Source organism: Haemaphysalis longicornis, unplaced genomic scaffold (genome assembly GCF_048455015.1).
Source record: "Haemaphysalis longicornis isolate Haplotype H1 unplaced genomic scaffold, Haemaphysalis longicornis Haplotype H1 scaffold_10, whole genome shotgun sequence".
In the NCBI taxonomy this organism is placed as follows: Eukaryota; Metazoa; Arthropoda; class Arachnida; order Ixodida; family Ixodidae; genus Haemaphysalis; species Haemaphysalis longicornis.
The window spans coordinates 102,173,507-102,245,595 of NW_027526204.1; the positions used below are offsets into that span (position 1 = coordinate 102,173,507).

The window sequence follows — 72,089 nt, forward strand, 5'->3', positions numbered from 1 at the left end:
TATTTAAATGACTGCATACTGTATGAAATAGCCCTTAAAGTAGTTGCAGAAGCTAAACAAAATAATATCCGCTAAAAGAAGCCGATTTGTCGGCTTTCTTTTGGGCGAGCTGTCGCGGTGGTCGCGTCGTGGGACAGTATCGCCATGGAGGTCGGGTGGTTTAACTGCTTGACGAGTTAGTTTTTTCTTTTTGCGTGCGATCGACAAAGGAAAGTTCACGAGTAGCATAAACACGGAACGCTGCTCATCCTATATCCTGAGGTAACTGCAAAAGGTTGCTTCAGCGCGCGAGCATGCAAGCGAACGCAAGAATTGCGCAGCCGACTCAGCTGACACTGCTGGCCTGGCACCGCGTTTGAAACGAGTTGAAATTTTGTTTCATATTTCGCAAACTAAATGATTCTTGCGTAACGTTTTACGCCGCACGATTTACGAACGGCAGGGTACATATACTAGCGAGTGGGTGGGGCAATAGCGCCAAATAAACAAATTAGGCGCTAATAAAGGAGGCAAAACATGCACCAAATCACACGCCCGCTGCCTGCAGAGATGTGTACTTCTATAACATCACATAACACAGACGCATATACGGCGCGGGGCCCCCAATATTTGCATACGATCATCACTGACTGCGTTGGTTTTCTAGTGCAGGGGTCGTCGAATCTGAACGCCGACACCCCAGTTTTGACTTCAAATGGAGTTAGACAGCGAGACAAGAACAGAGAATTGGCGTCCTCCAGTTGAATTGCCCCCATCTTCACACTTCGCCAGATTATTGCCAAATATTATTAGAAATTCGGTGAATTTTTTTCTTTTTGCATTCAAAACCCCCCTCCTCCGCCCACCCGATTTGCCGTCCAGCCCTCCACCGTGTCGGCTGCATGGAACTCGGCCGTTGCTGACCCTCATTATAGGCTATTAAGTACGAACTGGGAATGTATGCTGCAAGAGCGTAATTAAGTAAAGTGAGAGCAAACAAGGAAAGCGAGCGGCCGCTTAGTTCGCCCGACCACTTTGTTTTACGGCAACTAATTTCGGAATCGCAAAACAGATTTCACGCTTCTGACGGTCGCGGCATTTTGTCAGTGAGACACGCAACAAAACGGCAAGCTAACGCTGCGCCATGTATTCGTAACGGCGACGCAAACGAGCACTGTTTAAAGAAAGTGCACGCATAGTGTGCAGGTACGCAAAAGAGTGGCGCACCGCATCAGGTGAGCCTGCGGTTCGCCGAACTCGCTGGCTTTTTAAGCGATCATCGCCGATTGCGTCACTCTTCTTTTTTGATCGGCTGTTTTAAAGGAAAGCTTTTTATTTCTACCCCGCAAGGGTTCTTTCGCGACCGTTGGTGTCACCAGAAAACTCCAGTGAACAAATAAAAGAATTTACCGCCTCCGCCGGGAATCGAACCTGGAACTAATAGACTAACAAAGCGAGAGCCCGTTGTCTTACCGCTTTAGCTATGAGCCCACGCGGAGACGCGGAAGACAGGTGGTGTACTCACCAAGCACATCTATGGCTTTTCCCCCTGCGTTCTCGCTGAATGCCACGTGAAAGCGTCACGCGACCGCTCACGCCCACCTAGCGGCCCTGGTCGCACCTGGCTCATGTGCTAAGAGTTAAAAAGTTAAAGGAAGCTCACACCAATGCATGGCATCTCACTTCTAGTACGCCAATGTGCTAAAGCCTGTGGCCTCCAGTGTTCTCGTAAAAAATCACCGCTCCTTGTCGTCCGCCCTCACGCTAAATCAAGGAATACATTCAAATACTTCCTAATGGCCAGGCCGTCACTCCAAGCCCCAGCATCAAGATCCTGGGCCTACATCTCCAGGCTAACACCAAGAGTGACGTCCTTGCAGCGCCTCAAAAACAGCATTAATCAAATCGTACACATGATCAGGCGAGTTGCCACCAAGTAGCGAGGCCTAAAGGAATCCGCTACTTTTCGATTAATTGAAGCTTTTGTCTTCTCGAGAGTCACTTACGTCAACCCAGTGTCTTCTTCCCGACAAGGAGGACATAGAGATGCTTTATATAATGATTAGAAAGGCAGTCGAGCAGGCCATTGGTCTTCTCATGAGTGCGTCCACAAAGAGGCTGCTTAGCACGGGGCTCCACAACACGGTGGAAGACCTGATATAAGGCCATCTTTCTAACCAGAAGGTCCGAATCAGAATTGGGGTGGATAACCGTATGTTTCACCAGATTGGCTGGGCAGCCCAGAATGTCGCTCCGCTTGACGTACTCCCAGACTCTTGGCGAGTGAAACTAACGATGCTCGCTTCGCTAAGAAATATGAACTCCTCACATGACGGGTGTCACCGAAAGCACGGGCTCAAGCGCTAAACACCACCCCCGGTGGGGATCGTGCAGTTATCCACACAGACGCCTCCAAACATCGAGGGCAGCAATACGCCATCATCGTGGCTACCTCCAGAACCAACCTCCTTGCGTGTACCTCGCTTAGGACCCAAGAAATGACGGCAGCAGAAGAGGCAGCCATCCCCTGGCTCTCACTCAACCATGGGTTCGGAGGGTAGTGACCGATTCCCAGCAAGACCCGCCGCGGTGGCTCAATGGCTAAGGCGTTGCGCTGCTGAGCACGAGGTCGCGGGTTCGATTCCCGGCCGCGGCGGCCGCTTTTCTGATGGAGGCGAAAAGCAAAAACGACCGTGTGTACGAGATTTCGGCGCACGTTAAAGATCCCCAGGTGGTCAAAATTAATCCGGAGCCCTCCACTAAGGCACGCCTCATCGCCTGCGTTGCGTCGGCGCGTTAAACTCTTCAATCAACCAATCAATCGATTCCCAGCAAGCCTACTAGAATTACCAGTCGGGTTGGGTGTACTGACCTACACTGCGCGGGCTAAAAAACCACTCCCCAAACAGTTCCATTCAGCTCATCTGGACACCCCCTCACGCTTCAATGGAGGGCAACGAATACGCCCACCCAACAAGCCTGCGTCATTACCTCCCGTGCTATGGAGCTGCACGAGGACAGTCACCCGCTCGTCACGTTCAGGGAGATAACCCAGCATTATCGCCTTCTGAGACAGACCGTACCTTCGTCTTACCATGACCTTTCCAGAGAACAACTACCTTACGGCGCATACAATCCGGGCTGATTCCCACAGCCTACGCGTCTTCACTTAATGCATTCGAATCGCTACGACGCTGAATTTTTGCTTACAAGTAGGAACACTCCGCCCCGTAATCGGGGTGTGCGACTTTAGCCTTGAGCACCCTCCTCTCTTTCCGTCAAATACCCAACCAGAGCAATTGGAGATGCTGCTGTCCAGGCCCTCTCTACCTACTCAGCTTCAGCGGGTGGACAGAACAGAGCCCACGCAGACTGCGTATGGGCCCCACAGGAGAAGGAATCACTCTCCTGGGCTGCACTGTGGGCCGTTCAGAAATCTGAACAGAAGTATTTATTCCTCCTCCTGCTCCTCCTCCGTCTCTGCCGCAAATGTCGTTGCCTCCGTCCGCGGCGCAGAGACGGAGAAGTCAGATCGTCTAACACCGTGTTGGAGCTTACTTTAATTTTATAAAAAGAGTTTCCACTCTTGTGCTACACCAATACAACTCAACCAACCACCGTTCAAGCATCATGCATTGATTTAACCTTACCAAGAATATCTCTTTGACGTAATAAATGGTGTGGTTAAGTGCATTTCACTTCTCTCTGGTTTTACTATTTGTAGAGCGATGTGAGTGAATTTAAGTGACGTCGCATGGATAATCGTTGTGCGTGCCGTTTACAGCTTTGCTTTCCAGCCACATTCACGTGGTGGATTGGCGCGATTTTTTTTAGAAGTCTTTGTCACCTAGAGTATTAGTTTAAACTAGAAATTTCACTTAAAATTTCACTTCTTACGACCATCGATCGGTGAACCTGCGAGTAGCAGTCGCCGTCATGGTCCCGGCACTTTCGTGGCCGCTGTAAACGTGTTTAGCGCTGCAAAGCTTTTTCCCCTAATGCCAAGTTAATCGCTGAAATAGATCGGATGCGTCGGGGATGAGCTGGGGACCACGTTGCATAATAATCTGGAGCGTCAAGCTCATTTTGCTTGTCAACACGGGATCCTATGGGACCCGCGCATCTTTGTACTACCCGGAAGTACTCCCCGGAAGCCGCTTGCGCAGCGCCCCCTGGGCAGCGCAGGAGGCCTATTATGGGTCATTTTCGCTCGGTCTGCAACAGAAACGCCGCTCCGGTTCGTGAACTAGGCGGCGAAAATTCGATAACTGAAGAAGTATTGAACATTCTGGCTGTGACTGAATTATTCGAAGAAGCCCATTCCAGTGTGTGGTTGCTTCTTTGCTGATGTCACGTACAATAACTGCACAACAGTTCTTTTTTATGTCGTTGAACAAGGCACCTCGCTTTTGGGTATTGATGCAATCAGGGCGCTCAGTCTGCAGATAGATGGTTCGTCACTACAGTGCCTTGAAACGACAGCGGTGCGTACTAGCGCTCGAACGGAGCACATCGCAGTCAAGACAGAGGCGGAGGAGTCCATTCACCTTCCATCAGAATTAGTTGAAGAGTTTGGTGTTATTTTAGATCCAGGACTTGGCATCGCGAAGGGTTTTGTTCACCGCGTCAAAACACGGTCGACAGTTCAGCCAGTTGCTTCAAAATTCAGGCGCCTTCCGCTCTCACTGCGGCCACGAGTCTCTGAAGAACTCCGCCACTTGGAAAAAATGAACGTGATAGAGTGAGTAGAAACGTCCGAGTGGGTGTCCCCCATTGTTGTGGTTGAAAAGAAAGATGGAGGTATCCGCCTTTGTGTAGATCTTCGACAGGTAAACAAAGCCGTCGTAGCAGATAGCTTTCCCCTCCCTCACACAGAAGAGCTATTGCATAGTCTAGTGGGGGCAACCCACTTTTCCAAGCTTGACCTTGCATCAGCTTACCATCAGGTCATGCTTCACCCCGAGAGCCACGATTTAATGGCTTTTATAACACACGACGGCCTCTTTCATTTTAAGCGCGTGTGTTTTGGGCTCGCTTCAGCACCATCTGCTTTTCAAAGTATGATGTCGAAAATTCTGCAGGGTTGCAGCGGCGTCCTGTTCTATATCGATGACATCATTGTGGTTGGGAAGGGGAGAGAGGAGCACATGGCGAATCTTACCGCAGTTCTGAGGCGCATAATAGAGGCAGGACTCAAACTGAACACAAAATGCGTCATCGATACGCCGGAGCTTGCGTTCTTGGGCCACAGGATCACCGCAAACGGTATTGTGCCGTTGAAGGAAGAGGTTGCTTCCATCCAAGACACTCCAGCGCCCACTGATCCAGCCAGCCTTCGATCATTTCTGGGATTGGTCGAATATTATTCTAGGTTTATTCCCAACTTCGCTGACATGGTTGAACCAATGCGTATCCTGCTAAGAAAGGGGCAGCGATTCGTTTGGTCTGACGAGATAGACGCTAGTTTCAGAAAGACCAAAGACGCGCTGGCATCTAGCACTATACTGAGAATGTTCGATGCATCTCTTCCAGTCTTAGTGTCGACGGACGCTTCAGAGTGCGGACTTGGAGCGGTCCTACAGCAGGTGGACGGACATAAACTGCACACTGTCGCTTTCTCGTCTCGAGTTCTTTCGCCAGCTGAGAGGAAATATTCGGTAGGAGAACGGGAAGCGCTTGCCTGCGTTTGGGCATGTGAGCGATGGCACGTATACCTGTGGGGACTCCACTTCACGTTGCTCACTGATCATCAAGCCTTGGTGGCATTGCTTTCAACACAAGGAACAGGAAGGCGCCCCTTGCGGGTAGCGCGATGGACAGAGCGCCTACTACGGTACAACTATACCGTCGAGTACCGCAAGGGGTCGCAAAACCAAGCGGTGGACGCACTCTCAAGTTTGCCCGCGTCGTCTTTCCAGGAAGGAGAAACGCTGTTTGACGAGGTTGTATCAGTTCTCGAAATGCCTTCCTGCATTATCAGAGAACAGTTTGAGCACTCCCAATTGCAAGCTAGCACACTGCAACAAAGGAACATCTATGTGCAATCGTCGCGGCCGGCACACAAATTCTTATCGGCCGAGCTTCAGCCGTTCTTCAAAGTACGTGACGAGCTTTCTGTGGTAGACAATCTGAAATTGCGTGGCAAACGGCTTGTGGTTCCCACATCACTCAAGCAGCAGGTAATCGCTGCAGCCCATGAGTCGCATCCCGGAGTTGTGCGAACAAAAGCGCGGCTGCGAGAAAAGTATTGGTGGCCGGGCATGGACCGCCAAGTCGAGCTAGCTATCCAGAGGTGTAGAATATGGCAGGAAGCAGACAAGAGCGTCAAGGTACGAGCTACACCCTTGCAACCGGTCCCCTTTCCAGAGCAGCCGTGGCTCAAACTAGGCATGGATATTGTAGGCCCATTTGAGAGGGTGCCCTACGATTGCAGGTATGCAATCACGCTTGTCGATTACTATTCCAAATGGCCCGAAGTGCATTTCTGTAGCGAGACAACAACCAGCACAGTAATACGCTTCTTAGTATCCGTGTTTGCACGCGAAGGCTACCCAGAAGAGGTTATTTGCGATAACGGTCCACAGTTTGCATCTCGGGAGTTTGAGGCATTTCTTCAAGATCGTGGCATCCAGGTTAAACATTCGTCAGTGTACTATCCACAAGCAAATGGCCAAGTGGAGCGCTTTAACAGAGTATTAAAAAGCTTCATTCAAGTGGCGGTTCTTGAGCAGCGACCCTGCGCCAGGCGGTAACAGAGTACCTGGGTGTTTACCGATGCACACCGTATGCTACAACGGCAAGGGCTCCAGCTATTCTGCTACAAGGGCGGCTGCCAAGAACTCGGTTGGATATCGTCGGGCATCCGTAGTTCACCTTCTTTGATTATCCTCACTTGGAACTCCGGCGTTTACGTGAGCGGGTGAAGCAAAAGCAACAGAGCAGCAAACGATATAGGGATGCTCGGAGGGCTGCAAGAGAAACCAGAGTTGACGTTGGTGACTTCGTCAGAGTGAAGAAACCCACTACTAGATTTAAAGGTGACGTGGAATTCAGCCACCCAAGAGAAGTGATCAGCAGGAAGGGACCATCCTCTTTCCGCCTGGCTGACGGCAAAACGTGGAATGCATCGAAGTTCTCAAAGGTGCCACGAGCCTCTGCCGCCCTTTACACGTGGGGAGGAAACGGTACAGCTAGGGGAGGAGGATCTCTGCCTACATGTGAGGGCACCACCCCAGAGATAACTGCGAGTGCTTCAGCTGCTGCTCCTTCGGCTGCGCAGGCGCCCACGGCTCCTTCGGCTGCGCAGGCGCCCACGTCTCCTTCGGCGGCGCAGGCGCACAGGTCACCTGCAGCGACGCAGTCGGCCAAGTCTCCAGGAGCAATCACACAGCAGCGCAGGGTGCAACCACCAAGAGACTACCACGTTATGGCTACAACGTGTAGCGAGCGAAGTTGTGCTAAAGCGAATAGAACGGACATATCCAGTGTCGTGGATTTGTTTTGTAAATGATGTGATTTTGAAGTACTATATAGCTGTGTTCATTGTACAGTTTGTATTTTTGAATAGTATTTTTGCATGTGTACTAACATACTAGCCTACTACATTACTAATCCATAAAGCTGTTTTTAAGGAAGGGAATGTGTTGTATATTTGTCATTTGGTTTCGATTCCGCGATCACAGCCGCAGGTTGCGCCAGTGCTGTTTAGGTATATAAGCATGCGCAAGTTGGAATAAAGGGGCTTTTGTTCCGATGTGCACTCCACTTGTCTAGTCGTTCATTCATCGGCGGCACAAGCCGCCACTACACTGCCGCCTAGGAGAACTGAGCAACGTAGTTCATTATGACACTAATGAGCTCCGACAGTTGGAGCCTCGATTCCAGCGTCATCGCGTACGTGGAACGCGGCTGAGTTGAGGCACCCTCCGCCATCTACTGCTTTCGTTATCGGTTAGGTTTCGTTCGCACGGTTTTCAACGGGCTCTGGGTTCACTCTGATTTACGCAATGTTCCGGCGCATGCAATCCACTGTCTAACGTTGATGCGTCTAACGGTGCCATAGCGACGTAATATAAATAGGGGCGTTTAATTTCATATGGATGGACAATAAATGCTTCTATGAAGGCACATTTAACTTTCGTGTTTTACGGATTCCAATGAAAGAAGCATCAACCACATTTTTTTAATTTTTTGTGGGAATGTTTTAGCTTTTCTATTTGTCTTTATTTTTGGTTTTGCAAAGTTCTGCCCGAACACTTATCCACATTTACGCGATTACAACAATAAAGGTGTTACTTCCGCCAGATCTGCATTTTTTTGGAAATGCAGGTCGTTACAGGGTCCGCGATTTTCGGTATTTTTTATTCTTATTTTGAACGTTCATTTGCGGACATTTATTGTTCATTCTTTGGTTTTGGGGGAACATGTATAAGGTTCACTTTATTATTTTGACAGATCATTTTTGTAAAAAAGGTATTTTTTTTTTAGTTTTTCAATATTCTCTCCGACCGTTTATGTCCTTTACGCTATTACAAAGAATAAAGGTGTTAGTTCCGCTAAATCATTTTTGTGTAAATTCAGGCTATGCAGGGTTCTGGCTGGGGGAGGTGGTACTCGGCACAGAATGTTCCGCATTAAAAACTAGTATTCCTGACAGTGAAGTTGAGAAACAGAAGTTTTGCTCTGTAAAAAGTCACAGTGACGAATTCCGTAGCACCATTCTTTATTGCAGCCCTAAGTAGCTCAGTTTACGATACTTGAAGCACTTTGATTTTTTGTCTTCACTTCTTGGTTTGGAGGCCACCTGTTTCCATCAGCAACCAGGAGTTTCTTTCCTTTTGTTTACACAAACCGATCTGTTGTATTTTTCTGTGGTAGTCACCGTGCTTTCTGTGGCAGTCACCGTGCTATTAATGAACATCCCATTAAAACAGCGCACTGAAACAAACATTTAGTAGGTGATGATTTGTGAAAGTGTGGTAATGTTTATTCGCTTCAAAAGTAGAGATACAGTCAAACCCGCATATAGCAAACTGCAATATGCGCCGCGATTAGGTCGATAAATGCAATGGTTCGATATACAGAAACCCAGCGATAACGAGGTTTTTGTTACGAGTTCGCAGTCTGCGGGAGCACCCCCCCCCCTTTCCCCATCCCCGCATGCGGAAACCAACACAAGTACGTCGTTACCATACACAAAACAATCCATTTATTGCAAGCAATAAGGCTCGTTTCCGCCTCAACTGCCTACTTCGCAAAAAAGAGGTGATTATTCTTTTCTGTTTTCACTTTCATTATGGTGGCGTCAACTAGCACTGTATTCGAGTCACTGTGCTTCAATATCGAAGCAGTAATGCCGGAGCATATCAACTACCGAAAACGCTTCATTAAGCGGCGGACGGCTTTCACCTGCGGCATCCTCTGCCTCTTTGGTGCTTTCAGCAGCGCCAGCTGCCATGACATCGGCGACGGTGTCTGCGCCAGAAGGGCTCAGTGACGGCCACCTGGTCGTCGACGACTCAGGAAACCACGTAGGAATTCTATGGCCCTGTTTTGTTGTGCGGAGTTGCAGTGATGAACCATTCTCAACTAGCCCGGCTTTCCACTCTCCTTCAGTTACGGAAAGTTTCCGGCGTCACGTCGCTTCATGTGAGGTTCAACCTCTGAACCGCGGTCAATCAACATATCAATTACTGCTGTGAGGCTATGCGTTTTGGCGGCAATCCTAGGTTCGCCTTGTTGAAAACCAGGAAGCAGGCGCGGGTTAGAGGACACCGCTTTATTCACGGCTTTCAAGCGGCTAGCGTTATTCGATTGATGACGAGGTCTCGAGCCTCGCTGCTTGTGCGGTCGCTCCTCGTCTTCACTTCCGTGGCGTCGTCTTCAAACCAACCAGATCACATTTTGTTACAGGCTCCGGGCCGGCGCAATAATATGGATCTGGTTGGCTTGAGCTGGTTAATATCTTGAACCTGGCAATGGATTGGCGATTGATTGGCGCGTCCGTAGTAGAGAACTGGAGGCTTCCTTGGAGTCGTGTGCGCAGGGCGCAACGCGTGCAGGTATTTGTTTCGCCGCCCTAATTTCCATGCTCTCTCCAGAAGGTGCTTTCCGTGCTTCCAACGCTCATAAAGTGTCTCGGACGATGAAGCGCCGGGCGCTGAAGTCGAGAATAAACATTCGGCGGTTTCTTTCGTATCAGCTTCTGAATCGGTTTCGACGAGGACTTTTAAGGCCCGTAAACTTTCTTCGGAAGATTCTTTCTGGTCGGTAGCTCGTGGTAGGTCCACCTCCAAGGAGGCCTTTTCCTGCTCAAACACTGGCTCTTCATTTGTTACGTGCGAGAATGTCACTGCTTTTGATTGTATGCTTGGTGAGGTTAATACCGCTTCTCCAGGCACTGTCCACGCAAAAGCCGTTTCCTGGGACATAGCCGTCGATGTGGACATAGTCGTCAGTTTTCTTGGTGTTGGTCGCTTCCAGTTTGGATCGCACAATGAAGTTATGTGGTGTCCTTTGCAATTCCGACATGTGTGGCTTTTTGCATTCTTGCAATTCTTAGCGCTGTGAAAGGGCCTGGCGCAGCGAAAGCAACATCCCTGCTTTCGCAATTTCGCTTTCTTTGAGTCTAATGGGAGTTGAACCCGGCAATCATCTGTGAGGTGGTCGTTCGATTCACAGAGAAGACATTTATGGCGGGATACCTTCACCGTTAGCGAGGCAGAAGAACCTTTTATGTTGTCGTCGACGTGTTTCCGGTGTGGTTCTGTTGTGGTAGCCGTATCTGAACCAGTCGTTACTGAAGTGATCTCCCGACTTCGCACTTCAAGGTTCAAAAGTTCGAGTAACGTTGATACTTCATCAGGCCGTTCTCTTCTCTGTCCTTGTGGCGTTGTTAGCATTAACTGATTAAACTTGAGAACGAGCTCATAGGGCAACTTCTGCAACAGCGCAGTCTTCAACATGATTCCGTAGGACTCAATGTGTACTCCGAGGATTTCGAGTGATCTAACAGGAGTGTGTACACATTCATGGAGCGTCTGAAGGTCGCTCATGTTTTCACAGGAGGTCACTTTCGGGAGGTTCAGCAAGTTGCTCATGTGATCGTTCATTATCAGGCTTTTGTCTCCAAACCTATGCTTGAGCAGTTCGATGGCTATGGGGTAGCTTTCGTTAGTCGTTGTTAATCCGCTAATGACGACTTGCGCTTTTCCCTTTATATAACTGCGTAGGTACTTGAACTTGTCAACGTCGGCTAGGAATGGGTGTTTATGTATCGCTGACTCGAACTGGTCCCAAAAAGTAGGCCATCGTATAAACTCTCCGTTGAAAGACACGATTTCAAGTTTGGGCAGCCGAAAGTGGATTCCTTCATCAGGCGAAGTTACAGCTTGTGCCGCACTGGTCGTTGTTAGAGGGCACACGGTGGCAAGATGACTTTCAGCGCGGAAGACCATGCATGCAATAGAATCTATGTAATCTTCTACAGTTGCCAGTTCATCGTCTAGTTGGTCATCGGGAACGAGGTCCTCTACCTCTTTGTCTAGTTCGGTTAAAGCAGCCTCTTTCCGTTTAAGCATATTAAGTTGCTCAGCCAGCTCACCGGTCGGTAGTGGAGTCACCTCCATCATGGACTTCATCTCGCTGATGACCCTTGTAGTCGAGGCGCGAAGCACATTACGCTTCCGTTTCAGACGATCCATGATGGGGCTCGGTACGCAGAGATGGCTCTGGCGGGAGCTGATTCGATGCGCCGTTCGTGACCGTTGTGTTCTCTTCAATGGGCCTGCTTCTTCGGTAGGGGTCTCCAACGGTGTAATCCTTTCATCCTGGTCACGGCACCAAATTGTTGAAAAGCAGGAAGCAGGCGCGGGTTAGAGGACACCGTTTTATTCACGGCTTTCAAGCGGCTAGCGTTATTCGATTGATGAAGAAGAGGTCTCGAGCCTCGCTGCTCGTGCGGTCGCTGCTCGTTTTCACTTCGGTGTCGTCGTTTTCAAACCAACCACATCCCATTTTGTAACACGCCTAGTTCGATATATCCGACGTGAACTTCGTTATAAGGAATATGTTTTGCGTGCATTTTCGTAACTGATTCATTTTCGTTCGATATATAGCATAATTCCCTCTATCCGGGTTCGTTAAAATCGGGTCTGACTGTATTCCTTTCTGCAAACATTACACAATGCACCCCTGGTTTAGCTTAAAGCTACACAATAATAGAAAATAGTGACAAAGAGGAGTCTTTCAGTTCCGTAGGATGGGAATGTTTTTGTGCAGGTGGAATCCCTGATACTCAAGAAACTTAGTGGCAATGCAATCATTTGACGATGAGTAATGGCGCTTTGCAGTGGTGATATGTTTACCTTTGCACAAATCAGTATAGGCTGTCAAACTCTTTATTATTATTTTATTTATTTTAGCCTGTTGGCGGATACATGTTAGTGATTTTAAAGAATCGTGGTGCGCTTTGGTTTAACCACAAAGTCCATTTAAATCCAACATTTCTATTCCTAGATCACCTGTTATGGGATTACACCCGTCGTCCCAGCACTATCATTTTATTATGTATATTTGTCAATGTGTGGTTTTGGTTCTGGCTACGTACCAATGATTGTTTATCATTAAAACTGTTGTTGATTATAAAGCACAGCCCCCAAATTTTAGTAACTTTTCTCCCACTGAAATGTATTTGGTTTAGAATACCAGAATGATAAATCCCGCACCGACAACTTACCCAACTTCCAACATGATAAACTCCAAGTCTACTCTTGTATGCCCACTGCCCCCTACGTAGAGGCGACCGGTCTTCTCCGACTCATTAAAGGTTTTTAGTAATCGAATTGACTATATTCAAGGCTTGCGGCGTGAATCCCACGGCGCTGTTAGTCTCTACAAGCTAGCTTCATCGCAGTACTGTGCAAGGTGGTCATTAGGGGAAAGAGAGAAAGCTTTTTATAACAGTAACGCAGAGAGGTCTGCCAGCATGTCCTCGCCTACATGCTACTCTGCGAGGTTGGGAAGAGGGAATAAGTTGCGATTGGAAGTAAGGCGGAAGGGGCAAAAGAAAGAAGGAAATAAAAGTGTAAAGAAAAAAGGAAATAGCGTGTATGTTGGGGAACGCGAGTGCGACACGTGAAGTCTATAAATGGTTGCGTAGTGCGAAGATGTTCTAGTTCTACATCATCTCAGCGACACCGAGGCCATTGAAATATTCAAAAATGCGGCTAGCACTTTCCGCTGAGACGAGGGACATGGCCATGGTCCCAGAAGGGTTAAGGGTAGGAAACTGGTTGAGGCACCCGATCTTCTGTGCCAGGTCGTTTCTTGCTTGACTGTATGTATGTAGTGCGCTCCAGTAAGCTATGGTCGGCTGATTCTGGTAAACCACAGTTGCCACAATACGGGTTCAAGGTTAAGGCAAGCCGATACCGGTAGGTATTTGTGACAGCTACGTTAAATGTAAATGTAATGAATGGAACAAAGCATCTAGCCGACGTGGAGCTCGCTCAAGTACCCTCATTGCAAAAGTAGGAACGACATGATGCAGGAGGGGATTCTGATTTTCTGGGAGAGACCAGAAGGGGCTATTCTCCATGAAAACAAGCTCATTTGCTAGTCTCGAGGCATCGTGCTTCGTGAAGAAAATGTTCCTCACGTTCCACAGTCGTAATCCTCTCTTGGCAGCCTCATCTGCTTTTTCGTTGCCTATGATGCCGCAGTGGGCAGTGTTCCACTGCAGTATCACGCGGTGCCCGGCGTCGCAGAGTAAATGATTCAGGTAGGAGATAGGAGAAGTCAGGAGATATTTGTTCGTGAATGCTGAAGAAGCGTACACGTCGAAGAGTTTGTAGCGCTCTCATCGAATCTATAAAGATAACCACTGTGCTGGCTGCTGGCGGTGAATGCAGCGAAGTGCTTTTTTAATGACATGAAGCTCAGCAGATGTGGATGACGTTGGGTGCTGAAGACGGTATGAGAGTACTTGGCCGGTTGATGAAATGAAGAGTCCAGAAGAACTGCAGTCAGGCGTAGTAAAGCCATCAGTAAAAATGTGGCTCATATGAGATTATTGGCTACTGATATGGGCAAGTGTTAAATGAAGGAGGCAAATTTGAGGCATAACATTCTTTGCGGTGAGTCCAGGTATGTTAACATTTATGCACACGGGTGATAGAGTCCAAGGCGGGAAATCAGATGGAATGATCGGTCGTCGTTGGGTAGGTACGGAAATGTATATAGTATTTATAGCTTCTGAGAAGGTCGAATTTTTGTTGCATTGTACAATACCTGCAAATAACATGGTTTTTGCATGCAAAGTCTGCCCCAAGTATATTATAAATGTTTCTTGCAATCTCAGAATATCTAAAAGCAAGCAACCAGCCTCTCCGGCAGGGCCAGCACACGTAGAGCCCTTAGGAAGGCCGAGAAAGGTACACAGACAGTTATTCCTGGCCGCATTCAGCTGCTTTTTACATGTGGGCGACAGCCGTAGCAGAACAAGCAGGCTGTAGCTCAGCAAGCCGACTAGATATGCTTTGCACAGTAGCACCATGAATCTACAGTTGCTGCCCCATCGACTTCCGGCAAGGTACCCAATTATTCCTACCAGCGCAGAGATACGAGTACGTAATCTCTTGACTTCGGGCGTGCATGATAGATTTTGATCCACGATGATTCCAAGGTATTTTTGGGTTCGTACGCATTGCACACAACGACCGCCAAGGATTAAAAAGTATTGGGTCACCCGTTTGCGGGTGAACGCCACGGCAACGCTTTTCTCGGAAGAAAGGCGGTGACCCTTGGACGCAAGGTACGCAGACACATTTCTCAAAGCTTTTTGTAGTCGCTGTTGCGTTGTACGACGTGACTTCGCCGCACACCAAATACTGACGTCATACACATAACGTGTCCCTTGACGCCAGGAGGGAGAACACAGTTTAGCTGGATAAGCGTACGGTTGAATAACAGAGGACATAGACCGCTCCTTGAGGCACTCTTTTCTGTACGCAGTGATCGGAAGTAGTGCCTTCTGGCGTACACATGAATATTTCACGCCTTCTGACGTAGCTCACAATCCGCGTGTACAGTCTTTCATCAAGACCAAAAGCATCTAGGGACTCTAGAATTGCAGTGTGCAAGACTGAATCAAATGCTCAATTTATGTCAAGAAATACTACCGTCGGTATGTTTCCGCAATGTACTTCTTCCAGTGAAGCCACGAGAGCAATTATGTTGTCGAAAGCGAATCTGCTTTCCGCGGAAGCGATTTGTTTTAGGTAGGTATAGGTTTCTGCTTTTAAACTACCAGCACATTCTCTTTAATATCCATTTCTCCATGATTTTGACAATGCAGCTTAGTAAGGCTATAGGCTGGAATGAGTCGAATCTTGTCGGTTGATTCCCAGGTTTTAGGAACCTGGAGAAGAAGGTCTCTTGACATTTGAGATGGCCGTGTCGAGCTCTTGAATAGAAAATGGACGGTCTATTGCGGCTACAGTGTTTGGTGGCGCTACGTCGGGGACACATTGACGGGATGTTCGAAGCATGTATACTGTAGATATGAGCCGACAATACTCCTGAGCTGCTTCTTTTTGTGATATGCCTTCGTGCAACGACACCGCCTTGAAAGGATACCGTTGCTGGTTGTCGTTCCGCATACCTTTTATAATGCGCCATATCCTCTATAGTGGTTCGTGGACATCTGATGTTGTGCAAAAATTACGCCGCCATTGCCGGCTTGAGTTTTCTATATAACGCCTAACGTGTCTTTGCGCTTTGCGAGCCTGCTGAAAGCCTTTTAAGTTTTTAGTACGTCGCGCCTTACGCTCAGCGCGTCTACGGATGGCACGCAGCCTTTCATATTCTGGACCAGTATTAATATCTAGGCGCTTCCTCACGACGACTGATGTCTCTGTCAGACAATAACCCATAGTTGGTATTATGTCACTGTTATGAGTTGCTGCGGTTATTAGCACATCAGTACTGTTTTTGAAGGCTTCGCAATGTGGGCGCCTGACATTGCTTTGACGTCGACGCACAGGTGCATCTTGATAGGGTATTAAAATCGGAAAGTGATCGCTGTCCCTCGTTTCCTAATCTGCACGCCAACTAAATGTTTGGATGATGCTGTTTGACACGAACGAAAGATCGATACAGGTGCAGATTGTTGTATTTTTTAGGCAGGTTATGCTGCTATCATTGAGAGATTCGATACCGTGATTCCACTTTGTCCACTCCAAACCCCGCGGCATGAGCGATAAAAACATTTCCCCAGTAGCTGTCCTGCGTGCCTGGGAGATACCACATCCTGGGCGTTAACTGTGATTTAAAGGAGATTTTTAACTTTTTCTGCACTTTGGTTTTTCAAGTTCTAAAATATTCTTCAGTTTTGGAATGGTATTTATGCGTCCTTTAAACTATGATTTCCTACAGAAGGGCACAATTTTATGTTCCAGCGCTTGAGCCCTACATGTCCCACGAGCAAAAAACGTACTCTCGGTGAAGCCACTTGAACGAAAAACCACAGCAGCGCTAATTGAAAACCTTGCTAGACAGCAACATGAAGCAAGCAAGCAAGCAAGCAAGCAAGCAAGGAAGGAAGGAAGGAAGCAAGGAAGGAAGCAAGGAAGGAAGCAAGGAAGGAAGGAAGGAAGCAAGGAAGCAAGGAAGGAAGCAAGGAAGGAAGGAAGGAATCTATTAAGAATGGATGGCCCGAAACTGCATGGAGGAAGGAAAAGGGCGGGAGTTTTGGGGCATTTTTGGACACGGGCATTTTTGCTTTCCGCCTGCATCACAAAAGCGTCCGCCGCGGCAGGGAATCGAACCAGAATTCTAGTGCTCAGCAGCGCAACGCCTTAGCCACTGAGCCACCGCGGCGGGTCTTCATAACAATGAACCCACGTCGGGCAGTGTTGGCCGCGAAGTATAGTAAGGACCGGGTAGAACCAGACGATGTTCGGGAGGTCTAGCATAGATGTGCATGGCATGAGTAACAGGGGGATAAGGTGCGATGCCAAAGTGGAGGAACGATGTGAAAATCCTGCGGAGTGTACAGAAGGCGTGTACCCCGTAAAAGATGTCTTGAAATCTGCAGGCGATGGGTCGTTACATACCGGGGAATAATTGCAGAGTGTCCGAAACTGAACGCGGTGTTCTTCCTACCTCGCCACGACGTGGGCGGTTAAGGCAAAGCCAGAACGGGTCTGGTTCAGAAGCACTTGCACTCCACAGTATTAGCCAGGAGGCAAAGGATGATTGGATGGTATGATTGGAGATCGAGGCACAGATGATTGGAGGTAGAGTTTGCGACCTTGCGGCGACGCCGGCGCCCTCGTCAGAACCGAAGTTGGCTCCACTGGCAATGTTCTCCCTCAGTTGACGGCTATACGACAAATATGCCTGGCTTGCCAACCTGCGGGTGCTTTTGTTACCGACATGGCCTCCATAGCCAGAGATCCACCGTACAGTAGAGGTGTGTGGAAGGCCTGGTACAGGGAGCTGCGTAAATGTTTAATGCAGTGTGCGGGGTATTGCTTATGAGGAATTCCCGTAAGTGAACTCAGCACAGCTCGTGAAAGTGTACATATGGTGGTACGCGCATGATTGCCGAACGGAACGTGCTAGGCGTAGGCCTTATTTAATAGCGCGCAGCTCAAGCTGCATACTGTCCGTCCGGAACGGAGTCCATGATGTAGGCTCGAACGCTGTATTTATTGCTGTCTGGTGCCATAGCTGCAAGTTTCACTGCACTCGTGCGGTGTTTTCAAGAAGCGTTCACGTACACACCTAATATCCGTGAGTCGGCAGTGTCGGTAGAAGATGCTGCTGCGGTTTGCACCTGCGTAGCAAGTTGCGCCGCGCGAGAACAACGGGCTGTTTCCGGGGCGGTGGTCGGAAGCCACACCTGGAAGTCGCTCACAGTCATGACGTAGTAGGTTGCATCTCTGCAGCATCAAGTGCCGACGGTCGCAGGCGCCTGCCATGCGCTCATGTATTGTATCGGCAAGCGTGGGCAAGTAGGAATAGCGGCAAAGCTCTTCGATGCAAGTGTGACGTGGGAGGCCAATAATAGCCCTCAGAGCCTCCTAGGGCGTCGGAACGAAATGCTTCTCGTTCTGGCTATTAAGGTTTTGTAAATATATCTATTCAATAGATCAACTCCACAAAAAAATTTAAAGAGTCAAAAGCACTCGCTGTCGTATACCTTTGGATGACGGAGCTGCAAATGACGCTCCAAGTTTCCACCTAGTTTCCCATAAACTACATGGCGGCAGTCGTTAGCCCGGCACCCAGGTTTTAATGGGACGCGGTCGCAGATGAAAAATCCTTGAGCGCTATTGGTTCTGGGGCACCCTATTGGAGTAAAGTATACAATTGTTAGGTGCGAACACTCCAAGCTTCCAGAAAACCAGCGTGCTGCGCGCGTGCGCTCCGTTCTTCAGTATGCCGCCTGGGTCTCCGGCCGTAACACTAGTATTCTTCTCAATAAATTTGAGGCCAATGAAAATTAAAACTCTGGTTTTGCGCTTTGTAACTAACTCGTATAGGGACCGGGCGGCCGTTGTATGGCACCACCGTCGTTTCAGCGAAGAGCGCCGCCCGTGGCGAACCGCTCGTCAGTGGAATGCCGGTGGCGGTCAGCGCAGCGTAGTTGTGCATGGCTTTCTGTCGTTTTTCTGCGGTGCGGCTTGCAAAGCGAATGTAACCCCACGTGCATTTTTCAGATCGGTAAATCTTGAGTGTGGATGTGACGTTTACAAGGTATGCCATGTGTATTATTTACGCCCATACTCAGTATTTACAAATAGCAGACGACGCTCAATGCGCCAAGCTGGAAGTCGAGCTGGAAGTGAAAGTTCGTTGCTTCATGCAATTTTTTCATGCCTGCATGCAGTTTTGCGAATGGAGGAGTATATTCCCGCTAAATGCTCCACAAAGCCGGTGTGTACAACCGATCTAGGGATGCTGCGGCGCAGGCCTTTGGCAGTTGATGACGAAACGGCGCCGACGACGTGCACAAGCGAAAGACAAAGTTGGAGGTTGTCTTCGAAGATTTACCTCAAAATATAAATTGTGACGGATGACGCTTTCGTATATTCATTACCTACGGCTGAAACGTGTTTAATTTCACAGAAATGCTCTTACTACAGTCATCGGGAATCGTTGATAGAATAAATACCGCATGGTAGTAGAATGTTATTGCTTGTCGTGGAGAAGCATTGCTTTACAAGAATTGCAATGGTTTCTGGCTAGTTGGTAAATGGTTTTTCAAAAACCAATTCCTGCGTGACTGAAGGACGCAAGACAGGAGGGTGCCCGTAATCTGTACTCAGCTTCACAACTGAATGCTGCGGTCGGTTTACAAGCTGCCACCTACGCTTGAAAAATCATGCACACCTCCGTCTAACGACGATGATGGTTTATCGCAAAGCTCTATCGTATGGGTTTCCTTGGTTGCCTTCTGGATTTATACTTTGACTAGGTAAGCGTCGAATTTGGCCAGCACGCAGTTTGGTCTTTTGGTCGCAGCGTCTTTGACTTTGACCATTTCCCATTCGATTTCGCACGAAGAAAGCTTTGTGTTCAACCATCATAATCATTAGATGATTTTGCTGTTTAATTCTGAACTTCCATGCCCCCTCTCCAAATCTAAACTTTTTCCAGTGTGTCGGAAATGTGTCTGTGGTGGAGGACTCGGGCTCATGCACCCATATTTGAGGCAACTAATCGCGCGTTTTCGGTGTCTTCACCAGGCATTACACGATTTTTAGGTACTCTGTAAAGAATACTTAAGCATTAAAAAACACCGGCTGACATTCACACTGCCACATTTTTTTAACTATCGGTGCCAGCCTTTATTCTACGCAGGGGGTAAAACGGGAAGCGGAGGAGGGATGGTTTGTAGCTTGGGCTGTTGAGTTGGTGAATAACTTTGGCTCTTGATAAAATGACCACCAGAAACGTGGGTTTTCCACTTCGGCTTTTAGGCTCCCATGCTGTCACAGTGTCGCTCACCAAAACCGAAGGCACAAAGCTCACGGTTACAGAAAGTGTAAACTACCGCAACATTTCTACGGCTACACGGTAATCCAACTCGTATGCAGGTGCCTTTCTATTTAAAGCACACGTATCGAGGTATCCCAGCGCTAAGGCTGGCGTGGAAACCGTAGTCATTGAAATCAGTGAAGATAATTTAAAGTGGTAGAAATGAATTCTAATATTGCTAATAGTTTGATTCCTACTCAGATCGCGCGGAGCCAGGCGTAGAGCGCTGCAAAAGCGCTCGTGTCAATGTAGCCCTTCCCCAACCTTACAAGCATCCAATAAGTTTGCGTAGCCGTGAGTGCATTTAAGAAGAAAATAATGCTAATAATAGTAGTTTTATTCGTACTCAGAACGGGTGGAGCCAAGCGCAGATCGCTGCAAAAAGCGCTTATGCCATTGCAGCCGATACCCAACTTTAGACGCGTCCGACGAGTTTACGTAGTCATTACTGCATCTAAGAACCCAACACATCTGTTTAGACTTCGTTTAATCTCACATGTCTGCTCACAACGCCACCAAAACATACAAAGCACCGAAGCAAACACGACAAAAAAAACGGGAGGTTGTGTAGTCCAATGCACCGGCTCATTCCACTGACGAGGGGAGCGCCGAGTGGTGTCGCCACCCGTCCAGCTGCCCGGTCCCTATAGTTGTGATATGATCATCGCATGTTTGTAACTTTCCGTCTCATTCAACACTCTAAACTTCTGTGTAATCTTAAAACAGATGCTATGAGAGGAGGTAGCAAAGGACAAAAATCAATACCTTTAGCCCCACACGTATACATGCAGACGAAGGATTAACAGAAAGAACATTGGGGAATATTCATGGCGCACCGACACATTCGACCCGTTTCTTTCTAAAACCTATTAAAAGTACGAATGCCTGGACCAGCACTGTTCTTTTTTCTCCTCATGAAATTATTCCCGCTACGATCTGGCACCACTTCAGTAAAGTGAAACGTGACTTGTAGCTGTTTATATTGTATATGCCGCTGCAATCTGCTCTTTTCTCTGGTAAACGCGTATGCTTCTGTTCACGCCAAACATTGTATGTCGTGTTCCTGAATATTCGTGTTTATGCATGTATAACGCCTCCCCCACTACAACGATGCCGTAGGGCTAATCTGTAGATTATAAAAAATAAATAAATAAATAAAAAATAATAAATAAATAAATAAATAAATAAATATAATAAATAAATAGATAAACAAAAAATAAATAAGGCTGTGACGTCTGCATCGCAGCTCATTGCGCCGATGACGCGGTGAACTCAGCACTACGCCTAAACGGACTCAGGCGGAGAGAGTGTGGAAGCAGGCAGCAAGCCTGCCGAAGAAGAGAATGCGAGATCCAGACCAAAGATAATTTTATGCCAACGAATACACGGCTATCTAGCACCTCCCTGCATGGAAATTAAAAGGAATCCTGGAACACTTGAACCTGCCACTCAAACGGAAAACCGGAAGCATTTTTTTCGGTTTTGCTCCTGAACGAAATAATAGATAACGTAACATCTTTGTTCCGGCCAAAATTTCCTTTCCACACCCTCGAGCCTCCCAATAGGAGGCCTCTAGTTGGTGAAGTTGGTGCTTCATGAGGTCATAACATCATAACACAAAATGCCGTGGATAGCATGCCCTCCAGCGTCGGGAGACGGCTGGAGGGCATTCTCTCCCATAGTTAAGTGAATGCCGGCACCGTTAATGGCATTGCCGCGTACAGCTAAGTAATTCGTTTTCGTCGCCTACACCTCCATGCCTGTGGGAACCAACAGGGCCGTAAAGTTGCCCAACGCATGCTGCAAGCACTGTGCGGCAGCGTTTAACCTCCATCGTTGGCCTCCGTCCAGATTGTCACGCCATCAGCATAGGCCGTGTTCGTGAACCCCTGTGATGGCAGCAACGCCCTTGAGTACCTTGGACGTTACAATACTAAATGATAATAATCATCATCATCATCATCATCAGCCTATGTTCTGTCTGCTAGGAGGGCTCGTACGAAGGTCCTCATTCTTTCACCAGGACAATTTTCACAAAACTTCTAGCAACGCTCAGTGGGAGACGGTGTCAAAGGCCTTGCGAAGATCGACAGCACGAAAATGTGTGTCAGTGACGTGCTGTGCGCCGGAGTAACTCCGGTAGGAGATGAATGCTGTACCGTATTGCAAGATTCGCTCTGAATCCAGTCTGCCCCGGGGTGGAAAAAGAAAGTTTCTTATCCGAAGTAGTGGGTAAGCTGTGTAGCGGCCATTCCTTCAAGTAATTTGCAAAATGTCGACGTCAGTAACATGGATCGTAGATTATACTTCGAGGATGGGTCTTTTCCAGGCTTGGGAATGGATGTAATGACAGCGTGCTTGAAAGATTCGGGCAGCATTCCTGAGGCCAAATGGAATTCAATATTTCTAGTATCTCGTCTATAGTTGATCACCTCAATTCCGCATCATAGAACAAATCACCCCATCTTTGCCACAGACACTGCGCGCGTTCATTTGTTCAAGTGCAGCCACAAGTTGAGCAAGAGGGAAGGGCGCATCAATAGGGTCTCCTTACTTTACCTTCGGGGAGTAATTGTGCCGGGGCGGCGTAGAGGACGGCTGCGGGAAGAACGTGCTTGCAGCCTGTCGCTCAAGAGCTGCGTGCGTGGCTCCGGTGCGCGAAACTACATTCGGGACTGCAGCCTGCAAGCTCGTGCTAACAGTGATAACAGAGAAAGTTGCCCACATATTCCGAGCTTCCGCGTGGTGAGAAAATGAAGCGCAATGCTCATCCCACCGTTTTCTCGAATATTCCGCATGTGGCGCCGAATGCCAGCGTTTTGTTGACTGATTCGCTCGGTCCTCAGATGCGCAGCCCTCGGCACAGTAGCGCTCTTTCAAAGTGTACCGAACCCGCCTCAAGCAGCGATATGGAGCTGGTGCATCAGGTAGAGTCTGTAAAATCTAGGTAGCTGCGTTAGCTGCCTCAGTAATGCGGCTAATCAGTGCCTGTATCGTGGTAGGGCTTACCGTGGGGAATAGCTTGGGTGTTGCTTCAGCCAGTAGGCATCAGAGACTTTGCAATCTATATACCTGATTTCCTTCGTACTCATCTAAATCATACGTACATTCCACTGAACCATGAGTAGAATTACAGGGCGTGATGCGGAGTTCCTTGTGGCACACATTTTTCTCAGCAATAAGCGAGAAAATAGCATGCAGAAACGAGTCCGTCAACTGTTTTCTTCATCATCTTCCCGCCGCAACGAACAGTAGGAAGTGTTTCCCTTCCTAAGGAACCTCCAAGCACTGTGACGAGTAGGGCAGAAAGCACCATGCTCACCCACTTTGGCGGCACATGAAGCCTGGCACAGTGCCCAAAAAAATAGTCGTTGGCACCTCAGTATTTCGGCAAGGCCCACGCTTGCTGCACACTTTTCCTCTTTCTGCTCGTCTCTAGGCCTTCAATTGATATTTTGTGAGCCCAGAGTTTATTTCTTGCCACTTTTTCAAGTAAATATTGTAACGCAGGCGCCGTCGCCAGTGAATGTGGTGACAGGTTACTGCGGACGCTCGATAACCACGGCTGCTACAAGTGAGTAGTTCCTACAAAAAGTGACTCAATAATCCTAGCACCTATCGGGCTTAACGCAGACAGGAAATCACGAATGAATTTTCGCTTCATAAATTATATTGGAATAGTAACTCAATCAAACTGTAAGACCTTTCCTTAATAATCCGCGTGACGTAAATGCTGATTCGCACCACAAGTACGGTTATTGTACAAAACCGCCATGTTAACAAGCGGGATTCATTAGCCCCTCACTAACGTAGCCACCTTTTCTTCCCTTCAGTGCCGCACGCGACTGGCTCCGTAGATGTCCGTACCGGCAACACACAGGTCAGGCCGGATACAGTGCCCGGCTATACATACATGCGTTAGAAATTCAACTACACCGACTTTATATCCGTCTGCTTAACAAACGTACAAACTTTAACTTTGCACCAATTATTTGCGGGATGGCCACAATAATCGTTAAAAACCAATAACAGCCATGCCAGTCTTGCCAAGAACCGCAAAACGGTGCACGGCACTCTTGCACAACTTTCCGATTCTCTGCCTAAAATGACGCTGCTTTATCCTTTGCTCGTTCAATATTCACGTTCTTTACACAAATGCGCGACATAGCATGAGCGCCAAACACCATGTTTCTAAATAAGCCTCCGCGGTAGAAAAGTAACTTCTCGAAAAAGCATTCGCGGAAGCATTAGCGTTCGTGCTAAAAGTGCGACAAGCTTCTGCGCAATAATACGATTTATTGGTGTCATTCTTACTCCGTATCCTCAAGAGTACTTTAAATAGTGCACTGGTTGAGTTTAACCAAATATGTTGAATACTTGTACTATTTTTTTCATGCACACACAGCTTTGTCTGCATAGGGGTTGAACTTACGGGTTTCATTGCAAGGGCAATGTTCCTCATAATATCCACCTGTGGCGTTATTCAGAGTGCAGTCATCTTCAATTTTTCCACGTCTATGGCATTGTGCTTCCTTGCTGCCACTTTTCTTCACACAGCATCTTGAGCTGCACTCGTAATTGTGGTAGCATATCTCTCCATCTCCTTTGATCTGCGCAAAAAAATGTGTTGAAAGGAAGAGCGCGCGGTGAGAACAGCATAACAGAAGATTAATACAGTGATTACATATAACGCGATGTTTTAAGAACTAAACGGGGAAAATATGCGTGGTTTTATCGTATTTCTATTGACTTCCTGCCCGCCAACCATTTCTATGAACAGATTCGTAGACGTACCTATAATAGGACAGAAATAGGAGTCGGCAGTCACGAAAACCTCGGAAAGCAAAGCACAGGATGTTGTAGGTCATTGAAACAGATAGAGAATTTGCAACAAAAGAAATAAAGTGGACAAAAAATGCCCGCCGGGTGGGATCCGGGCGGGAAAATAGCCCCGCCGGTAGCGGTCATCACTCCACAACTGTATTCAGGAGGTCATGGGTTCGGATACCACCCGGCGGACATTTTTTCTCCACTTCTCTCTTTCCAATTTTTTATCTGTTTCAATGACCTACCACGTCCTCCCCTTTGCTTTACGAGGTTTTCTTGACTGCCAACCATTATTTCTGTCTTATTTCAACGAGCCCCTCATTTTCTATTCTGATTCGCTAAATGCATAGCGACGGCCTCTGTTCTGGCAGTCTTGGTGCCATAGGGAGCTTAAGAGGGCTCCACTCTGGTCGACCACTCTCGAAATGTCGTAGACACTCGAGTCATGGCCCTAGGGGTTAAAAAGAAGGTCCCCTTCACCCCGAGTAGTCCGAGTGGCGCTGGCTACCACCCCCAAGCGCAAGAAACGAAAATACCTTAACATAAATACCCCATAAAGTTGAGGGGAAAATGGCCCCTCAGGTAGCATAGTGGTCCTCGCATCAGACCGGTATTCTGGAGGTCGTGGGTTCGGATCCCACCCGCGGGCATTTTTTCTCCACTTTCTTTCTTTCTTTGCAAGTTCTTTATCTGATTCAATGACCTACCACATCCTCCCCCTCGCTTTCCGAGGTTTTATTGACTGCCCACCCTTATTTCTGTCTTATTTTCTGTCTTAATTCTGTCTTAACCCTTAGTTCTGTATTAATTTGCAATTCTGATTCGCTACTACCTGTATATATATATATATATATATATATATATATATATATATATATATATATATATATATAGCAGAGAAGGAATTCTTGGCTACTGTTTAAATATTCAAAAACTTGGGTGCGACCACTTGGAAAACACTAACAAATACTTTATTTCGACAGTTTCGACCAGTGGTCTCGTCTGCTTCAGGGAAAATTACAAGTGACTGAATATGCTCTACGATACACACTTCACGAGAGAGGGGAATTTTGCCCTCTACCTCTCTTTCTTGCCAGAAAAGAAACCAAATAAATGAAAGCAAACATGTAAAATAATCTCAGCGGCACATATACACGTCTCTCCCCAGGCGAGCGGCGATACAAAGCAAGGAGAGGGGAAAAGGAAAACAGGAGAAAAAAGGAGTATAAAGAAAGAGGCAATTAGAAATAGAGAAAGAGGGGAGAAAAGGAGAGGCAGAAGAAAGGGGAGTTCTCAGAAGCAGACACTGACGAATACGAAGGTCGAACAGCGGAAACTTGAAAGGTAGAGTGAGGGACCGCGCAGCGGCTCAGAATGACGTGACGTGCCGCATTCCGCGTACTGTAGAAAGAGAGAGAAGAAAAAGAAAAAAAAAACGGAAGAAAAACCCCTAGGAGTGAATTATGTTTGAAGAACGTTGTTGCGAATGTAGATAGGCGTCACATGGCCCCCAGTAGCTCACGAATGCCAATACAGGGTCTATACACACATAGCGAGATGAGCGGAGGAAACATGAGTACGGAGGCTGCGGCGTCGGGCAAGGTCCGCGCACTCAACATGGTCCGAAGTCGTGTTGTAATCGATAGCCCGAGTCGGCGCGGCGCGCCACGGAGATACGGCACACAGGTACCGTATAATATGCTCTGGGCAGGAGGATTTCGAGAAAAATGCACGTGAACTTAAGACCTCCCTGATTGGCCAAAAATACCCAGAAGGAATAGTTGACGATGCAATTGAGCGCGCTCGCAACTTAGAAAGAGAGGACATTCTAGCTGAAAGCCGAAAAGAAAACCACCCCGAGACTAATTTGGTTCTCACCTACTCTTCCAAAATTCCGAAAGTAAATGACATCTTGAGAAGAAATTTCAATATCATCAAACAGAGCGACCGGTTGTCGGCCATTTTCCAGCAGCCCCCTCGTGTTGTGTACCGACGTGGCAAAAACTTGAGGGACCTCTTAGTCAACGCTAAAACAGAGCCACCTGAGCGAGCTCAAGGCTGCCGACCATGCGGCAAGCCGCGCTGTAAAGTCTGCACCCACATCGAGACGACTAATATTGCCCAAGCCAGCAGGTCAACCTTTAAATATGCTATCAAAGAAAATTTAAATTGCGACACCTCAAACGTAATCTATAAACTTCGTGGCCTCGTTTGTAATCAGGAGTACATTGGACAGACCGAAACGCCCTTCCGCACCAGATTTAGCAATCACAAGTCGCATGTAAAGGGACTTCCCGGTCTTCCACTGTCCAGGCACCTCCGCCTCCCGGATCACTCCTTCGAAAGAATACAAGTAGTGTTAATTCAGTCCGGCTTCCGCAATACTTACGAGCGGGAACAGAGAGAATCGTTCTTTATACATAAATTTCGGACGCTTACTGAGGGTATAAACGAGAGCGCAGGGAGATTGGGCTGCCTACGAGACCATACGTGAACTTTTTTTTTATTATTATTTTTGGGGGGGAGGGGGCGGGGGGCGTGCGGCGAGGGAGCCAAACGAGTGCTGTTAGCAATAAATCTGCGGTTCAGACCCACTTTTCTCCTCATTATCGTTTTGCCATTTTTAACAAAATAGAGAACACGCGCCTGGCGACCACACGGTTACGAGCTTCGGGAAAACGGGGGGGGGGGGGGGGGGGGCTAGGGGGGTGCGTTTCCGCACGGGAATGACTCCTCCGGCGACGTTTCGGTGCTCCGCTAGCGCTTCTGCACCAATAAATCTCCGTGGCGCGCCGCGCCGACTCGGGCTATCGATTACAACACGACTTCGGACCATGTTGAGTGCGCGGACCTTGCCCGACGCCGCAGCCTCCGTACTCATGTTTCCTCCGCTCCTCTCGCTATGTGTGTTTAGACCCTGTATTGGCATTCGTGTGCTACTGGGGGCCATGTGGCGCCTATCTACATTCGCAACAACGTTCTTGAAACATAATTCACTGCTAGAAGTTTTTCTTCCGTTTGTTTGTTTTTTTTTTTTTCTTTTTCTTCTCTCTCTTTCTACAGTACGCGGAATACGGCACGTCACGTCATTCTGAGCCGCTGAGCGGTCCCTCACTCTACCTTTCAAGTTTCCGCTGTTCGACCTTCGTATTCGTCAGTGTCTGCTTCTGAGAACCCCCCTTTCTTCTGCCTCTCCTTTTCTCCCCTCTTTCTCTATTTCTAATTGCCTCCTTCTTTATACTCCTTTTTTCTCCTGTTTTCCTTTTCCCCTCTCCTTGCTTTGTATCGCCGCTCGCCTGGGGAGAGACGTGTATATGTGCCGCTGAGATTATTGTACATGTTTGCTTTCATTTATTTGGTTTCTTTTCTGGCAAGAAAGAGAGGTAGAGGGCAAACTTCCCCTCTCTCGTGAAGTGTGTATCGTAGAGCATATTCAGTTACTTGTAATTTTCCCTGAAGCAGACCAGACCACTGGTCGAAACTGTCGAAATAAAGTATTTGTTAGTGTTTTCCAAGTGGTCACACCCAAGTTTTGGAATATATATATATATATATATATATATATATATATATATATATATATATATATATATATATATATATATATATATATATATATATATTGTAGTGGGGTTTATTTAGACAGCCGAGGAACCGAGGGGCTCAAGCGACGGAGACCGAAGGAACTCGAGGAGCCGAAGAAGCAGGGGCAGCCAGAACTGAACTCGATCACGCTGCGTATGCTGCGCACTTGATGCGTGGGGATTGTCCGTGGGGATTGCCCTGCTTCAGCTTGAATTTCGGCCTGAGCTTTAATCCCTTGACCCGGACCTTTCTTCCTCGTTACAATCGCCCCCGGGTGACAAGGAGCCATCCTGGCGACTTCATGGCGAGGGCGAGACGATGGGCTCGTGGTAGGGCTTCAAACGGTTGGCGTGGACAGTCTCGCGGCCACGGCGACGAAGGTCGTCAGATGGTGTGAGCGGCTCGACGACGTAGTTTACCGGTGATGCGCGCTCTATGATGCGATATGGGCCATGATATTTGGCGAGGAACTTCGAAGACAGGCCAGGCGTTTGGAGCGGTATCCATAGCCAAACAAGGGATCCAGGGGGGAAAGAGGGCGGAGATGACCCACCAAGGTCATGTTGGTACTTTTGGCGACTTTGTTCACTGGACGTGAAGGCACGAGCTAACTGGCGACATTCTTCAGCGTGTCACGCTATCTCGGAGACGGGCTTGCCTTCGGAGGCATCGGGGCTGTATGGGAGGATGGCGTCCATGGTGCATGAGGGCTCGCGTCCGTAAAGAAGGAAAAAGGGAGAAAACCCGGTGGTGGTTTGCGTTGCGGTATTATACGCGAAAGTCACGAATGGAAGCACCACGTCCCAGTTAGAGTGGTCGGAAGCTATGTACATGGCAAGCATGTCACCAAGCGTGCGATTGAATCGTTCCGTCAAACCATTTGTCTGCGGGTGGTAGGCAGTACACGTCCGGTGAACGATCTTGCATTCACTGAGGAGAGCTTCCAGGACTTCGGATAGAAAAACTCGTCCTCTGTCGCTCAGAAGCTCCTTGGGGGAACCATGACGTAGGATGAAGTGATGAAGAAGGAACAGGGCGACGTCGCGTGCCGTAGCGCTGGGAAGCGCGGACATTTCCGCGTAGCGCGTGAGATGGTCTACGGCGACGATAATCCACCTGTTCCCAGAAGGCGTGAATGGTAAAGGTCCGTAAAGGTCAATTCCAACCCGGTCAAAGGGGCGTGAAGGGCACGGTAGAGGTTGCAAGTCTGCTTCAGGCTTTGGATGGGGTTGCTTGCGTCGTTGGCAGGCCTCACAGCCACGGATGTACTTGCGCACAAAACTATACATTCCCTTCCAGTAATACCGCTGACGAAGCCTAGCGTAAGTTTTCAAGACGCCAGCGTGGGCGGATTGGGGGTCAGCGTGGAAAGCTGCACATATTTCGGCTCGTAGATGGCGTGGTATTACGAGCAGCCATTTCCTTCCGTCGGTCATATAGTTGCGACGGTATAGAAGACCCTCCCGCACAGCGAAATGAGCTGCTTGCCGTCGTAGTGCTCGAGGTTGGGAGGTGGCCGTCGGGGCGGTAAGGTACTTTATAATAGAAGAGACCCAAGGGTCTTGTTGCTGGTGAAGGGGCACGTCGTCGAATCTGGCAGAGGCGAGCGAGATAGGGCATCGGCGTCAGACGATTCCGCCCGGGCCGAGACGATGCGATGTGGAGGCCAGGATGGGGATGACACCGCACACTCCACCAAAATGTTACGTGGCGGCAGGACACAGATGAGACGAACGATGCGATGGAGTGAAGCGATCTATTCACATTATGTACAGCGCGGCCATGACAGAGCTCGCGCAAGATTCACGCAAGGCACTTCGTCGTCGTCGTCGTCATCGTCGTTGGTTCAAGGAGCTGTCAGGCATTGTCCACCTTAGTCCCGTTACATCATATATATATATATATATATATATATATATATATATATATATATATATATATATATATATATATATAGAGAGAGAGAGAGAGAGAGACCGCCCGGCAGCCTGTTTCTGCCCAGATTTCTCCGACACGGCGACACATTACGGCTTTCGCGAACTGAGCATGAAGGGTGGGGGGAAGTGGATGGCGGTGCGTCTTTGAGGGCCGACGAAAAACAGGCGCTCCCCGCAAGGGCCTCTTCGAAGCGCGCGCACGTATGACACCCCTTGCATGTTGTTCGCCGGCGCTGACCGCGGGCAGGTACAACTCGCCGCCCCTGTCCGCCAACCCGGTCGACCACGCAATTATGTGTCCCCCATCGCTCCTAAGCTTCTGTTTGTCGTGTCCTCTCGGCTCTTTTTAGTTTGCCTGTCCCCACCGCTGCCTTTCCATCCTCCTCTCTCACATATTTATGCTTTTCAGGTTTGTGCTTCCTTATTGCTGGCTTTTTCTCTCATGTTTCAATGCGCTTTTCTCTCTTCCTCCTCGCTTCCAATCTTAAACGTTTTTACCGCCCCCGGAACCTCAAGAGCGTGAACTGTATATAAACCGCTTCCATTCTGTAAGATATTCCTCTTGATAAAGGAGGGTCCCCGTCCGAAACGTCGATGTAAAGTTATGTTGTTGAAGTAAACTTGTTATGTTTTTTTATTGGGCCCCTTTTTACTATTTAACCTTCACTAGCCTAACCGTTTATCTTATATATATATATATATATATATATATATATATATATATATATATATATATATGGAGAGTAGTAGAACTTTGAAGATGGTAGAGAACACAAGAGAAGAAAAACTTCGAACAAGGTAAAAGTACGATCGTGGCTTCCGTTTCAGAACGAGAACTTGGTTTCCTCAGAACTTGCTTTCCTGAGGAAAGCAAGTTCTCTTTGCTGAAACGTAGGCCACAATCGTGCTTTTACCTTGTTGGAAGTTTTTCTTCTCTTGTGTATATATATATATATATATATATATATATATATATATATATATATATATATATATATATATATATATATATATATTGTGGCGGACCAGGTATAGGTTTGTTTATATATTGTTTTGTTTGTTTTTACTGCGGGGCCACGCCCGGCTGTGTTATCTACATTCCAAGTGAAGCGCCTCTTCCATTCTTTACTTTTATGCCGCGCGGGCTCTCACATTCAGATAAGCAGACTGTTTCGCCCTAACGTCACTAGCACAGAATAAACTTTTGTGATCTACAATGTTCTGGATGTGAATCGACGGTTCCAGAAACACTTGCGCCGAAAGATAAAAGCCTGCAGAGCAGACGCCGTGGCCTCCGATACGACGACACTCCCCTGCGCAAGTCACTTTTTTGACCGCATCTTCGCCGCCTCTGTATTCTTTTGATATAGTGATATAGGCTTGGGTGCAGTCCTCGTACAAAAGCACCGCGGGTGCGAGAAAGTAATCGCCTATGCCAGCCGTTGTCTGTCCAAGGAAGAAAGAAACTACTCAGCCTCTGAGAAAGAGTGCTTCGCGATTATATGGGCCATTTCAAAATTTCGCCCATACGTGAATGGAAGACCATTAAAGGTTGTGACAGACCACCATGCGCTGTGTTGGCTCGCCAATTTGAAGGACCCCGTCTGCCCGTCTTGGTAGGTGGAGCTTACGCCTGCAAGAATTCGACGTTACAGTAGTCTATAAATCCGGGAGGAAACACTCTGACGCCGACTGCCTGTCCCGTGCCCCCGTCGACCCACCACCGCAAGACTCCGATGAAGACAGCGCGTTCTTCGGAGTTGTGATTGAGATCGACCTGGCCGCCCAGCAGCGTGCCGGCTCCGATCTACGCGTCATGATCGACTACCTCCAAGGATGCAACGTCACCGTCGCCATCATCAGCGGCATAGCTGGACACAAACTGAGTTTCGGTTCAAAATTTCATAATTTCGCCCATACCTATATGGCAGACCATTTAAGGTTGTCACAGACCACCATGCGCTGTGTTGACTCGCCAATTTGAAGGACCCCTCTGGCCGTCTTGGGCGGTGGAGCTTGCGCCTGCAGAGTTCGACGTTGCAATCGTCTACAAATCCGACGCCGACTGCCTGTCCCGCGCCCCCGTCGACCTACCACCACTAGACTCAGATGAAGACAGCGCGTTCTTCGGAGTCGTTACGGAGAGCGACCTAGCCGCCCAGCAGCGTGCCGACCCCGACTTGCGCGTCATGATCGACTACCTCGAAGGACGAAATGTCGCCGTGCCTAGGGCCTTCCAGCGGAACTTGCCAGCATTCAGCCTCAGAAACTCCGTCCTCGTAAAGAAGAATTTCAGCCCCGGAACGAGAACGCATTACCTACTTGTCATCCCTGCACAGCTCCGTGACGAAATTTTGGAAGCGTGCCACGACGACCCGTCTTCCGGACACCTCGGCACAGCTCGCACCATTGCAAAAATAAAGGCGAAGTACTTCTGGCCCCGCCTTACATCCGACGTCACCCACTACGTTCGGAGTTGCCGTGACTGCTAGCGACGAAAAACGCCGCCGACAAGACCTGCAGGCTTTCTTCAACCGATCGCCGTCCCGTCGAGGCCCTTTCAACAGATTGGAATGGACCTTCTAGGCCCGTTCCCTACGTCACAATCACAGAACAAGTGGATTGTCGTGGCTAGACACTGCACGGGCCTGATTTTAAGGCCCGAGCCCGGCCCGAGCCCGCTTCGCGAAGCCCGTGCCCGACCCGGGCCCGTAACACCTAGCCCGAGCCCGGTCCGGGCCCGGGCATTCATAAGTGAGCCTGGCCCGAGCCCGGCCCGGGCCCGCCATCTCAAGCCCAGGCCCGGCCCGGCCCGGTAATTTATTTTTTGGCCTAGGGAGGGCCCTCGCGTGTGTGACCAGGCCCGGTCTTTGACGCTGAAGAAAGTTTGTTTATTATATCCGGACGATCAGACGGAGCATGTAGTCTGTACAAGCACGTCATGAACTGAACGCAAAAAATAAGGGTTTAAAAGTACACGTAGTTTAGCTTTCACCGTCTGCAGTTCACGCCACATCGGCGTAACAATAGCTCGTATTCTTAGACGAGACACACCATCACCTTTGATTACCAGACTCTTGGCAACTTCACGTGGTTGTCTCGGACACAAGTTGGTATTGCTGAATTTTTTGATCCGCATTTGAATCAACGAGTATGTACGCGTGTTGAAATACTTCACCTGCAGTGGTTGTTAAGCGGTGGTGTTTCTCTGGCATGCGTGTTTGATTCCCGGCCACGGCAGCGGCATTTTGATTGGTGCGACATCTAAAACACACGTGTACATACATAGACATAGGTGCACAGCTCCAGGATATCTGAATTAATTTCTTCCCCTCTTGGGCATTCCTTGTAATCGTATCTTTGGTATGTTATACACCAAAATATAAAATCTTGATGCAGTACAAGAAATGTCACTAAAATTACAGTATAGTGAACATCAGACCTAGCAAAACACGTTTTTAAAACAATGCGTACAACTAACAGCAAGAAGCGCGCAAAAATAAACCACGAATATTCATTTGTAAGCTCTTCTCTACACTTCACGTCGGACCTATTAACGCCGTGCCTATGAATTCAAGCCCGAGCCCGGCCCGGGCCCACGGCGGCATCGAGCCCGAGCCCGGCCCGGGCCCACAGCGTCGAGCCCGAGCCCGGCCCGGGCCCGCGGCATTGAGCCCGGGCCCGGCCCGGGCCCGCCGAAAATCGACTTCGGGCGGCCCGGCCCGGCCCGCGGGCCGGGCCGGGCCCGGGTTTTCGGGCCGGCCCGGGCCCGTGCAGTGCTCTAGTCGTGGCGACAGACTACATGACGCGCTACGCAGAGACCATCGCTCTTCCGAGGGGCACTGCACAGGAAGTCGCAAAGTTCTTCATAAGCCAAGTTGTGCTGCGACATGGAGCCCCGGAAGTCCTAATCACGGACCGCGGAACGGCCTTTACTGCGGAGCTGATGCAAGGAATATTACGCTACAGCAGCACGGATCACAGAACGACGGCGTACCACCCCCAAACGAACGGACTAACAGAACGTCTGAACAAGACAATCGCAGATATGATGTCAATGTACGTTAATGTTGAACATACGAATTGGGACGAAGTGCTCCCGTATGTCACGTTTGCGTACAACACGGCTATCCAGGAGACCGACGCAGCTGACGCCGTTCGAGCTTGTCCACTGAAGACGGCCAACTACGATGCTCGACGCCATGCTTCCGCACGTAGAAGACGACGACCTCAACACCGACGTCCAAGGATACCTTCAGCGTGCGGAGGAGGCCCGCCAGCTGGCTCGAGTTCGTACAACGCGCCTGCAGCTCGTGGATGCCGGGCGCTACAACCTCCGACGCCGACACGCCGAGTACCACCCAGGGGACCGTGTTTGGGTTTGACTCCCATCCGACGACGGGGGCTCAGTGAGAAGCTTCTGCGACGATATTTCAGACCCTACCAAATTCTACGACGTGTCGGCCAACTTACCTACGAGGTGATCCCCGATAGTGATTCCGGAACATCACAACGACGCACGGGGCCCGAAGTCGTCCACGTGGTTCCCTTGAAACCTTACTATGCAAGATGACGGACTTTTTCGTTGTTGTTTGTTTGGACTGTCTTTTATTTTAGCATCGGGTCGATGCACTCTTACAGGGGGGGGGGGGGGTAATGCCGCGAACCATGTATGTGTTTGCTTATTTATTGCCTGTTTTTACTGCCAGGCCACGCCCGGCTTTGTTATCGCGTTCCAAGCAAAGCGCGTCTTCCATTCTTTATTTTTATGGCGCACGGGCTATCACATTCAGATAAGCAAACTTTTTCGCCCTACGTCGCTAGCCCAGAATAATCGTCTGTGATCTACAATGTTCTCGATGTCAATCGACGGTTCCAGAAATACTCGCGCTGAAAGATAAAAACCTGCAGAGCAGACGCCTCGGCATTCGATTCTGCGACGCTCGCCGACGCAAGTCACTTTGTTGACCGCTGCTTCGCCGCCTCTGTATTCTTTTGAGTTGTTAGGGGAGCACAGGTTCGCTCCAATAAACTTGTTTCTCCTTCAAGACAACTGCGTCGTCCTTGGCTTCGTGACAATAAATATATATATATATATATATATATGTATATATATATAAATATATATATATATATATATATATATATATATATATATAAATATATATATATATATATATATATATATATATATATATATATATATATATATATATATATATATATATATATATATATATGTATATATATGTATGTGTGTGTGTGTGTGTGTGTGCGTGTGTGTGTGTGCGTGCATATATATTGCGGTGTGCGGTGGCGTACAGGTATAGAATTCGCCTCTTGTGCAGAAGTACCGTGGTTCGAATACCGGTGCCGCGGAATTCCCACCGGAATAAAAAGAAACCCGTGTGTTGATGGAATTGCAGTAAGAGCCTTTGGGTGAGGCCTGACCCCGGCGAACATCGCCGGTAACGCAATCCCTCACCAGAGCAGGATTAGCCACCCTGGGGCCGTAATGGCCACAACCTCCTATGAATACGCCAATTAACCCATGGCCCTAAGTCTCCAGTGGCTGCGAAGTAACTGACCACGACGGCGGTCAGACCTATAACGCAGCAGATCGCGCTAAGAATCCCTGGATCCGGACAGGCCGCCATTGGAATCGGAACCTGGCAACGTGTAACACAAGAACTTTATCTAGCGAAGCGAATCTGAAATTTTTGTTCTAGGAAATCGATGGCATCGAATGGGACGTAATAGGGCTTAGCTAGGTGAGGACAGGTGCTTAAAAATGGAGACATCCTATGTTACCGCGGTCTAGTGGACAGACGAGAACTGGGAGTGGAATTTCTAGTCAATAAAAGCATACCCGGCAACGTAGACGAATACCATAGCATTACGAAAAGGGTAGCCAGTCTTGTAAGGAGCCTTAATAGGAGGTACAAACTCAAGTTAGTACAGGGCTACGCACCTAAATCCAGCCACGACGACCAGCTAGTTGAACGCTTTTATGAAGTTGTGTAATCGGCAATAGCTAAAGCAAAAATACAGTATACCGCAGTTATGGGAGACTTCATTGCTAATGTAGGCAAGAAGAAGGCTGGATACAAAGCATTTGGGAACTGTGGTCTGAGCTTTCAGTAATAGCAGGGGGGACGTACTAGTCGAGTTCGCAGAACGGAAGAACCTACGCATCATGAATACCTTCTTCTGCAAACGGGAGAGCCGGAATTGGACGTGGAGGAGCCCGAATGGGGCGCATAAAAAATGAAATAGACTTCATATTATGGGATAACCATGGCGTCGGGAAGTATATGGAAGTGCTCGGAAGGGTAAGGTGTAGTGACCACCATATGGTAAGATCTTGTATTAGGATAGATTTGAGAAGGGACCGTAAAAAGCTAGTACTAAAGAAGCCCATCAATGAGCTAGTAGTAAGGCGGAAAGTTGAAGAATTGAGGATTGCGCTGCAGAACCGATATTCAGCTCTAACCAAGGAAGCAGTTCACGACACAGGATAATAGTGACAAACTTACCCGCATTGTAACGGAATGTGCAGTAAAGTCGGAGGTATGATCGCTAGACATGATACTGGTAAACTTTCCCAGGAGACTAAAGATTAATTAGGAAACCGCAAAGCATAACAACCTCCACACCAGCTGACAGAATAGAACTAGCGGGGCTTTCGAATTTAATCAATAGGCTTAAAATAGCTGACATACGGAAGCATAATATGGCGAGGATTGAGCATGATGTAGAGAAGAGGCGCCTGAAAGCAGTGAAGAGGCGTCTAGGCATGGGAAACAATCAGATATAGTCTCTTGAAGACAAGCAAGGCAATGGCCTCACAAATAGGGATAAAATAGTCAAAGTAGCCGAGGAGTTTCATAAAGATCTGCACAGTAGCCGCGACATTTAGGATTATACCGAACCATGAAGTAGTTCAGAGGAGATCGAAATCCCACCAGTGACGCCAAAAGAAGTAAATGAAGCTTTGAAAGAAATGCAAGGGGGCAACACACCTGGTACGGATCAGATAACAGCAGACCTCTTGAAGGATGGCAAGAAATTTGTACGAGTAAAACTGGCAAAGCTGTGTTCGCAATGCCTAATGACCACGAGTGTGCCGGAATTTTGGAGGAATGCGGACATCATCCTATTCCACAAGAAAGAACGTACTTACCAAGTTAATCGCCAACAAAATTTCTGCTGCCTTAGATTTCAGTCAAACTAATGAGCAAGCGGGGTTTCGTAAAGGCTATTCAGCACTGTACCATATTCACACGATCAATCCAGTCATAGATAAATGCGCGGAGTATACTCAACTTCTATATCTAGCCTTTATAGATTATTTAACCTATAGCACATCCTTGCGTTTCCTTTTGTCATTACTACTCGAAACGCAGTGTAAACTTCCTGAACGCTACCGTGACTACTTCCCAAGGTAGGCTTGAAACTAAACTCTATAGAAAACTGACAGACACGCGCAGCGGTATTTGCACTTCCAAAGTAGCCGTGTCAGACACTGCAATACAGCAATACCTTACAGTCAAGCTCACCTTTTACCTTTTTAGGAGATTTTGCACAAACCAAGCCGATTTTGACGCAAATTGTCGAGAACCTCATACCTCCCTCCTGAAAAAAAATACCCTGAACAAGGTATCGACGACGCTATTGTGCGAGCAAAGCAATTACTCCGCAACTAATTCTTTAAGAAAAAAGGCCCAAACGTTAATCCGTAAACAAACTTAGTTTTACCCTCTGGGCCTCCGCTACAAGAGTGTCAACCGTACTAAGAAAACATCACAAATCCTAATTTATAGGGAATGCTTAAAAGTATATTTCCCTAACCACCACGCGTTGTCTAATGGCATAATAAGAATTTAGGCTACTTTTTTTACTAACTCTTGCTTCAGCCTACGGGAAACTACTGGCTGCATGCCCTGTAATAAACCTCGATGTAAAGTATGCCCACACATGACCACCTCACAGCGTGCCACCAGCACGGCCTCAGACTATTACGTTAAAATAAAAGGCACCTTTAACTGTAACTCTGGTAATGTCGTATACCTTTAGAGTGCACTATTTGTAGGCAACAATATATTGCCCAACCTGAAACGTCTGTTTGAATGAGGTTCATTAATCACCGCTCTCGTGCAAAAAGTTGTCTTTATTTGCCCCTTTCAAGACATGTGAACGGTCCCGGTCATGCATTTGAACTTCTCAAAGCAACGATATTGCAATCCGATTTTAAAACCCACCAAGACCGCAAGGTTCGGAAATCTTATCTCATTTATTGATTGATTGCAGCGTTTAACGCACCGACACAACGCAGGCGATGAGACACGCAGTAGTGGAGGGCTGCGAATTGATTTTGACCACCTGGGGATCTTTAACTTGCGCCGAAATCTTGCACACACGGGCGTTTTTGCTTTTCTCTTGCATCAGAAAAGCGGCTGCCGCAGCCGTGAAACAAACCCGCGACCTCGTTCTCAGCAGCGCAAGGTTATCTCATTTATAAGTTTTGGTCAGCGACGCTTGGTATCAATGAAAGTTACGGAAAACTAACGTGCTTTTATCCCTACAATAAAATTGACGACCTCACTCATTTATCACGTTGTTCATAATCCTACCCTTGAGCGTCCCATCCAAATTCGCACGACCTCTATTTCACCGAAAAACAGTTTCACTCTTTCGTTGTCTGGTAGCTTATTCGGGCGTTGTCACCAAGCACAGCAGCTTTATTAACCTCATCCGGCTCGACAATGCGATTTCCTCTTGGGAAGCAGGCACGTTCCCCCCACCACTTTGCAACATTTACCCTTTCATTATTTATGCACCCATCTATTTTCTCCCATCCGCAAAGAAAACTCGGAAAGTGAACTGCAAAGGGCGCCCACTAATTGCGATCTTTGTTGCCTGTTTGTATAAGTCCACACCTGAGTTTCGTTGCCGTGATTACCCCTTTGCGTTCATTTTTCTTTCCTTTTGAAAGCGTATTGTCCTGTGTTGTACGCGCTCATCCCTGGCGCATGCGGGTGCAGGCCACACGATTTCTCTCTTGCATCCTGTTAGGTTGCTAGCTCAAAATGCACTTTTGTGCACCGTATCTCTTCTTTCCATCCGCTTAGGGCACACCCAAAATACAGTCTTCCTTTATGCCTGTAAGAATCCGTGCGAAGCCGTCTCCCCACCCACTGAATACCTTATTCTGTACATTTCGCTTATTTTTGAAATCGCAATTGCCCACGCTTCCACGGTGCCTAAACGTGCCGCCCACACCACGTGCGTTGCCATGTCGTCCCGTAATATTGAGAGAGAATTGTAAATTGACTCCCTTAATTTTTTTCTCCTTTTTTTGTTGTTGTACTACCACAGACCCAACTCTATGCATACTCTGCCTTTCCGAAACATCTTTTTCTCCTTCTCACAGTTTTCCGCAAAGGTAGATAATAAATGTGTTCCAAATGTTTTTCGCAAAATCCTGTAACTGTACTATAATGAAGGCAAGTCCCGTTGCCGCTACGTGAGCAAACGTTTTTGCTATTGTTTTTGCTGTGTATCCGCCTCTTTACTTATACTATTTCGGCGCGGTTTGTGAGTTCTTTTTTCTTAAGTATATATATATATATATATATATATATATATATATATATATATATATATACATATATATATAATGGGCGCTCGTTTTTGACAGCGTAGTTAAGTACAGTAGCACGTTTACTAGAGTTCTCCGAGGCCTCACCTGATCTTTGCGAGGTAGCGGCTCACTCAACTAAAACCATTATGTTGTTACGGGAAGCTGAAGTGGATTCTAGGACATAACTCAAAGTGACGACGATGAAGCACTGGCTGACACGAACAGCTCGAGCTGCCATGGCCTCTTTCTAAATAGATTATTCTTTTTGTGGATAGATCGCTTCACCTCCAACCATCGCTCCTCTTATTAGTCCTGTCGCAACGTAATATTTTTGGTGGAGGGTGCGGTCTCAATCCCCATACTGGTTCCCCAGACTCACCCCATCACAACTCCTGAAAAGATCGCCACGAAGCTCTTGGATCACGTCGGCCGCCCCAGACCTGGTAAGCCATGGACGCGCACATGAACGCGCCATGGGCCGCGTGGACTTCCTCACTGATTCTAATGACCTCATTTTCATTCCACGCACTCGCCCTTACACTGCCCCTCCACCGGGACGGTCGTCGTCGACGAGGGGCCATGTCACAGAGAGAAGACAAAGACGATGTAGCTGTGCGCGTTGTGCGTGACGTTGCTGTATGCTTTGATGGCCGACATCATGTAAATATGTCGCTTCGCATTGAGCCATTGTTACTGTCTTTAGTCATGCCGCCACGTAACAATATTTCGGTATAGGTGAAAATCTCGTTCATCGTATCTCAGTGTAAAACGGAGAAGTTATGTGCTGATTACGATTACTTATGGCCAACTGGACACCAAATCACGCGTTCACAAGTCCCAGCTATCATGCGCTCTGGACCACATCCATCTGCACCAGCAGTTACAACCAGGATGTGGCGGAAAAAACTTTCTAAAGCATCTCCTAACAATGTTTAACAGGACTATGAAACATTTCGCATATAAAATGCATTCCAATGGAATGTAACCACATCCGACAGCTTGCTCGTCGCCTTCAATTCTTTAAATTGCCCCGCCATTTGACTTACCGAGGGGCGAAATGCCGCATCAATGGTTCTTAAAACAGCGGGAAATGTTCGAATTGTAGGGCTTAAGTCGGGCCACGTGAACAATGTCTGTGTGTTGTGCGGTAAAGCCAATGTTATCCGAAACTTGACGTCAAGGACTTTGCACAAAATGAGGTAAGGTTCAGTGTAACGGGACAAGAGTTTAGTAGAGAGGCCAACATGAAGTTCACGTTTCCAAAGCAGCACCAATGAGCCAGGTGGGAACTGAGCGTTGTAATGACGTTGATGGCACAGAAACGTCTCGAAGGCTTGGGATGACATACATGAAGCGCACTTAACCGATGTGACGAGCCAGATCATCGCGGGCGATTGCTTCACCCGCGTACTGGGTTGGTGAAGTGGTAGCACGGGGCACAAGCGTATCCAAGGCCAAAGAAGGTTCTGTACCGTACAGTATTTAGAATGGTGAGTAGCCGGCCACGTCATTACAGGAGAAATTGCATGTGAATGTGACGAACGGCAACGCAGCGTCCAAATCGTGGTGATCGGCGGAAACATGCGTGAGGGGCAAACCGTTTAGCGTCCGACTTAGCCTTCCCGCAAACAGTTGTTTTTTGGGAGGTAGGCAGCAGTCAATTTATACTTCATTGAGCAGGAACGAAGAATGCCACCAACATCTTTAGACGAAAAATTCCGGCCTCGATGAGTCTATAGCTGGCTAAATTCCCTGTGCAGTAGAAAAACGTCTTTAACCAGGAAACCCGCGACATCAGTGGCACACCGGGTTAGAAGGGACCGGCGCAATAGCGTATCGCGTAGTATGATCAACGGCAATGGCCACCCTAAACCACGGCCGATTAAATCTTTATCCTCTTTTATTGCGAGTCTTACTGCACACGTGTGAAACAGACTTTTTCACAGGGAAGTGTTTTTTTGCTGAGTCTAAAATCAGCCGAGCAATTCTAATTCACAAAGGAAGTTCAATACACGATTATTATAATATCTGCACATCTTAGCAGAGGGAGGTTGCAGCTGCATAACTAACGATAAGCAGACGGGTTGCTACCAGTGAATGATCGTAAATCAAGGTAGTCTTCTTAAAAGCGATTGTTTGGTCATGGCATGTCACCAGTTTGGCACCAGTTTGGCCATTGAATGTCAGCCTGGAAACAGTGATATTTCCCACAAAACATGACGTGCATACAGTGTATTTTGCTCCATGCCTACACCTAAATGCTGGCATTCACTTATATGAAATTCTTAAGATCTCGTTTCCGGCTAAGAGCACCACTTCGTAGCGGCTGAAAACACTTTTTCCAAGACGGAAACATCATAAAGGCTCGTGTGTTTCACACATTTAGTTTCCGCAACGCAATGCTGTATCTTATATTCCAGCAATTGTCAGCAACAAAAAACCTTCAGCACGTACTGCCGCACTTTATTAACCTGTGCCTTTGGTACCTTTCAATATTTTCTGGCTCTGTAACTTGGTTTCACAAACACCCGCGATGATCACGAAGACGAATTGAACGGTTAGATGCACTCGCACATTTATTGCAACAGAAAGATAATCATTTTGTTTGAAACCAACTAAATTACTTCAAGTAGAGCTAAGAGCCAGATTTATGAATATTTGAATATTGCCTCCCGTGGTCTAGGGTACACAGATGACGCAAGAGTAAATGTCAAGCAAACTACCCCAAACACATTGTTATTGTGCAACATAACAAATGCTGAACTTCAGGCAGGCAAAGCAGCTGATTTTTTCACAACACCATACGAGGTACGCATATTCTTGTAAATACAGAGAAAAATAAGACGCATACATGAAGAAAAGAGAATACAACACACACTCACACACACAATGTGTTCGCTTTTCTTTGCTTCGCGTCTACGTCTTATTTTTCGCTCGTTTTCCCAAGATTCCGCATCTACTCGCCCAGCAACCTAACTTCTGCAGTATGTTCTTGTAGATGATGCATTCTCAGTCCTCACTCGAACGTTCGCAGTGAACACAAGCGAGTGTTAATTTCTATGTTACAGAAACTGACTGTTCGAGTTTCCACTGCCGCAAAACATTCAGTCACCATACCTTGAACTTTGTTCCAGGTGAAGAAGCAACCCTTGCTCCAGAAAAGGCTGAGTGTTCGCTTTTCGCCGTTCTTCCTTCCAACGTTAACAGAAAGCATGCGCATAAAATAAGCCAGAGCATAGCGAACTTAAATCCGGTTAATTTAACAGTTCGTTTAAGATGAATTGCAGCTCTCACTCTCTTTTCATTAAAAATATAGTTCTACCCCTTTAAATGGCTGTCGCTGAGAAAACTTTGAAAGGGAAAGGCTAGAACACCGAAATGCTGGCTGCAGCTTCTATAAATAGTTCACCGTACGCCCTGTGTGCATAAGTTTCTAAAAAGTCACGTAAACGGAAACGTCATTATTGACCCCAGAACCTGAATATAGGAATCTACGAGGAATACATTAAATTGAGATATTTAGCCAAACACTAAGACGCGTTTGTTGGCAAGAATTCAAGCTCTATCAGTATCACCAAGCGCTAGCGCTGACATTAAGATCTCAGTTTTTTTCTACTGATGTGCATTTGAAACTACTACCAATATTGCGTACTTCCACCCATTTGTTACGTCTGTTTTTTTTAGGTACCACTGACGTATGCAGCCTTAATTTTATTGCACCTATAGTTCAATGTATAGATCAATGTTTCTATGAAGAGTGCAATGAATTTTGGTAAACAAAAAGCGACCGCTTTGGCACGCGTCTACGTTTGTATAACGAGCAATAGATACGCTAGCCTCACCATAACCGAGAATCGTCTGCAATTTTAATATGCCATTGGAAAACATGAATCCTAAAATGAGTTGAACGAGGGGTGCCGTGACTCACCAATGAGATTAAGGCGTAAAATAAACGGGTGAAAGACGCCGCGCAAATATCCACCACTGCCTGAAGCATTGGTTAACAACCGCAGATGTCCGTGGCGTTGAGTTCCCATTAGAAATCTTATGATGAGACGGCTTGTTGTCTCGTTAGGCTTAACTTTCGGTTCGTGGTCGTGAATGTCTTTGGCGTCAAAAAATGAAAGAATTTAGCGGCAGGAATAGCATTGTTATTTGTATTGAGATCACACCAACCTTTTTTATTATAAAGATAGCTTAACAACAGCCTCTACATGCTATTTGCGCTGTCATGTTATACGAGATACTGGTCATATTGGGCTGCAATTTGTTATTAAAATTTAATAACTATGAAAGTACTCACGCTCAAGTCTCATCTTCCAAGAAAGACACGCTTACTAAAGAAAAATACCCGATCCTTTTGCATTGTCTTTACTGGTTATTTTTGTAAACAGGATCGAATTCATCAAGCAACGCAAAATGAAAATATATGAGCTTTAACAATGTAAGAAGTGGTCATACGTCCGCGATTTGTACATTTGGAAAAGATTACATAGCCATAGTTGAGCTAGTGATCATTATCAGCTACCTTAACAAACGCAATGTCAGTTAAACTGATCCAATGTATAAATAATCAGAAATAGAACATACATAGAGCAGACAAAGGGCGAAGTAATTATTACCGATTGTGAAGCAGCTTGCCGAGCTTGTCAAGTCAGTAAAATTTCAAAGCAAGCGCTCAGGGTTTTACTCCAACGACCTCCGCAGAAACACGAAATATTATAATGGACCCATGCTCACTCTGTTCTTTGCGGTATCCAGACCGCACCACTGGATATCCAGAACTCGCCCACCGGGCGCCGCAAGAAGAGTCGGAGCGGACATGGCAACCGCCACTCACATATGCAGATATTACTCAACAATATCGACTTATAAGACAACTGTATCCTCCAGTCATGAATAAGGCAACGACACAACAAAACATTGGCCGCGTATCTGCTCCTTTCGTTGCAAATGTCGTCAAAAGACGATAGTCTTTGTAGACGTTTGCCAGAAAAATGCCCCCCTTTTCTTTCCAGCTCACCTCTCATGCTGCTCCTGTACCGTCGCGCTCATCCAAAGGTAAACACACTAAAGCTTTGCTCAAGGCGATTTGAATTTACCGCGTTCCACTGCTGCAGGCCGGGTTCCTCGATGACAGCGCTGCAGTACGGCGGAAACGCGCATGAATCCAGGCGGCCGACTTCAAGGTTTATAGAACCGCGTGGACATGGTCCACGTGCGTTCCAAGCAGAACGTGGAACCTAGCTAGTGGAACCTTTCGTTGCTGTTGCCGCGTGATTTTTCATATGCCGCGAGGAGGTGGCGCGGGCAACAGCAGGCGGCGGTTTTCTGCAGTAGATGTAGAATATCATTTGCTATCGAAAAACCAAGCATCCATGAATTCTTTAATAAAGGAACACTGTAAATATCCCTTGTGTACTAATTTTATGTCTTATATTTGAGTAATGTCTTGATCTTGTTCAACAAAGTTCACAAGTATGAACATATAAGCCGGGCTTAGACGTTTACATTTGGCTGTGAGTATATAAGACTATTGCGCAATATCTATTTTACTTTGGCCGAGTGGCTGAATCGAGTCACAGACAGACAAATAGACCAACATTCTGGGTTAAAGTAGCCCAAGAGAAACTATTGTCTTTTAAGCTAATCCTGAGAAATCTCCAGGCGAATGCTTACCGACACTCAACACGTCTACACGCCATCCATCCCACACTCTACCCCCATTGATGTCCATCACCAAGCTCCCACCACACTGTACCTCATTGTCTGGGAAAGCCAGCAAAACCCGCATCTTCCCCCTCTCACCAACCACTCAAGCGAGTAGTGGGAGAGTGAGCTTACCAGCTCTTGCCCCGACACGCAGCTATTGCTTGCGGAAAGGGCCGAGACGGCCGGCCGCACCAGCGCAGCCTTGGCCTGAAGACCCCGACCACCTGCATTCTCTCTTCAGCTCTTATAAAAGTTTTTTTTTTCTATCTCTCCATTGGTGAACCTTTGGGGATGCGTGAGCACCAATTTTCTATGTGGCGTGAACATGAGATTCAGCCCTCTTCGCATCCTTGCTCGGGCTTTAGATGCCCACTCCTTGCTGCGGCGCACCCCTTGCTCTGGCGACCACATAATTTGCCACTTTTTCTTATCAGTGACTTTTTTTATAATATACTCAAGAACCAATAATTAGTTAAGTATTGGGCTGCAGAGGTTGGATTTGGTCTCTGAGGCTTTACTCGGACAGTTAGTTGAAACTTGTGTGGCATTGCGTGTAGTTTGGCGAGAACATACGCGGCAGAGTGCAGTGTGCCTACACACCATTCTGTTTCGCTGACCACCAAGAAGTTTTTGTCGTCGATAAGGTCTACTCTCGTGCACACGCGATTCCCGTAAAGATAAAAATTTCCAGATATTTTTTTAAATATTTACCATACTCACCACGTAAGACAACATAGATCGAGTGAGTACTCGTACTAAGAACCAAGAGGAATTTATTTGTTTTGGCGAGTGGCAACAGGGCGAACCCCAATCCTCCAAGCCAAGTTTGTAAGTTATGGGACAATCGATACTAGGGTGATTGGCGGAAACCGCAAACGGTGACTGTTGGCACCTTGGTCAAGCACTAGCCCTTGGACCCCTAATGGGACTGCTAGAAACAGCGTTGCGGGACTTTCTGAATATACAAGGCTTAAATCACATTGAAGGTTCTTGTCACCTTTCCCATTAATTTTATGCACTTTTTTAAATCCCCTACTCGACCATTATCAGGCCCCAAAAAAGCTGTTTCAATCAAACTTAACTGTACACTCACGTGTTATATCAGTTTGAAAAACAAGAGCCTTAATTGTTTTGTATTTAATTTTTTTAATGAAGACCAAACTACCACACTTATATATAACTTCGCGCTCCTCATTGCGACGTTCACGGCACGCGTTATGAATGTAAAGAGCAAAACAATACCACTAAATTCCTGAGTGATATAATTAAAGAGACCTAAGAGGAGTTTGAAAAGCTTTTCTATGAAAACATTCAGCAAGCTCATTGCTCAAGAAAGTTTTAATGAATCTGAAGAACCTAATTCTGAATTAGACGCAAAGCGAAACTACCTCTGCTCAAACGTCTACGCAAAGAAGACGGGAGAGCAGTATGGTTGTAAGAGAACTTGAGTAAAAAGACTTGTTGCCTAGGAGTCAACAAGGAAAGCAAAGATGCGGAGATCATACTAACATTTAACTGTTGACGCTTGCTTTTCAGATTAAACGTATGCAATATCAATTTTTCAAAACCCACCGCAGATCACCTGCAACAGCCAACAACGAAATGCCTGAAACATTTTGTGCATCTGACAATTATTTTCACACGTCCAAACTGCAAATGATCATTCCCAAACCTTCGACAAGCTCATACAAGCTCATATTGTTTATCGTATTGTAGGGAAAAACTTTGCTTCTCCTGAAGTGCCCAACAGTCATTCCATCTCCTGTTTCTGGATGGTATTGAATTTGCCAGTGTACGTGGAATGTTTTTGTTTTGGTGACGACACCGAAAAGTGCCATGAGTTGGTACTTGTCATAATAGACTTTTAAAGATCGCAGCTCCCCAGCACGTCCACGACCGTACGTGGATCCCACAGCTCTTTTCCGAGCACTGTTCTTTACAAACCACCTGTTCTTTTCCTAACCGTCCACGAATTATTCTTAGTGCATGAGTTCTGGAGCGGGGGAAGGGTTTGGTTGCATCCGAGAAATTGAATATCAGAAAGGAAAATTTCTACGATACTTCCCAGGGCAGTGCTTTGCTTTTTGAGGCTAGAGCAGGTTGCTTGGGAACTAAGAGTTCTGTGGGGAAGTATTCACAAAATGATGGGGTATGCGTCGTCTGCGGAAACGAAGCAGAACCTATGTGGCACATAGTGTTAGAATGCGAGGGTATCCATTCAAATCTACATGAGGGAAATATTCGGCTTCCAGAAGCCCTAGATTTTAAGGGTAGCACAGAGGAACTTCAAGCCTGTCGAGGCGACGAAAAGATTAGAATACAGGTATACAAAAAGCAGAGAGGCGAATATTGCATAGGACACTTACCACCTGTAAGAGGAAAAAAAAGTATTTTGTGCCTAATACGTTTTTTCTGCCTGCCCTAAGCAGCGCTAGCATTGAACCAAGAATATAAAACATGCGTATATGAGCCCTTTTTGGTAAGATGACATGTCATCACCCCGATACAAAGGGGAAAATAATAGATCTCATCATCATCACCGGCATCCCCGTGTGCTTCCGCTGAAGGTCACGCCGGGTCCAGGCTGAAGTCTGCCGGTCTGTCGTTTAAAAAAAACTCCCCCCTGTTGATTCCGACATTTTGGACAACGAGATGGAAGAACATCATTCGTGACTTGACAGAACATGCGAGGGGCGTGGCACTCATTCCGGTCGGAAACACTACGCCCTGGAGACATTGCACTGGGACAAAATGTATTACGTGCGGACACTCCTAAGTATATCACCACGTCGTAAAGTTTGTTTAGGTGGTATTCTGGGGTACAGCCACAGTCACTGCACTGAATGCCGAGGTGTACGCTCAGAGGTCGGTTCATATTATATTCGTGCTGGCCTAGCCTATCATTCGAGCATTGGCCTGTCTCGCCTACGTAATCTTTATTGCAGGTGAGGAGTATAGAGCAAACGAATCCCTTATTACATTCCTCAAGGTAGTTTTTGTGCCTTTCCAAGCAAGTGTGACGTTGTCTTGTGCCTTAACTGACACATATTTATACTGCACGCAATTCGTCGGGTCTCAGAAAACACAACATTCCCGTTTCCACGGCGTCCAATTGTTTATTTGGTAGTAGCCAAGAATGTCCACCTATCCGCATCTTAGTTGGGCACCGTAATAAGGAGGTGCCGTAGATTATAGAAGGTGCAGAAATACCCAGGCTACACGAAGAGTGCGTCCGTGCGCCTTTCATGGCTCTAATTGATAAAGAACTGAAATTTTTGCGCGAATCTTCCTTTCGTTCTGATCGTGGCTGCAGCAGTCTCTTGCCAATTCAACCAGTCCTCGTGTCGGTGTTTTAACTGCCTTTTTTTGTTTTTGTCTGTTTACCAAGCTTGACGCATATTACCAAGCTTGACGCAATACGTTTCCCCGGTTAACGTTGTAGAAAGCCAACGCTCGTGTTCTTGCGTCCTTGTTTTTGTCCTTGTAGTATTTCACTGCAAACATTTGTCATGCATAACCAACAATCCCAACTGGCTCTTAGTAAACAACGAAACTGCACGCCATGAAGCCAATTTAACGTGTGAAAAATGAAAGGAAACTTGCGAAAGTCCGCACCACCCCATGATCACTACCCATTCATGCCATACGCTGAGCATATAATTCAATTACTCCAAACACCGCAGTATTCAATAAAACAACCTCTGGGCCCTATTTTACCAGTGTGAAGACTTCGACGCGAATCTGAGCGAAGTTTCCCGTAGGTACGTGGAAAAAGATCTTCCAAGCGACGTCCGCTCCGTCCTATTAATGCAGGTGAAATACGGACCACTGCTTACTTGCTCCGTCTAAAATCCACGTCTGGCCCTGACATGGTAACAAATCGTATTGTCACAAATCTGGGCTACCCCTGCTACGATGCACTAACACAATTCACGAATCACTGTTGGTGTACGACTTCTATACCTGTCGAATGGGAAACTTCCCGAATCACTGCAATACCAAAACGCGGAATAAACTTTAGTGCTAAAGATATCTTGCCGATTTCTCTGACATCGTATCCAGGGAACCGAAGAAACATGCCATTCTAGCTGAGCTTACCAGCTACAACGGTCAGCAAAATCTGTAACTGCATACCATGCTTGCCTTTCACCCTAGACTCACAACACAAGACATTGGACCTTTACTGGCAACGCAAGGCATTGAAATATTCGACTTTTACACCTGCCCAACTGGCAATGCAGAAATCAAAATCGCTGTGTAGCTTACCAAAACCTTCGGTCATGTACGATAGGACGAGATTCTCCATCATCTGACCTCGTTACGGGTAGGCCGCCGCGCCTGTCACTACGTGAGAAAATTATCCGCCACTGGCACCACTAGGCTTGCTGTGGCTGGTCTCCCTCCGAAGAGTTCAATATATTTTGCAAAAGCAACCCCATGTTCGGGGCTCTCATCATTCTGGTTAATGTCGCCATGTAGAACCTGCCTTTCCTCCTCGACACTCTACCTGGCGTGCGTCATGCACTATACGTGGATGTCACTCTGGACAGCGGGAGAAGCGAGGACAACATTCAAGAGCGACTACAGCAGGTTGTCGATATTACTGAGAGCTATATTAATGCGTAGCATTCTTTTCCGAGTACTCCCACAGCCAGGACCGTGTAACGCCCTGCATTTCCACAAAAACGCAGATATCGCGGAAGTTCCACCCGTAATCACTGTAATGGTGTAAATGGAGATACCCGGTAGCACGAAACTTTGAAAAACTAAAAAAATAAGAAAAAATATAAAAAATTACCAAACTGGCGAACGTGTAACGCCCGTCAATTTCACAATATTGCAGATTTCGCCAAAGTTCCAAATTTATTCGTTATAACAGCGTACATAGGGGTGGGCGGTCGAACGAAATTTTGAAAAACTAAGAATAAGCAAAAGATTAAGCAATTACTGAAAACCGTATGACGCGCTGAATTTCCACAATAATGCAGATTTTCCTAATGTTCCGCTTCTGATCGCTATAATAGCGGGAATGGAGATAATTGGTCGGACAGGATTTCGAAATCCAAAACAATTTCCTGTAAAAAACTCACACTCAAGACCAGCGACATAAGAATGCTACGTATTAGTAGATAATTCAATTTCTGCAGAATTTTTCCCTTCTGTGGACTCCAATTTTCTCAAACTAAGTTAGAATTCCCCACCCATATTCCACCAGGCATGCGACGCACCTGCCTCTTGGGACAGAAACCAAATATACCAAATTCCCTCAAGGCCACCCTACTCCATGGGTCTCATGCGGGTGTATCCTCGGACTGCGTATACTGGAACACGTTCAAAACTCGAAAGCTCTCAAGGCTTGAAGTGCCTTGAGAGCTTTCGAGTTTTGAACGTGTTTGAACGTGCATTTTAAACGTGCACAACAAATCGGCCATATGATTTCCCCCATGTGAACACGACACATGTCTAGGCAACGTATTTTTGGGCTCGTATGTAATAACGTCTGAATTCACAGCGTTAAATATCGTTGGTTTTAAATCCTGATAAACGGTCAGCCGTTATTCAACTGCTGTTGTAGGTATTGTCACGTCAGCGTCATCACATGTAATTTTCTTGAACAAACACCAAAGCATAATGCAGCCTCAGCGAACATTGCGATATTGTCTAATTGTTCTACCGCCCCATCGATTTAGCATCGCCTATTTAGCATCGCAATATGATTGCTGATGTCAGCATTTCTTCTTGCCGCATTTGATACCGCAGCATACTGTCGCACGTATGTCTGGCTGGCTTCCCCATGGTGTACCTACTCGGAATAAAAGTACAGTACACAACATCGTTAAAGCAGGGAAATCATGGGGACAGTTCGGGCAAATACCAAGCACATTCTTCTTTTCGGGTATCCCTCGCTAATGCCTGATTATCACCCTGTTCTTGAAACACCCGTCACAGTCTCTGACGGTAAATAACGCGAATTCTCACTTTCTTCTGGATACAACCTCCGCTCGCTAAAATATTGGGACAGTATTCATAGGAACAAGTTGCTGAAAACTTCTAAAGAAGAGTACTTCAGTTCGACAACAGTTCACACTGACAGTAAACGTTCAGAACAAACACATGTCGGCAATGCCACATTCAATTGTTTGTATGTTTTCACCCTTGTATTTCTGTTTCTCTTGACGTTTCTCCTTCGGTGACAATTATATTTTGCACAACAGACCTTACGTGCGCACCCGTGCGGTTGAGCGTTGTTCTAATGCAGTGTAGTAGAGAGAGAGATGAAAATGAAAATTTTTTCCCGGTTTTCAGCCTAGTTTAAACATCTTTAAACCTTTGATTACAATTATACTTCGCACTGGAGATTTTAACGCCAGTTCGTGCGGTTGATCGGAGTGCTAACGTAGTGTACGAAAGACACCACTGAGTATGAAAGACAGCAAATGCTGAGCGCAGCGGGAAAGAAAGGGCAGTAGTCAGTAGAGTTTTAGCTAACCGTTTTTGACGCTCCGCTATGCTCCCGACGGCATGCTTAGCGCAACCGGAGCGTCAGCGGCAGAAAGGCTTTTAGCTAACCGAAAACCGTATCTACCTCGGCGGGGAATGATTCGCGTCACTGGTCGTGCTCTGTGCGTGTGCAAACCAAAACGTCATCGCAAACTTAAAGATACGAATTAGAATATGGTCGCTCAAGTAATGTAAACTACCCTGTTGAGAGCCTTATTTCACCTTTTTAATACAATGTAGTTGCTTACACGGTATAATGATTCTAAATTATTTTAACGAAGCCGCTAAACTTTGAAATAGCTGTCTTTCTCGGCGCTGCATAGAAGCAGCCCCGCGCTTCCGTCGGCGTTTTTCGCTTCCGTACTAAAGCTAGTTGAGGAGTGTGGCACCTTTTCCCATTCGGAAGAGCTTTCGCGATTTCGTCGCTCGCGTTGCAACTGAAGAAACGGAGTTCGCGGGAGCGCGCTCGCATCGCGGGGAAGCCATGTTGATTTTCCGCACGGTAACGTAAGCTGCCGCGACGGCCCGCTTAGAGGCCCCCGGTTAGCGAAGCGAGGCCCCGCTCCGATATCGCCGCTAGTGGCCTTGCGCGCCACGCATGCGCAATGGCGCTCCCTCTAGCTATCGGAGCTGAGCGGGCCGGCAGACACGGTCAGCTAAAACTCTCTATTAAGGGAGCGTGAGGAAGAAGGCGGGTGAAAATGAAGCGGAAACAGGAGAATGAAAGCAGGTCAAGGAGTACCGATCCAGGAGAGAGAGAGAGAGAAAGAGAGAGAGAGAGAAACAACTTTTATTTAACCGAGCTACAACTATGTCTTCTCAGACGCCCTCGATGGAAGTGGTTCCCTCTTCACGGGACCCATATGCTCTCTTGCCGCCTGGCCCGTGGAGATCAGGACGAGCTGGACTTCCAAGGCGGGGCTGGTTAACAAGGTCTCCCATCGCTCGGTAAGGGTGGATGATGGATGGGTTGGGGTAGTGGGAAAGGTAAGAGGGGGGGGGATTGGCTTGTAGAAATCGCATACTCCAATGACGTGTTGAAGCCTGCCTAACTAAGTCTTGCAGAAATTTCATTCGTTTTCTTACCTTTCCGGGTACATCCTGTTTGCGGGAAGGATCCTGCTTGCATCTGCCTGTAAATCGCTTGCTGTTCTCTGCTAAGCGATTTGTGAGGGTAGGGGTAACGTCGCCTCTTCGTCCTGTAATTGTTCGTAATGCCCTTAAACTAATCATGGACTGTGGCACACCTTCCTTTACCCGCTGTTTCATCTCACCGGCGAACTGGTGGGAACGTTCGTTGCCCTCCAGCTCAGAGTGAGCCGGCGTCCATATCAACTCAATTTTCCTTTCGAATACGTCGCGTTTACTCTCGAGAATACCTAGTGCCGCAAGAGACACCCACCCTTTTCTGTGGTGTTATAGGCCTTTTGAGAGTCAGAGACAATTTCTCCTACGTGTGGCTGTGCGAGCGGAAGCGCTATCGCGGCCTCTTCTGCCACTTCCGGAAAAGACGTCTTGATGGACGCGCAGGTTACGAGCACATCCCGCGTCGTAACTGGCAGCGTGGCTTTCGATGAAAACTTGGGTAACAAAGCGCCTGTGAAGAAAATGACCCCCTCTTCCACTTCTTCTATTTGATTCAGAGTCTCCGTCAAGACTGCTACTCGAGACGCTCTGCGGCCGTCGTTACGACCAGGCCTCATGTTTCGAGGCAGAGGCTTACTATTGATTTTATGCGCCCAGAACCTGGGTAACGGCCCCGTTTCCTTCCCGTCTGCCTCTTGCCAGCCCAACTTGGCAAGAACGTGACTTCCGGCCAACGTTTGACTGAGCAGAACTCTTTGCTTAGAAAAATGAGCTTCTATTAACTCGTCAACGACGTTGTGCTTGGCATTGCCGACGAGAAGCTTGTTGGTCGACGAATGGTTCGGCATGCCCAGCGCCATGTTAGTTGCCTTGCGTATTACGACGTTCAACTGGTTAACTGTTTTTCCTGAGTAAATTAAGGTACGGCGCAGCGTAAACGATGCGCGACGTCACCAAGGCCTGCACGAGCGTCAATGCATCGTCCTCCTGCAGTCCTCGTCTTCTGTTCATGCCTCCTCTGATCATGTTCAAAATTTGTTCCGTAGAAGCCTTGATTTTGTCGATCGACGCCCCCGCTTTGCCGTTGTTCTTAAAGATGACACCAAGGATACGTGCTTGCGGGGTTTGCGTTATGTTCGTCCCTTCAATGGTGATGCGGAAGTTGTCCTGTTCTCCTTCCTTTCTCCACGGCTTGATGACGAGCTAGTATGAATTCTGTGGCGAGCAACTGAGGCCGCACAATTTAGCGAACCATGCACGGTTTCTACTGCTCTCTGTAGGGTCACCTCCATCCAACTCTCCGACCCTGCCCTAGACGTCCACACAGTGATATCGTCTGCGTAGAGAGTGTGACCTATGGCCTCTATGTCTTGAAGCAGGGCCGAGAGCGGGAGGAGTGCCAGGTTGAAGAGAAGCGGCGAGAGAACCGACCCTAGCGGCCTCTTGCGTGCCTCTGCCTCCCTGGGCTATCGGTTTCGAAGTCTCTTCTCAAATTTTTATCGTTGCTGTTCCATTGCTTACGAAATCTGTCACATAATTGAATGTTTGTTTTCGAATCCAGTTTGGCGCAGGTTACAGAGAATGCTTTCGTGTGTGACATTGCCGAAGGCTCCCTTGAGATCGAGCGCCAAGATAGCTCTTGGCGTAAGAGTCTTCGCTTTCTTTCCCAGGCAGCACAGGACCGTTCGGCCTAACTCAAGCCGGTGTACTTTGGCCAGTGATTTTCCATCCGGCCTTTTTCCGGCAGACGTGTACGGCCCGTGTCCAAATGTGGGCCTTTTGGCTGTACACGGCCGTACTCCCAAAGCTATCCAACGGCCGGTCTCCGTCGGCTGGTCGACCGGCTTTCGTTTATACGGCCAGATTCCCGCCGTAGGGCTCCAGCCATTCGAAAACCACCCGTGTGCGGCCGAAGTACGGCCACCGGAAGTTAGCCGAGATGCGGTCGTCGGACCCCAGCCGGACTAAAGCTGCCGGAAGTTCGGCCATGCTATGGGCATTGGAGTTCAGCCACAGTACGTTAACTGTACTGGGGCCGGTGGACGACCATTGCATTCAGCGCAAGCAGATAGCTCAGTCGCACTGAGCAACAGAACAAACCCGCCATTTTGGAAGAGGTTGTTGTTGTGCGAGTTGGCTCATTTTGGTGAATAAACACGGACTTAACGCGAAAAAACAACACATCCAGAAAGTACGGGACAAGCGAAAACTCTCAACTAATTTTTATTGGACAGAGCACACACATATAAGTTCACTTGTATTGAGGTCGCTCATGCGCGCTTTTTACAACGATAGCAATTTGTATCCCAAGTGTAGCTGAGCTCAACATCACACACCGAAACTAATTTAAAATCCACGCTTCGTCATTGACAAGGCTCTTTTGTTATCGCAAATATAAGTTAACACTTGTTTTTTTTAAATAGGCAGTCATAAAATCAGATCAAAAAACAGTGCTGGGCACAAAATTGAGCCTACAAGTGCGCAAGGTTAGCCTCTGATATATTTAGTACGAAAAGCGTAATGCAACATTGTTTTTTGCCGCATTATAAACCAGACGAATTGGCGGTAAGTTGCGCTTTTGCGCCTCTTGCCTTTCTTTGGTGGGGAGTCCCTGAAATGGCACCGGTTGAGCTCCTGCGAGGTGGCAGCTTGCTCGACGCCCTTGTTGCCCAGTGAATTTCGGCGAACCAGGGCCATCTCGAGTCGGACAACTATACCGCGTCGATGTCTCCAATGCTCTCCATTTCTCGCGGTGGTGAATACCGCCGAGCTGATGCGTCGACGAGGCCGGCGGGCGAGGCGCGTTAGCGCTGCGATTGGCGAGCCTTAGCTGACCCGTCGGTGCGGCACAGTCTTCTTTTGGCAATAAATGGTATTTTGATGGCCTAAAAGGTCTACTTGTAATCCCCAGTGAGTCCATGCAACTTGTCGGTTCACATAGTACCACTCGTAACTGCTTGACAAACGAAGGTCGTTCATTTAACGCGTAGAAACACCGAGCGGATGAAAAACGCGTCTTCATCGCTCGGCTCCCTAACGGCTTTTTCAAATCACCAGTTTCCAGAAGTGCATGGGTTCTCGGCGCCCAGTGCGTGCCGTTGTTCGGCTGTACACCGCCTACCGAAGTAACGACGGATAACCTCAGATTTTACGTCGGCTTATCTCCAGCTGAGCACCGGTTGCCAATTATTCTTGCGGCCGTTCGCTGGCCTTGATCCGGCCGAAGACCGCTAACCGAACGAAAAACGTACATTCTTGGGCCGCACGTAGGCCGGTCTCCTTTATTACACCGGTTGCCCGAAGAAAACGAATATTTCGCCACCGCACGCGCGGTTCACCGTAGAGAGAGCGAATGCACGGCAGCCGCACTCAGGCCGGTTTTCTTCGGAACACCAACTGCCACACGAATACGAATATTCTGTGGCAGGTCGCTTGCCAAGCTTCGGCTGAATACCGTTTCCCGAAGGAAAAACGGATGTCTTATTGCCGTCCGTCGGCCGTTCTTCTTCTGGACGTCGGCCGCCGAAACTAAAATGGATATCTTGCAGCCAAGTACCTGCCGCTGTGTGTCTGAACACGGGCGGCCGGAGAAATACCGAAGTGCTGGTAGCCAAATGTTGGCTGTTTAACGGCTGAACATTGGCTGCCAGAGCCTGGATGCTGGCCGGACATGCCAGAAAGCGGCCATAGACGGGCCGGTCTTCGGACACACTTTCTGTGATGCCTGGGTGATTACCAGTAGCTGCACCAAGATTTCTTGCGTGCTCAGGTACCCCCGGAACCCGGACATGGTCCGTGGCAGCTGATCGCTGACGTCCAAATACCTCCGTAGTCTTTTAAAAACCATACGCTCGGCCACCTTCCCCACACCGACGTGAGGGAGATGGGGCGCAGGTTGTCTACGTAGGGTGGTTCCCACGCTATCAAGCAGACATGCGAAGAACTCAGGGCTGGGTCAGGGGGAACTGGTAACGGTACGCTTATTTCGTGGACAATAAGGACACCCAGAACCGAGAAGGCTCATGAACTTGCGATCGAGGCTTCTTTACACCGTTCCCAGTACATCCTGCCTGTAAGACTATACACGCTGCTTACTGACCCGGATGTGGAGCGCCGCCGTCGACGTAATCGAAGGAGGCAGGAATTGGCAACTACTATTCCCCCATGCGACGACCCCACACTCCCTGGTCTACCCAGAGGTGCTCAGGTGTTCCTCAACCGGGCGCTGTCGGGGTACGCTTACACAGACGCCGTGGTTTCTCGATGGCGTAATTGCCGACCCCAACCTACATCCCGCGGTGGAAACCTCTCTAAGCGTGGTTCCGCTGCTGCGTTTCCTAGACCAGTCCGATGCTTCACCCTTAAAACAGACGTGACCCCCACAATCCGCCATATCGTTTTGGACTGCGGTGCACTAGATCAGCTTCGCGCAAAATATAGTCCCACCTGGGTCCTCTCCTATTAGGACTGGATCAGGCCACGTGATCGGCACCAAGCTACGTTGGCCGCGTTGTGGCACTTCGTTTGTGAGGCAGTCATGGCCGGACATTATTAACCGCCTCCTTTAACCCTGCGGCCTCGAGCCATCCCAAATAAAAATATTTGTCGGTCTGTTACGGATTAGAAATGAAACGCACCTCTGCTTCTCTCCATTGTTTGCGTAACGAGCCCTTCTCCCAGGCCGCGTTGGCGAAGTTGAGCAGTTCCGCTCGGCTTTGGTCACTCATATTTTTAGGCATCTTGTATGTTACGGCGGCAATGCCCGGTGGTCTGCCTTGATTACTTTCGTCGATGGCCACAACCAGCTCCAGTTCGGTACAGGCTTCGTCCATCTCGACGTTGCTATCTCCTCCTACTCGAGAGTCGGGTTACCGCTCCTCTCTGTCTCGAGGTACTTGCGAGTTCACGAATGAGCTTCTCGCCATCGCCGTTGTAGCTGTTGACAGCTCTTGTGAGGTCTCGGGCGCTTTCACTCTTCCTTTTCAACAGATCTATGAGGTTCCACAACAGCTTCCAAGTCTTGTTCGTAGACAGTGTGCCTTCTAAGTTGCCATACATCTTCATCCAATTTTCCCTGCATAGCTGCTCCGCATACTCCGCCGCTTTCTTGTTAAGCGCATGTATACGTCTGCGAAGCTTCTTATTATGTATATGTCTGCGAAGCTTCCTCCTTCGAATAAGACCCTGCCTTGCCGCCCACATGTGGCTCCGCCTCATGTCTACGAAGGGCCTTGCGTAGTCGTTGTAATCGTCCGGTTAATTTCTTGACCAACTGGCTTTGCTTTTTGGCCCACTCCCCATACGTATTGGCGTCCTGGTCCTCGTCCTCGCCTTCACTGTCTGCGTTTCTATGTTACCGGTGCCAGTCTGTTATGTTGGCTGGACCAAATTTTGCCTTGGGGGCATTCCCCCTGAGGGTGAAACATATGATTTCATGATCTGAGCCAGAAGTCTCCCCCTGTTACGTCAGGTAACGTCGAGGTTCCCTCTAACGTGCCTGTCCTGGTCGACATGCCCGGATCATTAACCGCCTCCATGTCGTGATACTCTATGGCTTTTACAAATTCGTTTCCTGTTTTGGATGAATATTTGCAACCCCACATCGTGTGGGCCGCGTTGAAATCTCCTGGCACTAAAAATGGGTCTTGTTCTTGCTTCGGCAATACGCCTTCAGGAAGAAAAGAACCCCACCCCCCCTCTTCTGCTGTGAATTTCGATGAGCGTATGTTCGCAACCTCGCTGAGCGGCCACGTCACACACGCCTGAATGAGCAGACGCGTGACAGCGGCGGCTATGACGTGGGGCCAGAGTAGTGCGCCGTCTTGCATTCATAGGGAGCAGGCCAGTCAGCGGCGACTACTGTGCAACGCGCTGACGCATCACCCAAATGCCTTCTTGAATTATTCCCCGTTTTCTGAAGGAATCTCGCCACAATCTTTAGACGTGCCTTGTGTCCACAAAACATAGCCCGTACCATGCGTGCTACTCTCATCGTTGTTTTCTTAATTGTGGTACAAAAAATTGGTGTGTGACGGTACACAATAGTAGTAGTAACTTTATTTTGGCCACACAGTTGCCTGGTTCCAATATTCTTTGCCTGAGTTTTTCAAACACCTAAAGAAGTTCGCTCAGATGTTGTATTAAGGAGTACCGTCACATTTAATCCCTTTTCGCTCGCTGCGTATGGCACACTTCTGTAATGGCATTGGCAACGACTCCGATGAAAAATCAGAAACGTTGAGGATATTGATGCTCAAAGCCATATACCTGGACGTCCGTGTACACGCTGTACTGAACTGTACTTTTACATGCAGCATAATTCGTCGACTGCGTGCAGCGTGGTTCTCCGACAGAGAGGGAACGCAGCCTGAATCTGACTTCATCTTGCTGCCAAACTAGCATACAAGAATATCAGACACCCCTCACTCTATTCTATCGACCGTGTTCACGTTTTTGTCGCTGTCTTTCCAATCTTCCCACTTCCCCAATTGTTTCAGGTGCCGAAGGTCAAGTAAATGTTACTTTAGCTTCCGGAGGCGGAGGCTCCAATGGCGGTTGCTTGTTAGGTACAAGTTCTTAGTCAATGTCCTATGGGCCTCCTGCGCTGCAGTTTGGCAGACATGCAGCGCCCTCTCGTGCCGTGCCGCCATGCGTAGTACAAGAGCCGACGTCCCGCAGTTTTTGTTGACTAGTCAACTGGAGGCCAAATTTTAAGATATTGAAAGGAAATAGGCCAGTTTAATCGATATCGCAATGGTGAAGATATCACGACAACTGGCTAAACTCATCAAAGAAGCAACAAATCTGCCTGTTTTTCTTTCTCATGAAAACATCACAACGAGGTCCCGCGAGCTCCGTTGACACGCGGGTAACTGGTGGCATGTACATTCACTGGGTGCTTTAAAACCGCACCTTCTTCCATGAAACCTTGCTCTTATTCCTCGGCATAGCTGAAAACAGGTGTTTCGGCGGCGGACCATGCAACAAGCAGAGCTTAATGATAGAAAATTGGCGTAGCCTATACAGATTGTTGTAATCATGGCACTGCAGCGTTGTTAGCCCGTTGACAAGGAGGCCTGTATTACACCGAGATACTATGCACTTAGCTTGTCGCTTTATGCGCATTTTTTGCTGAGAACAGCGTCGTCTATGTTTACTGTTTTCCAGCAGCATTACCTTAAAAGATGCCAAGTGCGAAATCTGGAAGCCCAAATATGCTTCGCGGCACTGTAAATGAAGACCGAAAATTGCTTTTTCAATACGACGCTGTATTTAAGGGTGGCCATTATGACCAGCTGGAAGTAGTTAGACTCAGGAATCGAATAGGCGGGGTCAATAGATGCTGCCGTGGCTGCCTGTGAGAATACGGCGCTCATTCGAGGTGCTTCAAGTAATGCTTTTCTTCCAAAACTCAAAAGATGCGCGAAAAGGAGTTGTGAAGTCAGGACAACCATTATTTGTTCAGTGATAGTGACCCGCAATACCCAGCAGCGAGAAGTTGGAGGAGGCGCTGGGCAGCTCCCACCTAGCCACCCAAGAGCTCTTGGTTGAACGAGCTGCTTTACTTGCTACAAGCCTGGTGGCCAACCCTTCAGCTTAGCCCACCTGTTCAAATAGGAATTCCTCCCTTTGTCCCACCCTCCCTCTCTTTCTCTCTTCAAGAAGTTCAACACTAACGAAAGATACCAGTAGATGGCGCGTAGAACTCCTTTGGAGAAAGGCCTTAGCCCAGAGCAGTGGCACGTGGTAAAATTAGATGGATTTACGTGGCAGTGGCGGCAGATGGACTATCGTCTTTAGACGACATTTGCGATGAAGTGAGCACATGGATGGCCTTTTCTTTTCTTTTTTTGACACTTTTTCATTCTTACTTAGCTTACCTGGCCCAGGAAACACTATTATTCTAATTGTGTAAAACGTTCGTCATCGGCGATTTATTCAACTGCATTTTTGGTGCTCAGAGCATTCCTTCGGAACTGGGTAACACATACTATCAGCCTTAACAACAACAATATGTTAAAATGTAAGCTTCGCGCACGCATTTACCGCAACTCGATTGTGAATTGCACATTAGGGCACTGTGAGCGTCAAGAAATCAGAAGAGCCGGCAGGCCTTTTGACCTGTTTGGAGACGTGTAAATTGGTTCGGCAAGCACCCACAATGATCACGAGATACCGCTAGCATTATGTAAGTGAAGAAATAAAATCTTACTTGTAGTAAGAAAAAGAACACGGGGATGGCCTGTACGGACCAATACCTTTTTTTCAAGTTCAGTTTATGTTCGGATTTATTAATCCTTCAAGATTGCCTCCCGTGATGATTGCGGTTACACAAATGACGTAGGATTAAAGGCTGAACTGTTTTGTTAAAGCACTTCTCTTGTATGAATTATATTAGAATAGGTAAATGTAAAATTACGGGTTGAAAATAACACCTGTTGAAAATAACGAGTATTACTTGCAACAAAAAGAAGTGTCTTACTGTAAGCTTTTATTGTTACTTTTTCGGTTGCCTTTATAACTGTGTGCTTTGTTTTGTCGCGATGCTGCTGTTGAGCAAAAAGGGGGCTGCGGCCTCGTCAAGCTATGACAGCTTTTTTCCGCAATTCCCTTTTCTGTATCTGTGTTTATGGAACAGAAATAAAGTTTTATTGTTATTATTAATAATATTAGTAGTAGTAGTAGTAGTAGCAGTAGTAGTAGTAGTAGTAGTAGTATAAAGAGTCACTGGTGCACTAATAAGTTACTACGAGGTAGGCATGCCGTTATAACTTACCCGTTCGTAAGAATCACTCATTACTAAAAAAAATTCTTCCGTTATGGCACTGATAAAGATATACTACCCTACAGGAGTTCACCGTTGGAGTTTGCACTCTCGTATCAAATTTCGGTTAATCTTACCTCAATAGTCTTCCCAGCCGAGGAATTGACGCTTTCTTCTGGAGAGGCTTGATCTCCGCTCTCTGCAAAAGTTCTTCCATCCAGAATCAACAAAAAACATGCGCATGACACAAGAAAGATCATTGCGGCCTCAAATCCAGTAAATTCTACGATCGTTTCAAGTTAAAGCGCGTGTTGTTCCTTCCTATGGTGAAAGCTTTTTTGTCCGCCCTGGAGGTCAATCGCTGAACAAAATTTTGGACGACAGAAGCTAGTGCATGCCGGCTGCAGCACTTCTAAATATTATAAGTACACTCTCCGCATTTATTTTGTTCAAAAAGTTTTACAAAGATAAACGTCATTATTTACCTCGAGGAGTGGAAAGATGATTTTGGGAATCATTATACCGGGAAATGTATTCAATAAAGTCATACTGGCTAGTTTGAAGGCATTCATTGTTCATGAGTAACGTAAATAGTAGCTCTGACATTTAGATTTGATTTTTTTCTTCCGCTGATGTCTCAACCTGGCTGGGTCAACATCCAAGAAATTCTTTTCCGACGAACATTATTGGAACCCAATTGTTCCATAATGTCTGCTGCCTTAATTTGATGAAGTCTATAGTTCCGTGTTCCGCAGAGAAGAGGTCATAAAGTGTTATGATGAGAACGGACCTCTTATAAGGCATCAAGGTTGTGAGAACAGTCCTTATAAGCGCTATTTTAAGAACTGATGACGTAGAAGTGGATGTATCAAAGTAACAGGCACAGATCAGTTGATGCCGTGAATATGACGAACAGAATTCTGCGAAAATTACAAGGCTGCAATTCAGTGTTTACGTTAAAAGTAGCGCCCATTCCTCTTTTACTTTCACTGCGTACCTTATCAAGGCTTACCTCACGAAGATTCGGCTCTTAGTCATCGTTTTCTTTGTATCAGTGTTGCGTGTGAAATACAATGTCAAATGTAAACGTCAGCTTCCCTTTGGGAAACGTTTTTTGTCGTTTCAATAAAATCTATGGAGTCCCTGAATACAAAGTAGAATTACTTGAAATCATATATAAAAGTGTAGGAAAGTTATTCCGGTGGCCTCTTCATGACGGCAAATTGTCTGTAATTTCTAAGAAAGTGGTGGCCAGACAATGAACCGTACTGATGACCCGAATGCGAGGCACTTGTGAGTCACCAACGCGACAGACGGGGAAATAGCCGTGTGAAAAGACGCCACTTAGATGTTCACGATGGCTAGACGGGGGAGTGCAAATTACAACTCACAATGAACACTCGGCCTTCATTTCGACCACAAAACTACAAAAAAGACGCAGTTCTTAAAGGAGCCATGAAGAGAAAATGCAAGTTGGTTTTATTCGAAAGATTTCGTGTTTTATAGTGCCCCCAGCGCTTGTCCGGATACAAACGGTGCTTTATTCACTGAGAAAAAATAAATAATTTAGGTTAAAATTTTGATTTTCCCGCTCAATCGTGCGTTTTCGTGGTCCCAAGTGACATCACGGGAACCGACCGCTCTGCAGCCTAGAGTACCTTCATTCACGCATCCGCTGTACAGGGTAGAGACACGTAACGCTGGCGCCGCCATGTTCGGTTGCTCGCTCGCCGCCGAAGCAAGTCATTGTGTCAAACCGCACTAAAATTGTCGCCGCAACGCGGTTTACTGAAGAAGTTTGAATCATATTGTCTGTTTCGCGTTGCTAGGTCTCGTGGGAAACGAAAACAATAACGCGTTGAGCCCGTTGGCCCAATTGCGGCGACACGGGACCGTTCAAAAGTTGTCTCCACCCTGTACAGCGGTTATGGTTTGTTCCCGCGTTTCTTTACGTTCCGTAACCTAGATGGCGCCACCATACCGTGGCAAGCGTTTGGTTTGTTTTTGCCCGCATTTAAACCTGGCTTGTTTTTGTTCTGGGAGAAAATATTCGTTCCCTGAAACAGTGCTCGCTCGACAAATGGGGTCACGTAAGACACCGTTGCTTGCGTCAATCGGCCAGTGTCGTCTGAGACAACCCCAAGCCCCGTAGTGCTGTGCAGCTAAACCAAAGCATGCTGTGCGCAGTACGAACAGCAGAACGCATCAGTACTTCTATGTTTACATGTGCTTTCGTAACTTCCACTGTTTGTCCCATCATTCTTATTGCTTTGTAAAGAATGTGCCCTAAATTTAGGCGCAAATCGCTCGTTCGTCTAGTTTGCAAGCTCTACCTAATTTGCTTCTGCTTCTGCCAGCCTCCGCCAATCGCAGAGCTTAGCCCATGTGACATCACAGGTTCTGTTGCGGGAAATGAGCTGGTGGGTCGCATGACCATTCCCGTTTTTCCTAATTATGTAGCTTATTTGAGCGAAGTTTACGTTAAAAGTGGTGTCAGTATGATTCTAACGAGACAATCTTTTGAATGAACCAAACTTGTGTTTTCTCTTCATGGCTCCTTTAAGCTTTCACCACCGTATCATTAAAAGACGATATTTTTCCAGTTTCGGCGAAAGCACAAAAAGCATTTTTTGCATCCAATCCTAAATGAACACCGCTGTACTTCCTTTCCATCACATCAATCATAAGTGCCCCCAAGAACTTGTTCGACGTTCCTTCGCCCGCACGGGGAATTCCAAAGCATGTATTGGATCAATCGTCCCGCAGTAGTCACCCAGCTTGATGAGAACTCTTGGACATTTTACGGACTTACGACAAGATATTGCGATGGTTATCCCAATTCTTTTCCCGTCTCTCAACGCTTTTACCTTCCTCCATTATAGGTCATTCATTTAGTGCTTTAGTGCTCTGCCGTACAAAATATTTCTATTTGTTTACATTCAAATGAAAAAAATATCTTACAGGCTTTATCTACTCCCTCAGGCAGGTTTTACCCAAAAGGAAGGTCAGGCGTAAACCTTACTAGGAGTTTACCACACTAATATTGTCGTATTACTAGTTCCCAGGCCACGAGAGAACTCTCTGCTTCAGTAGTCTCTGAGCTGTGGCCACCATGCGGGCGTGGTCGGCCAGAGCTCGTCGGTTGGGTCAGAGCGGGCCTGCACGCCATCCCCCTTCTCGAGGGTCCGGGAAGGTACGAGAGCGAGGGTATAAGCTTAGAATGCATGTGGTGTGGTGTGCATGGGGATGTGTAGAATTGGAAGGTGAGGAAATATAAATAAGCATAGATGGTGTGGTGAAGAGTTCCATAGATATTGGTTTAAAGGCGCTGCTTCAGATTCAGATTGAGATGTGCTATCTGGAATAGTGTCCTGCAGTCTTTGGTTGGTTTTTATCCCAGCGCCGTCCGACTGGGGGGTTAGGCCTAAGACGCGGGTATTGTCTTTGCTCGGAATTGGGGCGGCCTGTATTGTGACATCCAAGCAACTTTCGTCCAAGCAGACGTCCAAGCACCTTTGTTTATCCGAAACAAGGGTGCTTGAACATCGGCCCTGCGTGCGTTTAGCAACGCAGAAGGTTCCATTTCTCGTCCCCGCCGCGGTGACCGAAGGCGTGGAAGTATGTCTCAGGGACGTTGACGACTTCTTGCAGGGCATCCTTCTCAGGCCCTACAGACCCTCTGGCTGTCAGTATAGTAAGCTCGCCCGCGTATAGAGCATAGAGCATGTAATGGCCTGTAGAAGCAGTGGTTGTTGGACCATAGCTATGGAAAAACTTTACCCTAAGGTTAATTAGTTTATTGCTGGTTGTTTTTTAATCCGCAATAATAACATTTTATAGCATTGTGGAGAGGGCCAGGGCAGCCAGTGCGAACCAGGGCTTCCCGGAATGGAGGAGGCCCCCACCAGGCTGGCGCCCCATCAGCGTCTGAAGCTCGTCTTCTCAAAGTTTTCACTCACTCACTCTGTGACTGGTCTGACTTCGACAAAAGCATGCCACTACTGTTCAGCCGCGCTTATTTTACATAGTAGTGCTTGTGACTTGTTAACTACTCCTTAATCTTGCCTTTGATGACATGTTTTTTTATTATGGACTAACCGTGCTGGGATGTCTTTTAGTCGGAATATTCTAGGTCAAAACTTAGACTAATGAGTTTAAAGGTCTACAATTGCCTGAAATACGCAAAGTGCTCCGGCGAATGCGATTACACGTGTCGGGTAAAAAATCCTTAATTAAAGTTTTCTTTACACCATTACGAAGAAATGACTTGCTATCTTATTATTTGGAAGCGTTATTTCTTAACCGCCGACGTCTCTAGCGTTATAATATCAAAGCGACTCGTATGTGGAAATGCTGTAATTGTTCACAACAAACAAATACGACTTCGCAACACCTTCGCAACACCTGCTGAACATTGACCTCCGCATGTCTTACGACATAGAGGACCTCTTGGGTCCACTGAACTGCACATATTGCTACAATATAACAAAACTTGAGTGCACCCACGATTCTTGTTTTTTGCAAAGGATAAAACGTGTATGGCGTAAGAATAAACGACGAAATAGTGTCAATATTACGGGGTTAATATCACCAGAACGCTTTAATTCGACAGGCAATGCAGCATCTAGATGACCCGGCTTGCGGGGTGTATGCGGTCGAAATATGGTTCAAATTGGACTGCGGTAGAACGGTGGTTTGGGCTAGTTGGTGGTGCATACTGAAATTCGAAACAGCGCAAAAAGACGGGACAAGGAAACGACAGCGCCTTGTGTCGTCGTTTCCTTGTGCCGTCTTTTTGCGCTGTTTCGAATTCCACATTGGACATCGGTAAAAAATACTTCTGTGAGACATGATTTCTGGTTTCGTTACTTATGTTTTGTTCCCAGCGCCTGGGTGCAGCGGTGCACCGGCCAATCATCCTGTGTTTCAAGTCAAGCGCGTGCTTCCTCCTTTTTTTGTATGCCGCAAAGGCTATCTGTTTGATAGGGATAGCGTGTACCTTGATGGACATCATCCTGGGCTGTTTTTGTTTCATCGACAATTTTCTCAATCTAATTCTATGTTTCCAGAAACAAGATCACTGAAGATAAAGGCATGTAGAGTAACCGCCGCGGCAACAGATAAGGCGACGCTCGGCTGTGTATGTAGAATAGAATAGAAGTTTATTTCATGGTCTTTATAAGGCAGGACGGGGCGAGAGAAAAAGCTGCTGTGGACCGTTTCACGAGCTCTTGCCCCGTACTTTGTTTACTGCTCTTCGCCGTTTGTGTTTTCTTCCTTTTTACTACGGCGCACAGGTTCGCTCTAATAAATGTGAGTTTCACTGGACTCAACAAGAAGTCGACATGTCAACAAGTCAACAAGAAGTCGAGGGGCGCAGGCCTCCATCTTGGATGACCTCCCGTCCTCCAGCGGTGGCTCTGGAGACCCCACCATCGCTCCCTTCCTGCCTTCCTCTAAGAGACGGGTGCCCACCTCTATCTGTAACTAGGCTATTTTTATGCCAACCGGAATTTTATCGCAAATACAAAAACAGCCATAACTCGTTCTTCGCAGAGTGGCAACTGGTTGAGGTGCTAGGTACGTGCACTCTAAATCAGAGAAGGTCACCAAGCAAACCCAACTTATCCGAACCACCGAGAGCAGTGTCATCAACCCGAGATTTCGTAGCGTGAAAAATACAAAAGAAAACGAAAACACCTAGCGAAAGGTGTCACCGCATTCAAAGAGACATTGCATTGGCATCATCTCCTCTGTCAGTAGCGATGCGGTGACAGACAAGAAGGAGAAAGGGGAAACTCACGCTGAAGAACTGCTTTGCAGACTTCTGCTGCACGCCAGTCCTTCAGTGCCCCATGGCCAACAGTCTGGAGGGCCCGGTGAGCTTCGGCCGTCGTGAGTACACCCAAGCACGACTTCGCCACTCTACACGTCATAGCGTGGCGGCGCCTCTATAGCAGTACCCCAAGACCGGCTTCGTTGTGTGACTTTCTAATTCCTAAACAATTTGCTGACCAGACCCCCACTGCTACCTGCCGCTGTTATTAGTTACTGTCTCCGAGCCAGGAAGCGCCTCCCGCAATACCAGCACTTGGAGCTGCCAACCAATGACACCGCTGAACGTTGTTGTCCTTAGTGGAATAGTAGCGTTTCCTTTTTTACCGTACTTTTCTGTTTGTACTGTTGGTTGTAATTTTAATGTAGATGTTCTGTCGTGGTTCATTTCTTCAAGCATTACGTCCTTCCTCTTCTTTTATAAATATTTATATACATACTTCTCTGCACCATACTTGTGCAGCTATCTCTCATTCCTGCGTCGCTGCAGCTGGCCGTTACGTCTCCCAAACCTTGACAACGTCCAAACAGGTGTGGACTACTACCTCGTAAACTGCATAAAGAAGGCTACGTGACCACCAACATCAAAGATGCAGGCACTGTGTCTGGCGCTGCGAGACCTCCCTTGGTTATTCAGCAACCCCGTGAGCCACCATCATTTCAGAGATAACCGTCAGACGATCCCGAAGATCAGTTGGAGCAATTCCGACGCGCCCGAATGGTCGACCACGGGGATGACGACGAAACACTCAAACAAGCGTTTTTTTTACTTCAAGACTGTACTCGCATTTGGTTCGAGATCCACGACCACACCCAGAAGCCATGGGTGTTATTGAAGACTGAGTTTTTGGAACATTAATGACCCTTCACGGTGCCTCGGTGCTTAAAGAGTGGGCTGCTGAGCCCAACGACGCGGGTTTGCTCCCGACGACTGCAGAAGTTTTTCTGCTGGAGGCCAAAAAATGCTGCAGCTTCCAATAGTGTACTAGGCTGGAGAAAAAGCCGAGCTGGGGGGTCGACCTAGCTTCTCTTCACACTGACAGCGCATCCCAAGAGAGAGGGAGCAGAAAGAGCAAGTCTATGCACGTTCCTCGTACGGCGAGCGGCAACCCAAGACTGTCAACCTCGACATTAACGGCCTCCAAGATGTCGCCGTCTGCCGAGCTCAGCCCGCTTCACCTCCCTCCGACCCACCCAGGGTTTCCCCGTCTCGACGACCCCGCCCCGGAATTTCCAAGCTCAACAGACCGAAAACGTCACGCGGGCAACACTACGGGGCGGAGCTTTGTAGCGACTGGCGCGCCACGGGTCGGCCGCGCTGAAGACGATGACAACGAGAACGGGAGCTCCTCACGTGACGCAAGCCCATGTGGAAGCCTGGACGACGGCAGGCGCTCCTCATGAGGCGCACGCTCACGGGCTCTGGGTGTTGTTTGCCAAAGCCACTGCACGAAGGTCGTGCTAGGGGCATCGCGCACGTGGGGTGTATTTTTTTGCTAACACCAACTGCCCGAGCATAAGCTCAAACAGCTCTGCTGTTGAAATGTTCACGACCTTTGTGCGCAAGGGGTGTGCAGAAACGTGGCTGCAGACTCATACGCAGCCGCCTAATAATGCGTGATCATTATAGATGAGTTGAAGAGATTGTTTCAGTGAGCACAATCTGACATGAAACGCAGGTTCTTTGAATGGAGTAAAATGCGAACTCTCACTGCACTTCTTCATAACTCTCCAAAAGCGGTTGCAGAATTTTATACTCTGACTGCCACGACGGAAGAAACCCTCGACATGGCCTCGACAGGGCAACTTGGCCTCCCCATTCACCCTGTGATAGCCAACACCTACGTTGGAGTCCCGTTTGACACCCTGCGCAAAATCACCAGCGTTGTGGTTTGGAAAGACTTTCGCAAGTTTTTCCCAAAGGCATCCTATCCCCAAGTCAGTACTCGCCCTGACGTCGTCCGAAATTACACCATCAGCAAGCAATGTGCGACGCAACTGCCGCTTGCCATCCTGGCATATATGCATCCGCCCGTTCATACGCATCCGCCCGACCACCTGCGTGCAGCACCCCACTGTCGTGTGGCGATCTCCAGATCCCTGTCCACTATGCGGCCACTGCATAAAAGCCGGCCACTACAAGCGACTCGGCCACTAGAAGCGCTGTGGATGTAAGAGATCGCACTTGGAGCGCACTGGAGAGTGCATAATGGTTATAGCAAACAGAGCGTAAGCATGAGCGCGGATTAGAACACAGATAAATGCGTGAGAAGAAAAAAAATTGGTAAGAGGTTAAACCAAGATACGGACCTGTGTATGACTGGAGATGCGTCTGCGATGATCAAGAGGTGCCGTCATAGTACGCCGCCGAGATCCGTTCGGCGAGCACAGGTCTATGCGGCGACTGCTGTGAAACGCACCCATGCATCCCTAATGTGCTCTCTCCGGCGAACTCCCAAGTTCGACGCACTCGCGGCACGATGCACTTAGTTTAAAATATGCCGCAAAAACCTTCCCCGCCGCAGCCAGGCTACTACCATCGTTCCTTTAATCATGCCAAAAAATTGTGGTCTCTAACAGTACACACGTGCGTGTCTCAGTAAAGCTATTTGCCTCAAGGTATCGCGAATTTATAACACGTATACAAAAAAGTTTTTTAAATGTCCTACAAAGCAGGACCACATTCGACGATATTTTTGGCAATCTGCGTATCGTGGACTTTGTTGCTCTGTCCCTGACAACGTCAGCCATCAGATCAAAAACGTTAACAACATTTCCACTCACAGCAATATGACTGACTACACGTCGCTGAAGATGGTACGCTAAAATGGATGTAAAAATTGTGCATTGCTTGTCAACCTTGCGCTGCACTGTCAACCCGCCTCTGACGCTCGCCTATTGACGGTGAGGCAGTTTGGTCTCTCTCTCCTTAAAAACCCCGCATTCTCCATTTTTCTTGAGGAGCATGGCGATTGGCATGCCATTGAGCACGTCTTGAATTTGGCGTTTCGAAAATGCCACTAACTGTCCTGCGATAGCGAAAGCGGTACCGAAAGTTAGGTAAATACAAATTTCGCTAGAGAATTCCCATGCGTTCACGAAGATGCGGGCAGCTCCCATTACAATTGCTCATTTGCTCTACGGCCATAGCTAATCTTCTACAGGGATGGTAAAAATTGCAACAATAGCCACGACTGCTTTTGGCAACATTTGTGAAAGGATACGTCGCAAGTGTTGCACAAGCAGCGTGGGAAACTAATGCGTTGCCCAACGCGTCTACCAGGCGACGGCAAAAACAATTATCACACCCGTGAAATGAATCAACGTAGACTTCCAGGACATGTCTCATAACAACGTTTCCTCAAATATGCTGTCTTTAAAGACCTCTTAACCTGATGCTTGCGGTAAATGTGGTATCTATATCAGAGAAACTTTCTCAACTGTGGTGACATGCGTCCTCATCTAGCTCTGTAAAATCTCAAACGTTATTCTTTATACCGTTGAGCGAACTGTTACCTAGTGTTGAGGCAGACTAAACTCATTTTAAAATTATATTTTCTGACTTAATTTTATTATGGGCCAAATCCGGTCATCGGCCACCAAATAGATATGCCGAGGTTTTCCTCACTTTGCAGCAGACAGTTAATTGATATTCTGTTCATTTTTTTACGTAGGCAAGTGTACTGAGATATCCCTTCTGTGAATTATTTGCTGACGTTTCAGTGCTGCTGCGCAATGTGTATGAAGCTGAGGACCTCCGTCAGTCCGACTGTGCCTTTAGTCCCAGTCCCCTCGAGCTGAGACGAGAAATAAACGTTCGTTTCATTCAATTCACTTAGTACACAAGGTTTTTATAACGCTTGAAATTCCGCGGCAAGGGTACTAATTGAGTTCAGTTATTCACATGCAAAATTCGTCATTTTATGGACATGTGATTTACAGAATTTTCGTGCGTGAGTGCTGCGTGTATGCATGGTATTTAGGCAGGAATTTCAAAACTGCTATGTACCGGCTCCCAACTTCTTTCGAAGTGCCAATAACTCCTATAAAATGACAATGAACGTTATGAGTGTGCGACATGGGGAGGAGGGGGGGCTAGACAGCTTTTTATGGGCCGTTAAGAAGTCCATAACTGGAAAAAATTATTTATCACCATTCATAAGCCACAGATTAC

At 47.5% G+C, this 72,089-nt stretch overlaps 1 long non-coding RNA gene across 1 annotated transcript; it reads right to left on the minus strand.

The window, feature by feature from the left end:
• Positions 1–8,715: 8,715 nt before the first annotated feature.
• LOC144157880 (uncharacterized) lies at positions 8,716–43,341 on the minus strand. The gene is made up of 3 exons (XR_013319899.1): positions 43,135–43,341; positions 24,458–24,635; positions 8,716–8,916 (listed from the first exon to the last, which is right to left on the minus strand). It is a non-coding gene; the product is annotated as an uncharacterized LOC144157880 (long non-coding RNA).
• Between the last annotated feature and the right edge of the window lie 28,748 nt (positions 43,342–72,089).